Raw genomic sequence first — 63,534 nt, 5'->3', positions numbered from 1 at the left:
CGGCGCGCAGTGCCGAGCCCGGCCCCGCCCGCGCCCAGGTGCGGCGGCAGCGCCGGGACAGGTGATGCCCTCAGTGCAGCCGGAGGGCGAGAAAAGCCTTCGGCTGCCGCTGGGCTCCAGCTGGGGAGACTCGGCAGGAAGCTGCAAGTTAAATTAAATCTGAGGACGGGCGGGGAGAGATGATGAAACGATCTAAAGAGAAAAAGCTGAGTGCGTTGGACGTTTTGTATCTCTAGTATAATTGGAGTTGGGTCTAGAAATCCTTCCTCTGAAAAATGTTTGAGTAGCAGATGTAGTTTAGTAGCATTACAATGCCGAAGAAATATGATACCCTTCACTGTCTTCCTAGAGAGACAAAGGTCTTTTTAGCTTTAATTTCCAATTTTCTTACCTTGTCCCAGTAACACAGCCTAATCAAACTTTATCCCGTAAGACATCTTTATGCAAACTGTCACTAAAAACAAACACGGTAGAGTTAAACAATACCAGACGTTGCAGTACACACTGTACAGCAAACACGTGGTCAAGTCCTGCAGCCTTACTTAGGCAAAACTTCCATGGACTTCAGAAGAAATTTGATGTGAATTAGGGTTATGGTACTTGTCTCTTACTGGGTGCTACAAGAACAAAGATTTCTCATCATACAAATACCTTCATCACATGCAGCAAATGCTTTCCGGTCGTGGGTAAGTTGAAGAACGATGTCATGAAATAAAACCAAAGATATTCCTAAACAGCAGAAAAGAATAGAAGTACTAAAAAAAAAGGCTGTAAAAGACAAAGATTTTATATTGTTGTCATTAAGGGTGCCCCTTTTTGCTGAGAAGGACTTCTCTGGGTGACCCAGGTAGCCAGCAACTGGCAAAAAGATGGAGGGAAAATTTTTGAGGGAACCAAGAGCAAATGTAAGATGCTGAATTTTACTGGGGATAAGAGGCCAAAGTTAGAGGGGAGAAAGTTATTTTTAGACAATGCAGCAGAGTGTTTGATTTCACATTCAAATTAATTTTCAGTACCTTAAATCATTCAGAAACATAAGATGCTGAATTTTATTGGGGATAAGAGGCCAAAGTTAGAGGGGAGAAAGTTATTTTTAGACAATGCAGCAGAGTGTTTGATTTCACATTCAAATTAATTTTCAGTACCTTAAATCATTCAGAATTTGAATACTCCCATAGACTATGACAGAATTTCCTATTTACTTCACTTTTTGAAAGCCAAAGGTAAAAGCTGACAGCATTTTACTTTCTTGTCTATGCACCTTACGTTGGTCATACTGACAGCAAAACGGAAAAGCAAAATGTGAAAATGTGTATTTTCACTGAAGAGAACATGATGTCTGCCCAGGCAGATATTGGATGCTTCTGCAATAAAGTATTTATTGTTTTAAATCACACTTGAATGGCTTCCAACAATGGAAGTATTATATTTCATTTAGGTTTTGTTTATCAGCATTACAATGAACAACCACATGTGCATTACTGATTTGGTTGGGTGCCTTTCCCTGAAATCTATCAATCTCTTAAATAAGACGTCTTGTATGAAGTAGACAAGTAACTTCTTAACTCTTTAGCATCAGCATTAGGGATATTATGGAGAGAATTCTTTCCTGAGGGTGACCCTGGATAAATCCTGCCCTTGTTGCTGTGCACATCAACGAGTACAGGAGCCATCCTGCAGCATCTCCAGATGGGCTGGGGATATCACATGCAGAGATCTCCCTTCCCAGCAGCATTTGCACTGCAGAAGGCACAACTTGAGATTCTTGCCAGCTGCACACACAGGGTGAAATTAAAGCTTGCTGACCCTGATTATGCAGTTACTTAAGACATTATAAAGTCTAAAAATTAGCATTGGTTATTCAGTTTTCTATATTCAAATCTACCAAATTAATTTCACAAAGTAGGATTCAACTTCTTGTTGGCACTTTGCTCCTTGTGTCCTTGTTACAACCCCTGCTTGGGTTAAACACAGCCTTTAGGCTGTTTGGACAGGTTCTTTGGCCATGGAGAGGCACAGGCCAGGGGCAGGGCTACCTGAGCCCTTCTGTTGCCTCACGGCACACAGCTCACTCATCTCTGAGTCACGTACCCACAAATGGGTCAGGAATGCGCTAGGGATGCTCCTTCTTCCCTTCCCTGTGCCCCTCTACCTGAGAGCTCTTGCACTTCTGGTTTTTGAGAAGTGACTGATGTTATTCTGCATTTCAGTTGCTTTCCTTCCATAGTAGCACCCTACAGTGCTGCTTCTCTTTAAAGCTTCATGAAAAAATCAGTATCACTTCTATTCTTACACTTGCTTCTTCCAAGTGTTCTTACAGTCTAATAAGAAAACTGACTATGTTTAAAGCTATCAGATTTCCTGTGTTTATTTCCAGAGGTATATATAGCAGTCTGTATGCTTGCACACATGTAAGACATGGTCAAACTCTAAACCTATTAGCACTTATTGCAACACAGTGATGCTGGAGTTTCATTTCCTATGGCAAATGTCCTGAGATCCCATCTTTCCACGTCTGCTATCTCCTGCTTGTCCACAGCCTATCTCCAATTTATCATCTTTCCAAGTAAACTCAGGGATTACCGAAATACAAAATTAATTCTTCCGGGATATCACTTCTTGCCTTTCTGATACGATTACAAGCTTTCCTTGTGTTTGTTTGCACCTTTTCCAGCAGCTTTTTCCTTCTTTCCTGATCTGACTTGCTCATCTGTCACTCCAGATTACAGTTGCTGAGTTCCAGCTGTGCTTTGGGGCACAAAACAGGAGCTACTCTTAAACAGTGTAAGTGATGAGGAAAATGGTTCCTATCTGTGATTCGCCTTCCAGAAAATGTACGGGAGAGTGCAAGGGTTTTGCCAGAGCCTAAAAATAAAGGAAAAAAAAAAGAATTTGAAGGAAAATGTGTGAAATGGGAATGTGAGGACTGAGTGTTGGAGCCTGAACTTTATCCCTCTGCAACTGGGAGGAGCTTTGCCTTTGACTTGAGTAGGAGCAAAATGGGACCCACACAAGTTTCCTGGTACTGTCCCAAAATTAGGAATTTTTGGCAGAAGATCCATGCTGCTATTGAGTTCCTTTTGGAGAGCTGATTTTCTCCGCACACCACAATATATGGTGTTAGGCTACGTACCAAAACTGCTGGAACCTAGTTCAGCAAAATTGTTTAGAATTGTCTGTGGCAGCCAGAAAAAAATTTAACACATTGTTCTGGTTAAAGAAAGTTACCAAGTTATCAAATGTGATTAAGAAATACAAGAAATGGAAAAGCTTACAGCATGTCTTTGACAACAATTGGCTAAAGTTGAAGAAAGGGGGACTCCAGGTCTGAAACCATCAGACTTGCCTATTCTTTGTAGAAAATAAAAGAAATTGTTATGACCAGTTTTTTTCTTCTCTCTCTAGTTATGCCTGTTACCTTCTGAGAGTTTTGAATATGCCAGAAATCTGGAAATGCCTTTAAAGAGCACAGCTGATGACTATTTGGATTAATCCTATCCCTTCTAATTTCCAACCAGGAAACTAAAGAGAAAATGAACATCAATTTACATTCTGAAGCATTCAGAGTGAAGAGGATTTTCTTGCCTTACAAGACCAACACACAAAAACCTGTGAGGGGAAGGAGCTGAGAGACAAAAGGAGAGATGCTGTGAGTACAGGAGACTAAAGGTCCTGGCATATAGAGCAAAAAAATGGCATGGCAGAGTCAGGACTGACAAAAATGCCAAGCCACAAATAACTATATAGACTAGTGAGATTCTTTAAAATACTTAGTTAAAGCAAACAAGGGACTATATTCAGCCAGGAGCAAGAAACAGAAGAGAGTCTTAGTGAACCGCAAGACAGGGTAGAGACTCCAGACTACAAGACTCCAGTGGCTCCAACTGAAAGGTGTCCCACTGAAGCCAAGATACTTGCAATTGTTTACAAGTCCAGGTATTACCCACTTTGGAAAGTCACTGCTATAGCAGAAACCCATCATGAAGCAGAATAAAAGTTCACATGGAGGGAGCTCAAACAGGCAGCTGAAACAAAGCCTTCTGGAGGAATAACCACACACAGAGCCTCTGAAAAGCTGTGACATCTTGTTCCAGTGATGGCACATCATATGCCATACCAAGAATGCAGAGAAGCCTAGCCAAACACACAAGAAACATTAAAGGAAGAGAGGAGCCTCAGAAACAGTTATTAGGAAAGTAATAAGGGAACACAAAGTACAAGAGCAAGAATGTATAACTAGGGGACCATGGGAACAGCTCTTCAAATGAGAAGACTCTAATTACCAAATAGGCCAAAATGCCAAGAGAGAAGCACAGTAAATTTCCACGTTAAAGTGGGTCTCTGGAGCCTAAGAACAACTGGTGAAACTAAAACCAGGAGGAGTTAGGGAAAACCCAGTGACTTTCATTTTTGGTTAATCTTTATCCCATCACAGATTGAGTATTTTGCCATCCGGGCAGGAAGCGGAGACACCCACTCCAACAGGCACGAGGACGTATGAGACACGAGATATTTTCCAGGATACTCATTGAACTGAAAAACCCCTTGCAAGCAAAGTCCATAAACATGACTAAGGGTCTGATTCCTACCATCCTACTGATTCCTACTGGTGTGTGCTGAGAGACACAGAGCAAGATGGGCCTCAGCAGGTGTGTTTAAGGAGCATTTCCCCACCAGTATGGTGGCTGTAACATCCTGCCATGGACATTCAGGAAACTTGACAGGGTCCCCTGCATTAGGGCTTCCTCAGCAGGTCTCCCCAAAGCCTCCTGTCCACAGCAGGAGCCTTTCCCAAAGGGTCCTGTTTTTTTGTCATGGTATAGATCTTGCAGTAACCGTCAGTAAAAGGAAGTAAACGACTATTTCTGTAAAAGAATATGTAGTTGGCCTAGGTAAAAAACCCACAAGTTTATAGTACCCAAGAACACTTACTTAACCTCCTTGGTAGTGCTCTGTAGTGCCCTTTCACACTGGAAGGATGGGTCAAAAAACCCTTTGAGACATCATGTAGGATATCTTTCTGCAGGCTCAGATCTGCACGTATTTCCTGAAAACCATTCTCTGCAAAATAAAAATGGAACCCCTTTGGGGAGAAACCATCCACACTCAGATGTTGCTCGTAGCTGGCTAGCAAAATCTCATCAGAACTAAAAATTGCTCACACATCTGGAAGAATCAGGGCAGTCATCTGAGAGGTATTCATTCCCAAGCCACAGAGAGCTCTGCATTAGGCCAGTGCTTTTTGAAGACATTCCCTTTCTTTTCTCAGCAACTGTGGGAGATGCTTCATTCCGCAGTTCATCAGTCCTAGAAAAGCCTTTCCTGATCATCTTTACTTCCAGCCCTGGGGCTCCATGGGTTCTCTCACTGCTGCCCTGCAGCCAACAATACGTGCTCCTTCAGCAGTAACTAAAATACAGTGTTAGGTTGCTTCTGCAAAATTTGCTTCTCACAACAGCAAGGGGTGTTTGCAGAAGCCTTGGGCCTCTACCTTTTCACCTGATGAGAGGTGATATATTGGTGCTTAGTGGCTAACATCATGTTAAATCTCTGCCTTGGAATAAGAAGGCTTGTTGTCACATTAGAAATCTTATCAGCATTTTCTCACCAATTATAAATGCAGAAAATTCCATGAGACTCCTGCTTATGACCTTCAAAATGATACAAAATAGACTTGTGGCTGTCTCAAACAATTATACTTCCCCTGCTCAAACTTTAAAACTGAGAAATCTAATACTATGAACAGTTTGAACTCCATTTTCTGGAAGTAAGAAATTCAATTGCAAGACATAAATAATTTGATCAATTTCACCCAGTTGTTCAACCATTAACAGTTAATGATTTCTCTGATGTGTCAGAAAGTTTCCTCAAGCTTCCCACCAATCCTCTCTAGTGGTTTTTAAATGTCCTGAGTCTTTTGACACACAGCCTACCTAAATCACGTGGAACAACGGCGTAATTTAAAACTGACAATTGTTGATGACATTCAACAAAACACGAGTTTCCAGACTATTTCCAGGCAAGCATTAATATTATCAATGAAAACAGAAATTGTAGTACTTCCCAATTCTGTTGTGTCTCACATGAGTAAGTCATCATCAGACATCTTCAGTACTCTTTAACTCCCAATAAAGGAGAAAAAATGTGGCTTATTGTTGTCTGGTTTCTTGGAATCTCTGGACTTAAGAAAGCAAAAAGTATTGTCAATAACAACATGGTATTTTTGTATGAGGAACATTTGACTTTCAAATTAAGAATTTTAGATCAGGCATGTATAACGCAGGAAAAAAATTTCTACAGAAAAAGATTTTAAGTTGATTGCTTTTTCTGAAAATACCAGACAGATGAAAATGTGGAGTCCAAGACAAAAATACACTGGCACTAACTTCAATGCTGATATTTTTACAATAGTTATATAATTAATTTTTGTAAATCCCTTACAGCTGTACCACCAGTATAGTATAGTATTTTTAATAGGCTGTTTCATCACTTTATTTTTAGAGATGAAAAATGATCATGTTTTCTAAAATTGATATGTGAGGAGGAACTACTGTTGCGGGAAAGTAAAGGACTAAGTCTTTCACCAGGCACAGAATTATTTCAGATAACCCTTACACCACCTCCTCCCCACTCATGTAATGTAAGAAACCGAATAAAATCCTCCTATAAACACACTTAAAAATAAAAAATTAGGAAAAAAAAAATGAATACATCTGACAGATGAGCCTTTTTTTTTCTGCTGGGATCAAAGAAGTTCATTAAGCCAGATGTGCCTGGATTATGCTTATTACTGAGAGCCATAAAAACCTCATGGTTGTTTAGTTATCCAGTGTTGGCTTAGACATAGTCAGAAGTTGGACAGCAGATGAGTAACTGCACCATGTTGACCCAAACACACATGCAACAGTTTAATGAATTAACTTCTTCAGAGCTGAGAAGTTCAGAACTCATCAAAGGATCGGCATTAATTTTTGTTTGCAACCTCACATTGCACACTGGAGTCCTTACAGGGTTCTGGATTACTTTTCACAGGCTCCAACCTTCTTCTGGTGCGCCAGGTCCTCCAGATGGGTCTTGCACCTTAGTACCTCCAGGAAGTGTAGGGGGGAAACCTGCAGCATCTCTCCCGGATGGAAGTGAGCTGCTGCTCTTTGAAAGGCTCCCAACCTGCATGAGTTGTAATAGCAAGGCAAGAGACATTGGGCTGGCACAACCATGCTACACCACCAGACTTCAGCCGTTGTCTTTGAAGCAGGAGATGCTAAACCTTACCTCAGTCTCTGTTTTCAACCACATACACAATATACTCTTTATTTCTCTTCAGAAGCTACTGAGGCTGCTTAAAGTTTTCTGAACTATCCAGCCTAGACAGCCATTCACACAGATCAAAACGTAGACATCTCTAAAACTAATAAGAGAGAAAAAAGTTCATAAAAATTCTACAGTGTATTATTTTTCTATTTTATAGTTTGGGGCTCACCTTTTTGTCTTGAGTACTTATGATAATAGAATGTGCATACAAAAAATAGCGTTTATGGCTATCAGATGTTCAGCTTTAAAGTGGTCAGCCAACACATGCAAGCTGGCTGCCCTTTTCCAAAGATAAATACTCTCTCTTAATAGCACACCTCCAATGATCCAATGTTATGTACGCAAATGTAAAAGCATTCTGATGTACCTGTTGGAAAAAAATAGATTTTAATAAAAATTCTCATAAAAATTAGTATTTTTGTATCTCAGAAATTATTCTATAGTTTAAGGACACATTAAGTTGGACAAATATCACTCAATGTTTTTACAATATTTATACCATTCTTGTAGTGACCCTAGGCTTAAGGAAATAATTTTCTAATCAATAATATTTTACAAGTGTTTTTGCTTGGGGTTTTGTTATTTACTGTTAAATTTGGGTCAGTTCATTTGGAGTATTCATAGACCCTATGTTTGTTAAAGCAGACTCCTGAGCAAAGAATGGCAATTAAACAGCGTTAAATCTTTTTAACAAAAGTAAAAAAAAAAAAAAAAAGCCTCTCTTAAGTTCATCTGGATATTTCAGTGACATTTCTTTATATGAACATAACTTTCATTTTCAGAAATATCATCTATACCAGGTCCAGTTTACTTCAGCAAAATTCCAGTTACTGTCAAATGCACCCAGGGGTTTTATGCTGTGACATGGAAGAAGAGCATTTCACAAGTGCCTTTGACAGCCAGCAGCAGCTCTTTGCCTCCTCTCAAAGGAGACATCTTCTTTTTAGAGGATGGAAAAGATTTTGAAGACCTTTGGTTTAACAAGTTCAGTAATAACTTACTTTTGGGCTTCATATGGATTTCTGTAAGAAACCATGTGTGCTAGTTACTGCCAGGCAAACACACTCTTGTCCTACACATAGAACTGGAGATGATATGGTAATCCAAAGAAACGAAGACATGCATCTGTTTTAAGATCATTCTATTATCCTTATGATACTTTTGAGGAAATGCTGGTGCCAGCAGGAGCAGTAAAAGTCTGATCCCTGCTGTCAGACTGTCATCAAGAAGAATCTAAGTGGCACCGAAATGTCCAGTTCTGGGGCCCTCACTTCAAGACAGACATCAAGGGGCTGGAGTCTCAGAGAAGAGCAGTGGAGCTGGGGGAGGGTCTTGAGCACAAGTCTAATGAGGAGTAGCTGGGGGTGTTTGGGCTGAAGAAAAGGAGGTTCAGGGGGAACCTCCTTTGCTCTCTATAGCTGCCCGAAAGGAGGATGTCGTGAGGTGGTCATGGTCTTCTTCTACTGTGTCCTAAGTGAAAGGATGAGGGGAAATGGCCTTAAGTTGCACTAGAAGAAGTTCAGATTGGATATTAGAAAAAACTTTTCATTGAGAGTGATTAGGCATTGGAATAAATTGCCCAAGGATGTGGTGGGGATCACTATCTCGGGGAGCATTATTTCACTTAGAAGTCTAACAGGAAAAAAAAATCTAATCATCATTTTGCATATCAGCAGGTAACATATTACTCCAGATTTGTAAATAAACTTAACAGAATAGTTATCAAGGAAGTAATTGCTAAGACTGACAGTTGCATCCTTGTTAATGTTAGGGGATTTATTTTCCATTCTTTCCTATGCCCTTCCAGTCCAGCTACTTCCCTCATTTGACAGTCTTCCATAAAGACACTGAAGAAAATGATACCACAAGGCATGTGGAGGAGGGAGTGTTTACAAAACATATAAATAGACTGTGCTGTATCCAGAATAATTAGCTGTAAGCAAAGTAATAAAAAATGTGGAGAACTTACAAGTATGCCAGATGATTGAAAATCCAAGATTTACTCAGATGTTAGGGAGAGGTTGCATGCTGTGAGCACATAGGATAAAAGCCACTGCATAATTTGGGGCAGGGAAAGTAAGCAATGAGCTACATTCAGAGCAAATGCATGTAATACATCTGAAATATCCATCGAGCCAGATGTTAAATTTAGCTCATGGCCCTAAAAATACATTTCTGCAATCTTATGCACAATGTTCAATGAAGGATGCATTTTCCAGGCTGTTTACTGAAAACTGAATTATTCTGAAATAAGAGCTTTAAAAGCCTTAGAATTCTTCAGAACTTCGCCAATGCAATTACAGCTACTGGGGAGAATTATTTAAAAAAAACCCAGTAAGCACTGAAAGTATACCTCACTTCTATTGTGTGAGAAGCTAGGTCTCAGTGAAAAACCCTGTCCCTCCTTGCCCCCTGCTGTTATGTTTTAAAAATTAATGCAGGACTCCATCAGATCAATGTTTATTTCAGACAGGGAGTTTTTGGCTGAGCTGTAGCTGATGTCTTTGGCATGCTTTAAGTAGTTTATCAGAATGAATCACCTGCTTTGGTCATACCACATTTCATTGCTGTCTCTTGTTTGGAGAAGTAATGTGTAACAAGGGAACCTTTAAGAATTCAGTCTTCAGTTTGGGAGATACTTACATGCACTCATGCTGTGATATGTGACTTCAGTCCATTAAACAGCAGCAACCCTGAACTCACAAACTCCATAAACATACCTCCCTGATTTACCTCCTATAGACTAAAATAATAACTAATCATCTCACCTTGTGTTTCCCAGAATAACATAATACAGAACAAATCCTCAATGGAATAATTTAAACCATTTTGTTTTACTAAGGGTCTCAATGCATGATACTAAAAGGAGCCTGCAGCACTTTCTATCACAGGCTGAGAAGCTGGATAAAGAGTGCAGAGGACCCAGTTCAGGGGGGTTTGTGATCCTGTTAATCTCCAGCCTTCACCACTACTTGCTAATTTCTAAACAGAGTATTAAACGCATGTAAAACATAACAGATATTGTTGGTTGCCATAATATATGGTGATTCCCTCAAACTGAATGGCTTCTTGGGCCATTGGAATCCCTTCTTACTCTCAAAAGTGCACTTCTTGCAGAGGCACATTCAGAGCTTGAGGCAAGTCTGGCAACTGGAAATAAATGCTGGCTGTGCTGCATCCCCTGAATTGCTCACTTCAGTCAGGCACTATCAGTAACATCATGTTCTCAATGGGATGCAAGATTTGTTTCATCTCATTCAGTGGCTTCCTCTCCTGCAGGAACCATTCTGCCCAGTAATAATATCAGACAAATTTATCACAGCAGAGTCTGGCCCTCTGCAACCTTGCACCTCCACAATCTCTCTAGCATAGTAGCATGGAGTTTCTTAATACAAAACTGCTTCCTTTCTAGTCTGTTGTATAATTCCAAGTACTCTAAATTCAAAAAGCTCAGTGGATGGTGACACTTCAAATTGCATTGGGCAATTTTTTTGTACTGTAAGTACATAGAATCTGAAGATATACTCCTAAATAATTCCAGCAGTGTTAGTGACTTTTTTAGTTGTCAGTTATTTGAATTGGCATTTCTAACACCACACTAGGGTCCACAGCACAGGCTTATTATCTTCTGCCTGAGCTCACACATCCAGAAGTTGACAAACAGCAGCATATTACACTCTGATTATATTCCTGCCCAATTTTAAAACCAGGAACAGTCAACTAATAGGAGGGTGTTTAGTTTTCCCATTTAACTCAGCTGCACCTCCTGAAAATGTCCCAAGAACCCCAGGGAAGCCCATTCTTCTGTATTTCACTTCTGCATGTGCCTTGTCCCTTTTCCTGCCCTTTCCCCTCCATTTAAGCTCTGCAAAGCTGCAGTCAGAGTGTTTGGCACCTTGTTTGGTGTTCTGCTTTCACTGACAGCTGAGCTTGCCTCTGCTCCCTGTAAGGGGAAGAACACACACAGAGGTAATTAGGGAGGCAAACAATGCTGCACTCTGAACAGGGAGCCGTAGAGCTGTGTCTTGTATGCGGCTTTGTTTGTAACTTACGTGGTCCTCACGCAATAGCCTTGTTGGAATACTTTGATAGCCTCTCACAAAACATTTCAGCATAATCAGGGAAGGTTTCCTTGGCAAACCAAACCAGTATTTCATCTCTTGGCTGTATACAAGCATGGACTTCTTTTCCATATCGATTTTTCTCCTCTTTCACTGCTGCATACCCATCTATCATAAGGTTTCATCAATAAATACTTGGCTATACCTCTACATATAGGAATTTAAAATAGACAGTCAAAAGAATTTTCAGTAATATTATTTTATTAACATTTATTGAACATACATGCATCCCAACAATGTCATTCAGAGGTTGAAGCATGCCCCAGCTAACTCAAAGGGAACCATGACAACATTTTTAAAACTTTACCCATCATATGGGGGGGAGGGGGGGGGAAAATCTCACCCTTCCCCCCAGTGAACATATTTAGAGCAGTTCAGCCAGCTTGATTATAGCTGCCCAAAATGCTTTCAGAATGTTAGAAACAGCTCTCTCCATTTGCTGGGTCTCATGACAGATGATAAAATAGCTTTATCCTGCCCTTGTACTTATGTGTTGTGGTTTTTATCTTTTTTCCAAGGTGTTCTGACATTTGTTAAATTACTTCTATATTGTTTGCTGACAGCGTAATTTACCTCAGGAAATGTTATAGCCAATTGTAGGAAAGTCTTGAATTGCTTTCCCAACAGCAGGTAATGATATCTCACACCAGGGCTTTGTTTTGGTCTGCTTGCCTTTGTCAAATTTTCAGTTTTAATTTACCTTGCAATTGTGGAATCCTAAATGTACTACAGTAGGAATTCACAGTGAGTGGAATAGCAAATCACTTAGAAATTTTCCACCAGACAACTTGGATACTGTTTCATATGCAAAGGAGTAAAATAAGTATGTTGCAGGGGATTGGTTTTTAGTCTCTCAGCAGAGCAAGAGAAGCCATGCTCTGGAATGATATTCACAAGTATAGCTCATACTTTGCATGTCTTCTCTTCAAGAAGAGTGGTTAAGAAACCTTCATTTTTGCCTAAACACGATATATTCATGAGTCCTTTGTTCCATACTGCATACAGTATTTCAGCATCCTTAACTGATAGTAGAATGCTGCAAGGTGCTGCTCCAACTCCTTGTAAACAGCAAACCTGAAATTGATTATCTTGTTTTACTTGAAATTTAATCAAGCTGAGCAAGTACATCCTCTTTTCTATAGAATTTCTACTTGCAAAAAGCTATCTATTGCTTTTAAATATACAAATATATAAGCAAAAAGTTGCACTCTATGATATTCTTCTCAAAGAGACAGACTTTAACTTGTTTTCTACAGAGGCATCTCACAGGGACACATCTCAACTCTATCGGTTTCACATAAAATATTTACAGTAAGCAGCAAATGCCCATGAGGAGAGTGAGGGTTCAGTGTTTTTCACCTGTGTTTTGGATTCAACCTCAATAAAACCAAGCAGACAACTGCTTGCCTTGCCATCATGACTGAAGCAATAGTTGCCAATATGTTATCAACATCCACACCACCACCTAAAGCTGAACACATTTCAGGGCAAGAAGAGTCTCAGATAATTTTGGTTAGATCCTTGTGTGCCTGTGACAGGAATAGGAAAAAAAGTCCTGAGAAACCATGGGGGGGAAATAGCATGAAGATGCTGCTTAAAAAGCTTCTTTGGGAACATCTCACTGATCATCTAAGCATGCAGTTTTACTGAAAATATACTTTCGCTTCTCTGATTTTTCAGGTACTAAGACAAGATTTTATAGAGGTTATGGTTAAATGTGACTGCTTTAGGGAACAGTTAACTCCACTGTTGGGTGTTACTCTGTAATAGAATAACTTTTCTGACCTTTTTACAGACCTGTCATACAAGTGAAGAAAAATTGTAAGAGGATGCCTGCCCCAAACCTTTGAAAGGTTGGTTTATAGACTCCACAGCTTTATACAAACAACTTCAAATCCTTTCGAATCTGGAAGAATATACATGCCTGACATGGAAGTTACAGTCTCTTATGTATTTAGAGCATGTTAGGACATCAATCTCTTAATGCAGAAGGAGAGTTTCTCATCCTGAACCTCATGCTGTGCTTTCTCAGGGAGAAACACAGGCAGTTTATTTCCAGGACCTTGCAGTCAGGGCTGCCTTATGTGATGATCCAGAGACAGATGGACTACACTCTCAGCAGCCTCTGGCCTGACTGGTTCTGAACCAGGACCTTCCCTTCACTGAACATTAAAGCTGCTTAAGGAAAAAAGCATGAAGCAAATGCCACTAAACCCCAAATACCTCAGTCTTTAAAGATTCAGAGGTGTTTCAGACTGACATTGTAGTGGGAATGAGAAAACTTGAGGTCAGCCTGGCATATCTTGCTGTGTCATGGGCTAATGGGGATGAGACAGATTTGGTGAGGGTTTCCAATGCCAGTCTCAGGTGAATCATGTTATGCCATCCTCAGGGTAACAGGTCAGCATTATGAGGGGGTCCAACACCACCACCCGGAGTTCTTCAAATTCAGTGGCACATGTACTACCTGAAGGGCCACTTTATCTTCCTCAACATATAGTTCATTTGATCTGACCAATGCAAGCATGAAGAAACTGTGCTGAAGCTTATTTTTACCACTAGTTTTGAACCTCTTTGCAGTGGAGGTAGGCACACAGGCTCTACAACAGTATCAGTGCTGGTGGCAGAGGTACTTCAGACACTGCAGACAGGTGTGCAGGACTGGTTCAGTGGACAATGTTCCCTTTGGACAGCAGAGTCAAAGGCAAATTCAATTGAAAATGCAGTCACTACTCAGGTCAGATGTTTATATTCCTGATGTACAATCAATCAATTCTGTCCTCATTTAAATTTGCTTTCCACTAACTGCACCAATTTCCATCATGCTTATACTAGATTTACACTAACGAGAAGAGTAGAACCAGACCTGCTAAATTCCCTGAAAGTTGTCTTCATTTCAGTTCTGGCTTTTTTCAGCTCACCTAATAACAAGACATGACAGACTTAGTAACATTTCTTCAGCCAATAACTGACAGTAACAAGAATAATTGAAGGAAGTATTGCTGTTCTTTACAAAGCATTTGTAAATGAAGAAAACTTCTTTACATCTGGCATTTTCATTTAACAGCAGGTACTTTTCATAATTTGCTAGGATATATCCATAAGAGAAGGGTATTAAACAATCCAACAAAAGCAGTTCATATCTATAAAGCATATTAAATACTGATGTCTGGCTTGGGCCTGGGACAGAGCTGAACTGGTGACAAAGCAAAGGAGCCATCTCCCAAGATGTCACATAGTAAAAACCAACATTAATTCATTTGCCATCTCATTTTCCATCCTGATTCAACAACTTTTTTGAAATGAATGAATGCAGCTCCTTGATGACTTTTCCAGCCTTGTTTTAGAAGAGGAAATGGAAAAGACTGTGGTTGATGCATTAAAAACAAGGGGAAAGTTGTGTAAGCTTTGTCATGTTTCCTCTTAATTCTAGACAAGGATGAACTCTTTTTTGTAGGAAGCTTATTAGAATGGGCAAGTATTACAAATATTCTGGAAATTAACAGTTTGTGGCTGGTGACCTTTGGTGGTGAAAGACTGTTCAAAGAGCCAGATCCAATATGAAGTTTGTAATAGCAAACATTGTAATTGACAATGAATAAACACTTTAAAGTAATTAATTTCTACTGGTTTATGCTTTTGAGGAGGCTCTCCCCTTTTATCCCTCTCAAAACCAGAATAAACTATATGCATCCTCCACTATTATAAATGTGACTTTCCTGAGAAGCATCCCAGATGAGGAGGATGGAGACAGTTCCAGTGACTATATCTCAGAACAGGGCCATTGCACTCAGACATTGGTACTCTGATGGGTTTCCCATTTCTGCCAGTCCCTCAGCACTGCTCTAGCAGAAAACACCATCACTCAGGCTTCAAATTCCCTTTTGCATTCATGTAAAGCAGCTTTACCATAAACGAGAATCAGCCCCAGATGTCTTTACAGGAAATACTACATGGGAAAAAATGCATAGTGCTACAAAGATAGAAACCTTTTCTCTCTCCATCCATTTTCAAACCTGAAATTTTCCTTAGACATATAAAGACACATATAATTAAGGACATTGAGCTGGCTGTAGGAATGCAAATTTGTAGCCCTGCTCTAAATTAGGCCATCAAAACAGAAGTGGTAAGACAGACCACTAATCAAGGAGAAAACTATTTATAGAAGGAAGGAGGGACCATGTCTGCCCATAGATCATGAAGCAGCCTTGCACCTGCAGTACCCTCATTACACAAGTGACATATTCTCCCCCGCCAAGCATCACCATATTTTTTGCCTGGAGCATGTCTTCACCTAGGTGCCCTTAGCAAGAGTTGGGGGAAAGGAAGAAACACCTTCTGAATTTATACAATGTGATCAGGGGCTCCTGTTTGCCTGAAATATCATATTCATTGCTTCCCAGGAGCTTACAGTAAGGACATCCCAGACGGGTTCTAGGCTTAAATGTACAAGGCTTCCCTGAGTTCATTCAGGAGTTTGAGGGTGGGGAAAGGGGGTTCACTGGCCCATACACTTCCACTGCAATACAAATTACTATTAAATTACCCGATGTTTCATGGCAGGATAGGAATTTGTGAAGTAGCAGATCCCCCGGGGTTGCTACTGAGCAGTGTCCAACTCCTCCGTGCGCAGTTGTGGGGGCAGCAGTGAGGCTGTGCCCTGCAGCACAGTCCTGCTCAGCACCCGTGCATCTGCCAGACTCCAAACATCCCCAAGTACATCACTGCTGTTAAATGAAACTCCATTGCATAGTGGTTGCTATATGAAGCTACAAAGAAACCATGTGCAGCTCTTTTGATACTTACAGACCAGGCAAGACCGATTCAGTAGGAAAGTAGAAATTGTGGGTATTTGTCATTTTCCTTCTTTATGCAGGTGTAGGCTGACAAGACCAGTGAGAGCATTGAAGTTGAGAAAGCTTTCTTCTTTTACATAAAAGCGCATACTATGCAGCTCTCAAACATGCAGTTTGCAATGTTTGACAGAAATAGTTTGGATGAAAGCAGAGCTCTGCGCAGTTTACTCCTGCGCTGCAAAACCTGGTTTTGCTCCTTTTCCAGGAGTAAATCAAAAACCAGCAGTGAACAATAAGTGACATGCCAGGCAGCTCCAGATCACCATGGTTTCAGTACACCAAAACTTCTGGAAGAGCCCACCTACGCCCACTGACAGCACAAGGAACATGGGGATATTTGTCTCCCAAAGCACTTCTAAACTAGTTAGATATCAAAAAGCAGGCTGGAAAAATAGAGATGGAAGCGCACAGTTGAATCGCACTTCATACTTTTTGTTCTATTCTATATTGCTTCGCCTCTTCCTGAAAGCCTTGCTTTTAACAAGCAGCCCTTTATTTTGAGGGTAGATGTTGTTCAATCAAAAACAAAGACAAGCTGGATTCTTCCCCTGCCTAAAGGTCATTTCTTGCCCTGCCCAGGACAGGTAATGCTGGGTCAGTCCCCCATGTGGTGGGAGAGAGTTAAACAGCATGCTTGGACACCTCCACAGGAAGTCAGGCACAGCAGGCATTACTTACCAAAAAAGGCCATCTTTAAGTGAAATTGTTAAGATGCAAATTGTCATTCAGCACAAAGCCTCCTTTCACCAAAACACATCGTTTAAGCTCACTCCCCTTCCCTCAGAGTTCCTGTCTCCAAAGACCACAGTCCTCCTTTCATATGTTACCAAAATGATACTCCCAGAATAAACAAGTAATATAGCAGCCATGCCAGAACAGCAAAAATACTTTTCTATAATAGTGTTTCTTGCTGAGCAATGGATTTAAAGGTGGATGAGGTAAATCTAGCTATGTTTTACTTCCTGCCACTGCAAGGGGCAGAAATAACAATGTTGCTATTACAGAGTTAGAGAATTGCTATTTTTCAGCTCGGCATTGACTATTTCCCCTGCCCTTTCAAGACCACGAAGCTAATTTTTACTACCAGCTCAGTAAATGCAAATACTGCCAGTGATGAGCATAATTACCTTAATGCACCTACATGCCAGTGTTTCCACTCATCTGCTGCAGATTTAGTAGGGCAAGTCTCATGACCTGCCATTGTAGGTTGCCTGTTCTATTGCAAGAGCATGAAAGAAAACAAAGATGTGCCTCAGGAGGCCAGGGTGAGGTTGTTCTGTCTGTCCCTCTGCAGCCAGCATGGAATGAGACAAGGTGGGAATACTGTGCAACATGCCTTACTCTCACCAGCTGTTCTTGGAGAAGTTTCTGCCCTAAAACTAGACAAGACCCTTACTTTTCTGTCAAAAGCTGTAAAAGCTCATTAAAATGTTTTATCAATTTGTGGGATAAAGTTTGTGATCTTAATAGTGAATAAAATTGCATTAATAAAATTATTGCTGTCTGCCTCAGCAGCCAATTAGAGTTGCCTACCAGTTTTCTGAAACAAACCTGGAATATATTGCCTTTAAAGGAAAAAAAGTATAGGTTTTATCTAATGATATATTCACTCAAATAGATTCCATACTTTTAACATGGCAAAGAAAGTCCTTAATATATCAGAATGCTCTTGACTCCCAACAAGCTGAACTGTTTGGCACCCAAAAATATAGTTGAAATGGTTAGACATGTCTGAAGATGATGCAGATTGAGGTAAAGGCACTTTATATGTGAAAAATGAGGACTTATTTCAGTTGGAAGCAGCCCAAATGCTTTGCACTTGAAAGAGAATTTGGGTAAATGGCTCTGAACCTGAACAGCATCACATCTGTGCTAGAGACAGACACATCTTCATTTCTCCCATCTGAGATGGGTTTCAAGACAGATTGCTAAGATTTAGTTATAATGTAGAATTGCAACTGGATGTCATGCAGCACAAATGATTTCAGTGGTGGAAGCTCAGGGTGCAGAGCTGCCCATCCTCAGCACTTATGCATACAATAAATAGGCTTTGAGCTATCTATATATAAATATCATAGAACAATTTTATCACATTCATATATAAGTATCATAGAAAGGAAAGAGTAGAGAGGAACCAAATAAGGTTCAAAGCCCCCATCCACGTGCAATAGTAGATGCATTCAACCAATCACTAAAAACTGCAGCATGAAGCACGTCCATTTCTCCCCAAAAAGATAGAAGCAACCCCAACATCATTCTACAACTTTGTTCCAACATGTTGTCCATACCAAGCAGGGCACTCCAGCCACAACACATTATAACAGCCTTACTCACACATCACTCCTTAGAGACGCACCCAGAGGAGCTTCCCAGAACCAGCATTCACCCATCTGAAGAGTAGCAGTTCTGCAGGAAAACACCTCATGAGCTGCCCCCAACAGAAAGAAGAGCTGGTTGGGCCTGGAGGGTATATAGGGACACCAGGTGATTGGGGATGATCAGTGTAATTGGAGACAATACATCTCAGCTGGAGCTTCATCTAGAAGGTCATCATGTATACAATCATCAGTCTGTGTTTTATGTTTTTTGTATCTATGTTGTTTATGTTTTTCTGGCTTATTGAATAGCAACCCACATACAAAAGGGTGAGGGAGAACAGCCCCAACTCATCCAAACCACAGCACCTTCAAAAACTGCTAACATGGAGTTAAAGTTTCTACCCAAGCAGTCACCTTCCCTTTCCCCAGCTAGTTTTTTTGGAGGGGGAAGAATAGATATATTTACATTTCTTTTGAACTTATAAATCAAGCTGGAAGGAATTCAAGTGCCTAAGAGCAATTTATTGTAAATGCTGGGGGATAGGAAATTTGCATACACATTCCTGTTAATATGAGTAAGCAAGAAAAGAAAGCACAAGCTCCACCTCTGTATAAAGCACATCCATCTTTATGCTAGAGTGATTTATGTGGTAAAACCAATTGCCTATAAGCATCTTTTAAAGTAGAGTCAACCACTGACAGTAAACCAGGCATTTAGAGAGATTGATAAATACACTGGTCTAAGCAGATGCAGCTCAGTGGCTGTCCACACCACAGAGAGAGCCTGTACCAATGGTGAACATGGGTCATTGTAAATGGCACCTTCCAAAGTAGGTTCAGAATTACATCCAGTAGTGGGCACCATCACAGTATCTTCCAAAATTATATATGACACTGTTGGTTTTCTGTGACCTGCAAAAATCAAAGTGCTTCTCTTAAACATAGTACACTTTACTGTCCTAAGTAAAGACAGAAAAAAAAGGTCTTCCCCATGTCCTCCAGCCCTGGGTTTGCTTAGCTAAACCAGGTCTGGGGCCAAAAGAGGACAGTTGGTTGATAACCCACGTTTGTCTCACTACAGGTTACATCCTTACTCAAAATGTAATTTACTGAGAAGATTTCTGAACTGACAGGCCAGTGTGAAGTGCCCAGAACACCTGGAACACATGCTGTGCATAAAAAGCTGTGTCCAAGCTTTTTTCCTGGATCTTTTTGCACTTGTGAGCTGAAAGAACACGAGATTATTCCGTACTGGGATGTTACCAGCTTCACCAGACGTTGTGAAACATATCTGTGCAAACCCTCCTCCCTGTGCCACCCACCCTCGGGGTCTGGCATCTGCTGTGTCTGCTGGCTGCTCTCAGGGGATGCCTTTCTAGCCTGGTGCCTCCAAGATTTACGCAGTGTGTATATGACTTCCAGCTACAGACTTGATAATATCTAAACACCCACTTTTCACCTCTTTAGGTGAAATGGGTTAAGTCCATATGGTTAGCTTTTATTTTTCCACATTCTAGAGCACATAAATCCACACCAGATGTGTGTAAGAGGGGATGAACTCCTGTTAGACAGCAAAAATCTGCATCAGAGCCTGTCTTTACATCTCCAGCTGCTTCTGAGGATGCTTTTGCACGGGCTGGTACTGGCTGGTGGTTCCACTCATGGGGCCCTGGGGGAGCAGCTCTGTGTCCAGACATGGTCAGGGGATGACCTCCCTTTTCACATTTCACCACTGAGGAGCATCTTTCCTAAATATGATAACCCAAAGGTGGACTTCACTGCAGTCTGTGCCCTTTGGGATTCAGCCTCCTAGAATTAAAGTACCAGTAAATTTTAAAAGTCAAATACAGAAGGTGGAAGCAATATGAACCTTTTAACCAAAGTGAAGAAGACATCATAGTCTTGCTTTGACAAATCTTGCATGGTGATTCCATACACCATTCTGCTCTCAGTAATTACTAATGATTTAGAACAGATGAATAGATTTTGATATTTTTTTTAAAAGTTTTTTTAAAAACTCTTTCTCTACTTCATAGATTTTTCTCTATCTTCACAGGCTAAAAATTCTTAAGGGGTTCCTTCTGCTGCAAAGATTTTTTTGTCAAGGGAACATGTGTCTTTTATTTCCAGAACATTATATACAGATATATTGCCAAGCATGACATTTTTTTCACAATACATAATAGCTTAAAAAAGAAAAAAGTTCTTCAGACTTAAAATTAAATCGTTCAAGCCAGTAAGAACATCAACAGGAGCTCATTTATGCTGTTCATTTGAGAGATGCTACTAATACCAAATGATCGGCAAAGATTCCACAGAAAAATGTTCCCTAAGCATAGCAAATTTTAATGATAATTTTGCTGAAAATAGAGTATATTTAGAGATAATGCTCAGTGCAGGTAATGGTTCTGCTTACCATAGGATACACTTAATCAAACAAAAGTGCTCTAGAAACACTCTTAGAGTGCCTTTATTTGACTGAGTCCAGCTGGGAACTCCACATATGTTAGGAATAAGATTTGCAGTTAATTGGCAAAAGCTTAAAAGACTTGAGAAAGTTTCTTCTGCACAGGAGGACATAATCCACATCCACAGAAAGTCATATTTGACTCACAGATGCAGCTCCATCTTGAAGACAAGCTCCTGCTGACTATATCTAGCAGAGCTGGAGCTGAGGCATCTTCTACTGCCACACAACCACCCATTTGCATGAAGCCTTTCAGGACTGAGACCATTCCTCCTACACATGAGGACATGGAAGAAGTGCCACTGCCAAGGAACCCCTCACAGCAGCCGAGTCACTTTTCTTACATAAAACATCTAAACAAAACAAATTCTCTGAGTAAAATAACATTTACTGGAGCCGTGGCTTATCCTAGGGACAGCAGAAAGTTGCTAAATAGCTCTAACCCAAGAGGAGGTTTACAGTTTAAGATCTGTTTGGTGCCTATGGTACAATTTGTGCCATATGTTCTCTTACTTACAGTTTTCTCTGCAAAACATTTTTATTAGATGTGGAGCATGAGGAACTTACACATCTTCCCACTTCATTACAGTAGAATCACCCTTCCAGGACAATCTGTAACCAAGTAACATGTCCCTTGAATTTTTTATCTGGTCTCTGGCAGTAGAGAAAAGTTGTAGCTGATGAGTCTGAACTACTGAAACGTGATCTGATAGAACAGAAGACGCACAGAATATGGAACATAATTGGTTTTCTCATGACAGTCTGTATTCATCTTGGGAGAAAAGCTCATTTGGAGACTGTTTCCAGCAGATAGCCTGGGACAGTCTGGAATGATTCTTTCAGTAAAAAGCATCATACTTTGTGTTATTAATCCTACTGAAATTGCAGCAGCAGAAGTGCATGAGTGAGCATACCTTGTCATGATCACTCTGAAGTGAAAGGCTGAAACTCAGTTGCCATGGAAGGGCTTTTACATTCTTACGAGCCTTCTTGAAGGGACTGAGAGTTGATGCTCTGGCATACAGTGGAAAATCAGGGAGTAAGCCACAAAGGCACAGGGAAAAAAGATCTGAAATGAAATAATGTCAGATTGACCAAGGAGCTGTTCTTCTTGCATTTCTGACTGAGATTTCACTCCCACAATACAGCAAATACTTCAAGATCCTTCTTGTGTCTGAAGAAAGGCTTTTCCTTTACTGACAGAGATGTATTTCTGCTGGTGCTTTCTATTAGTTAATGCCTTATCAAGAGGTATCCACGCAGCAAAAATAATAGGGAACTGAGGGACTTCTGGTTTTTATATCAGTTGAATTTTTAATAATAATCCTATAGGATATTTTCAAAATCATAGGTGAATAGGGAAGCTGAGCTTTTGCTTCACTGGAGGAAATAACTGGGCAGCAATCAGCTTTGAAAAGTCAGTGAGTAAATTAGGCATAGAATTCAGAACAAATAAACATGGAAATATTCTGCTATTTTTCTAACATGATTTTCAGACTGCCCCCATGGGGAGTGTTGATTATTGGATTGATGCCACTCAAGGGCAAACATTTCTACCCAGCTTCTACTGTCTTGCTGTTGTACTTGATGATGGTTTGTCATCTAGCAAGTAAGGAAGTGGCCCGTGCAGTGGCCAGACTTACAATGTTCCATTTGATATTTCTGCTTACACTTTTGCTGATCCTGCTATTGCTGCTTGTGCATCATGTCTTTGTGCAGAGCCTGCTTCATCCACACCCTTCTCCATCAGAAAGAAATGGGAGACTGTTTGGAATGGCTTTGCTTTACTTCAAGTATCACTGATCATAATCAGTAGAAAGAAAGTGCACCTTTACTCTCTGGTAAAATGGAGTCAGCAGTGCTTAGCTCAAAGCACAGTGCAGCAGCAAACTTGATAACCACTATTCCTTTTAATTTTAGCCTTTTCTTAACTCCCTCTTGAAAGTGTACATATATTATTTGAGGAACTTTATTAAAAATAGATCAAGGGTGCTAATTTGGCTGTAAACATGATACATCTGGCATCTTTGAAGTAAGTCGTTTAATGATTTCACTGAAATCAAAACAGCTCACTAACTGATAATTAAGCATCTTCATCTGGTGGGTCACAGCCTATAGAATTAAAACTGTGAATAGTAAAATGAAAGAAACATAAAAGGCTTTCTTTTGATCTGGAGATTTTCTCCACCAGAATGGGATCACAAATGCTTCATTATGTTTCATAAACCGATGGAAGTTCAAAGCTAACATGACACAGAAATTTGTTGTCCTTGTTAGAGTAAGTATCAATTATTCAATCAGTTATAGTTATTGGTTATGATAATTCTATTAGAGTGTAAGAGTGAATAAAAACAGCAAGAATGGAAATCATACACAGTCACAAAAATGTTTAGACTTTCCTTGGAGCATCATTACTACTGCTGGAAATAAATTCAGCATTTTACTATGGAATGCCAGAAACAAAATAAGCAAGATGTTGGAAACATTTAAAAAGATGCAAACTTCGTTTAATATGCAGCTGTGCCCAGCTGATTGCCAAAAGACTAAGGATGTGCCTCTACTTACTGAGGGGCAGCAGCGAAAGCCCATTATTGACTGTATTTCCAGTCAAACAATCTGCAAAGCTGCCTGCAGAGAGGAGCTGGGGACGCAGGAGCAAAGCAAAGCACCTGCACAAAACCTGATGGGATGGGGTCCCTTGCTCTGAGTGCAGAAACAGTCCATGGCTGAGGTCCTGCTGCCACGCTGCTCAGACTCTAAGATCTGAGAGAAATGAATAAGTAACAAGGAACTAGTCAGGACTACATTTAATTTGATGTAAAAATATATCCTTCATTGCTCACATACATCCTCAAAAACTGGGTGCTGCTGAAAATGCCTGCCAGTTTTGTAGCAGGAAATTTGTAAAAGCTCTTAAAAACATAACATATATGTGAGTGCTGCTTTGAATACTAATCCTAAATTGAGACCCTACGTCTTCAGCAACTCTTTGATATAGTTGTATTCTCTGGACTTTTTGGGAGGATTTTTTTTTTTCACATCAATACATTCTTTGTTTTATGTAGGGAAAAATATGAATGAGTTCTGAATATGTATATCTCAAATATATATAACTGCATATAATGGTTAAAGGAAATCTATAGGAACCACTCACTGATGTTAAGCAAACAATACTTTAAAATTCACATCTGGTATAAAGTAATGTGATACAGATCACATATAGCCTGAATGAGCTTTTACTTAGTGTAGGAAAGGCATTGATACATAGCGTAATGCAGAACGGAGAATAACCAGAGTTTTTCCATTCATCTTGAGACCTTTCTGTGGATGTTACAGCTTCCAAACTTTTCACAGCTAAGAGTTTTCATGGCCATTTTTGGAACCAGTATTATCACAAATTATTAATAATATGGAACAATAATTAATTTTATTGGATGCTGTGATACAGCAGCCTGGAGAGTTTAACTGTGGTACCCATAGGAGAGTAACTGTGGTTTAGACATTTGAACAGAAACAACCCTCTTTGAGAGTTAAATCAGGTAAAAGAAATAACAGTGTGCTTTTTCATTTCCTCCCCTGTTTCCAGTGCTAGTACTAAAACAATACCTCCAAGAATATTCCTGCATAAGCCACCATATCACAATGATGTAAAACGTTACTGTGCAGAAAAATGAGAAGTATGCAAGTCAAAGACATAATAAATGTTTTCCTGAAATTGAACCAAACAACTTCCCCTTGAAGGTAATTTGCTGTTGTACTTCTGTGGTAAAGTTGGTTGCTTTCATTATCCCTGCTGGGAATACAGGCTGTTAACACTATTAAAGTAATTCTGCCTCTGTAAAGGTTTCTGTAAGAGAAACTACTCTGGACGAGGCAGACTGTAGGGCTGTCTAGAATGGTTAATAGCTTTAATGAGCAAATCATGACAAACAAGACCTTTAGGCATGAGACTAACAAACAAGCAGCGACAGGGACTTAGTTTCATTCCTAGTCTGTCGTATTTCTGCTTTTGGATGACTAGAAGTGCATTTTGAAGAGAGCTACTGACACAAGCACACAGGTGAAGAGAGCAGAGAAAGCATTTCTAAGCTTGTACGAATGACAACTCTATTTTTAAGAAAAGTTATACCAACATTTTGCAGGGTATAAACTGGACCTTGTGTATGTGCATTGCATGTCCACTGAACACCTAATACATGCCTATGATTGGAAAATTCAAAAATTCCTCAAAATTTGCATTTGCTTGGGAATGGGAAGGAAGAAACCAAGGTTCTGAGCTTAGCCAGGTGCTTAGTATTTATTTTTGAGGGCTAATTCCTGGCCTTACTGACTGCAATGAACTCTTTCTGACTGAAAAAACAGCACAGAAATATTTCCACTTTGTCTGGTTTTCTCTGGTTCACAAGCCCTCCAGCTCTGAAAGTCTTTTTGAAATTGTGACGAAGGCAAAGAAGCTTTTCAGATTCAAGCAAACTGTCCTTCCTTGAGGAAAACTTCCCAACCACCACTGATGATGCAAGGGACAGAATATCCTGTGCCAAGAAAGAGCAAAGGGCTGCTCAAATGCCTCCAGTTTTTCTTGATCCTCAAGGCAGGAAGAAAGGCTTGGAGTTTTTTTGCTTGCTATGGCTGGCTGTGCCTGGGGCACAGAGCATGTCTTTGGTGGGACAGGGCAGTTTCTCAAGAGCGAAACAGAGTTCATCAGGGAAATGTGTGCCCATGTCTCTCCAGCACTTTTACAGGACCTACCTCAGTAGTCTAACAAGTGGGCATTCGGTCCTCTGCACAACTTTCTGTTCTTTTTGCAACACTGTCATCCCTTTTATCCAATTTGGTGCCCTGGTAGGAAAGACACAGGAGATGGATGTGCTTGAGCTGCTAACACTGAAAGGTGCATTAGATGCAATTTTACTAAAATTATGGTCTGTTCAGTGCAAGCACAGCTTTACAAGAGTTTTTGTCCGATGCATGAAACATAGTCTCAAAGCAAATAGAGGCAGATGAGCAAAGTCTGATGTACAGTGAGTATTTTAAACAATGAAGTAGAATAACAAATAAGCAATTTCTTCCAAGGCTTCCATTGGCTGTGAGTCTGTGATTTTCTGTGTGCCTTATATAAGGTTTTACTGTTCGACATGTGAGTGAAATTTTCATCTACCTTTACCAGCTCAAATTATTACCCCCTCTCTTTTATAAGATCAATATACTCAATAAGAAGGGTTTCAGCTATTGAGTTCAATATAATTGTAATGCTATTAAACATCTTTTTTCTTGAGCAGATGCTCCAATGAGTCAACCCCAACTCATCACTCGGTTTCACAGAGTTTAAGATTATGTTAAAAACTACAACCCCCCTGATTATTTGTTTAAAGGAATCCAAATATAGCCTCTTTTAATGTTTTAGTACCTAGACAATAAAACAGCTGTCAGCAATATGTTCTTCTAAGTGGTATTCATATAAACACTGTTTGTTGTTTCTAATTTAAAAAATACAGCCATAGTCAATAGTCACCCACAGACAGGTGTGCAGTCCAAATATAAATTTTATATTTGCCAGCACATACGCAAATTAGATATGAAGATGGTAATGCTAAATTTTACTCAGTGGAACAGTAAGAGCTCTAAAATTACTATCAAATGCCTTGGCACTGTCAGATGGTTACCAGGTGCCTTACCCTATGAATTTCACATTATTAAGGACGCATTTAAGAAACACAATTTGTGGTGCAATATGTCACTGAAATTGCCGAATTCAGATATTGAATTATGCAGGGTAAAATTTCTCATTTAAGTGGCTTAATGCATGGATATTTTTGTCCCATGGGCTGTGTGAGTGCTTAATACAGACATTTTGAAGTGGGCAAGCTGAGGATCCCTGAATAGGGTCCCTGAGTAAAAATGTGAAACACCCCTGTTTACGGCTGGGTTGAATAGATCCACAGTTCTGAATAAAACAAAGTCCCAGCTTCAGAAACCAGTTTTTTATTTTGCATACAGTGAGTAGAAAAGTATCTGATAAAGTCCTGGCCATGCTGATGTCACTGGAAAAACTCTATATAGAGTTTTTATAAACTCCTGTCCACTGACTCTAAAAGTAACTATTATAATATCAAAAAATGTTTTAGATAGAGACCAAGCATAGGAGTAAGATTTGCCTCATTTAATATAACACATTGTGCGAATTGAAATTTACTTTTGTCTTTGTTTCTTCTCAGCTAAGAATCATGTCTGAGGATGTGTGAAAGAAATAGTGTAGAACTTCCAAGTAAAGACACTGAAGTTCCCATTGAGTTTTTTTCACATGAAATAGTGCACAAACATTATTTTTAAAGAAGGAAGGAAGAGTAAGTTGAGGAATGAAACCAAACGTTCTAAGATATTTCTCTATGAGAGTATTATTTCATTTAGCCAGGAATAGTGGGCATACCAGACAAAAGCAGTGTATTTTGACATGAGGGCACGATAGCTGCAATCACAAACATTCACACTCTCACTTTGCTCACAACCCCCTTTTTTTTAAAGTTTCTGTCCATGCCTGGAATTCATTATATGTCTGCACATTTCGTACACAGCACACTTCTTATACAAGTGTGAGGCTGGGAATCACCACCACGTGTGCTTCCATCTCTAAGCACTGGAAACACACTCTCTGCTCTCAGTGGCTAGGAGCACCTTCCATGAGCAACACCATCAAAAGCCATTGCAGAGACAGAATAAACATAGCAGTTTACTGATAGCAGTTTATTGCTTCGAAGGAAATGTCTGAGATGGGTAGTGACCCAGAAACCTCTATTATTGGGCTATGATTTTTAATTTAATAAAATTTTGATAAGCCCAAGTTAATCTTGGGTAATGTACTGGTATGGAAACAATCTAGTTCAAAGGATGATTAATCTGTTCCAGTGTGATAAATGTTAAGCAAGGATAATTAATTCCAGATTTTTAGATTCAAGAGCTTAAACTTCTGCATTGCTAATCAAATACATAAAACGGTAAGATAATGCAGGAAGTCTGATCACATCTCACATACCCCACCAGAAGGCTCATCTATCATAAAAGAAATAAACTTATTCTTGAAGCAACTTGACAGCACAGTCAGACATTGCGCCTAAAACTACCCACATCTAGACATCTATCCAAAACATACTGGTTGGGCATTTACCTTGGAAGGACTTCTCTAACCCACATGCTCTTTTGCATGACTTTGCAAGTGTATGTGAGTCTTCATTTGGATCTCCAGTTGGAAGTACTCAGTTTATATAATTCTAGATCAAAGTAGATGTCAAATCATTAAAATCTGGAATCAAACCTGGCAACCTTGGACATAACTCTAAATAATTCATCCATGTTTAGTGTACAGTTCTTAGATGCGTCTCTTTATATTTTGGGGCAGTGAAGTCTGACATGCATAATGAAGTATGAGATTCACTACTATAAACCAATATTTATCCAGGAGGTAAGTTATACCAAGTACACTTTTCCCATATTTAAGAAAATGATGCTGTGAAACTAATAAGATTTTAAAACATAAGGTTTTGAAAAAAAAAAGAAAATCCCAGAAAATTTAGGATGGTCTTGAATAAGTAAGGAAATTGGTAGAGAATATATTGTGTGGGGGCAGTGGCTGTTGAAGTCTTCCTGTAAGATCCAGGCTACTTGTTCTAGAGGCAAACAAGAAAATTATCACCTGAGAATAATGACTGAGTTCACCCTGATGAATTTTTGTCATGATTGCCTTGTTTCCAATACTTGATTGGCCCAATTACAGCTGTCACTGAAATGTGCCAATTTTGAGAAAAATGAAATGGTTATTTGAAACTCACTGTAGGGTCATATAATGCCTGTGAAGTACATCACCCAGAGTTTCTGAAACTTCCACAGCTAACGTAAATAACAAAATGTAAAGCAAAGACAAAATGGAATTGGGCAACAAGTCTTTGGGCTACGTTACGTTTTCTGGACTAGAATATTCAGGCATTCGACTCTAATCTGTGCAAAGGTAACTCTAATGTAACTCTGATCTGGCTTCAAAAATAGATTTTAGGAAATTATTAAAAACTATTTTTTCTGCCTGGAAAAAATTCAGAAGGAAGGAAATAACTTCAAAGTTGTTCAAAGAAAGCACAACCACATACCAATGTGTGCTTTAGAAACTGTGGAGAGTGATTAGAGCAAGGAATGTGAGTTTGCCAAAAGTCACAGTGAGAAAGGAGGGCTTGTAAGAAACCATGCTTGGGCACTTGAAGCTTTTCTACTTTGTTATACTGTTCAAAAAACACCTTCACAGATAGAGCCACTATTTTTCCATTATGTGATACTGAAAAGTGCTTCAAAGTGGGCAGAATTGTATGGATGGAAAAAGTTCCTATTTTAACACAAAATTGTAGTTCATTAAATACAGTGAGAAGACAAAGAGAAATTAAAGATTTGATATTCACCATTTAAAACCAGATATAATGCTAAGAACTGAGAAATTATTAGGCTGCTAGAAAGAAAGAAGGCTTATTGTATAAAATTTGCCCTATTTTCAGACATTAACTTGGGTTAATTGAAGCCAGAAGAGCTAAAACCTTGCAAGCAATATTTTATTAAAATTAGGAACTGCAGTTGGTACCACTGTACCCAGTATCCCTAGCAGATGAGAGTATTGCTTAAACACACTAAGGTCATGAGTCAAACCATGCCAAAATTCTATCAACAAGCAGTACTTAGGGGAGTCAAAGAATATCTTGCACTACACAGCAGCATGGAGTTTTTGTTTCTGTTACTGGGATTTATTTCATTCTGTTGAGCTTCTTTATGTTTTAGATCTTGGGATGATAGGTCTCTTAGAAACTTGTCACTAGAAGACAAGATTTCCCCTCCATTATTACATGTGCACACTGAAGGAGAAATTGGCAAGGCTGCCACCTCTGAACACTCCTGTCTCGGGACATCTCCCATGAAATACAAGTATGCAAAGAAATATATAAATGTCTGTTCCTGCATCACACATGCTTCATAATATGTTGGTGCTTGACTATAACTGCATTGAGTTACTAAGGCTTGGAATGACACCAATAAATGTCAGAATGATATTTGAACACTCACAGAACTTGAAGTCCATTTTTGTCTATTCATAAATATCCATGTGAAATTTCTCCTGAACCACAATCTTATTAAAACAAGACTTAATAAAAGCAGGAAATTTATTTGAAATTGAAAGAAACTGGATTTTTCTTCCAGTCTTGCAAAGGATTTGCACAAACATATGAAAGATCCTAGGTTTGGCTCTTTCTTCAGATTTCTTCAGATTTTTCCTCTAGAAAGAGAGTGAAATGTTGATACAAACCAGTTTGTGTTTTGCAGCGTATTAATATATTGATTTCTCAAGGAAAGAGAAGGGGAAACCTTACTGTGAAGGAACAGCCAATGTCCTGAGAACAACCTGAAATGCTAACTTAGCATTTTTGCACTTCAAAAATGTCTTTGACTTTTATGAACAGCCATGATGGTAAAATTGAGGCTGTTAAAAATACATGGTTTACTTCAGTAGTTTATAATTCACAGTGGCATTTAGTGGGTGGAGTTGTAAATTACTAAGTGGACTGTTGCCACAGCAGAGTAGGCTGCTGCTCTGCAAAGGAGAAGCTTTGCTAAGAATAGGAATGTGGTCACGATGATAATGAACAAGGACTCTGCATGCCTGAAACGTTGATGGGAGATTGGAAGATGGTTGTTGGATGTGAAACAGCTGCTCTAGAAATTAGATGTTATCAAAGATCTGCTTGAAAGATTGAACTGGATGAAAAGCATGCAAAACTGGACCAGTAAGACCTGGTTTCAATTTTTAGTAGCACTACCGAAAGACAGAGTGGCACATGAAATATTTATGCTGTCGATAAATTGGAAGGTACAGTTTTACAGCCAAAAATATGCTATGTTTATTCTGCTGCAAAGGGAGGCAGAATTGCAGCAGTCTCTACACAAAAAATAATCTTTTCCCCAATTGCTTTTCAATGAAGTAGATTAATGTGCCATGAAAGCATTACAATATGTTAATCAGGTATTTGATCTGCTCTGTCCAACACTCAAAAAAAAAAGTCAGTTACTTCCTGGAAACTATATTAATGTTCCAAATAAACCTAGCTTTTTAAAGGCTAGGATTTAAAGGACTTCTCTGAGGGGGGATGATTTACTTATCGCTAGAATGATTTGCCTTTGGATTTTTAGGAGCTGTAACAGTCTTATTCAAAGGTTGCAAGCCAACAGCATTATATCAGAAATCCTGAGTGGAGGGTGCAGATAGATATGGATGGCAATATAAAACACACCACATTCAACTTTTGGAAGCTTTACTACTGAGTGACAGCTGCTGTATGATTGCTGTTCAGCCAGAAGTAGACAGGAAAATATTCTGAACCCAAATGCATGACTTGCGTGATTGCAATAATTTCATGTTTTTGACTGCTTAAATTCCCAGTCGGTGGACATCAACACAGGGGTCTCACTTTTCTGGCCTTAAGAAACATGTTTGAGCTATGTCAGCCTTAAAGTGATCCACAGGAAACTTCCACTGAAAAAGAAAAAAAAAAAAATCTGTATGAAATCATTGTGTCTAATTCACACGCTGCACAACCCATTCCTATAGGGCCGTGCTTTGATCCCTGTTTGTGCTGGCCAGCTCTAGGCCCCCCAGAGCAGAAAGAGCTGCACACAGATGTTACACTGCTAAACAGCTCATCAGTGGAGGAAACCAGGTCACTTCTCCTGTAGGAATATCACCAACAAAGTGATTTTGTCACAAAAATGTCTAACCTGGCTCTTCTCTGAGTAAGAATACTGGACACGTTTCTAGCAGAAGACATTTTGAACTTCAGTCTCTCCCTAAACTTTCCCAGATACCCATATGTTGATTTCATTCACAGTTAAATAGACAAGGACTTCCTTTTGAGAACTTCTCAAAGGGATTGCTGTGCTAGTAACCTATCACACTCCACTGAGTACTCATCCATATGGAGCTCAGTGATTGTTTTATCTTCTATAAAGATATCCCTTTTGGAGGCCTGTGCCTGGTACAAAATTATTGAGTACCTCTGCTCTTACCGGAAAGTAAGAAGAATTTATAGCAGCTTTTGTGACATAGATAGGAAACAGGAAAAGATCTTTTATCAAACTTAAACCACTAATAAACTACTTGGCAGGCAGGATTAAAAGGGTAAGGTACCAAGTAGCCCTAAGAATTACGCTGTTTGGTTTAATTTTTGTGCTCTCACACATTAACAAATACAAAGCATATAGGATTGCAGTAGGGAATAGGGAATCCAGGTCAGCTCTTTAAGATCTGCCAGTTTCAGGACTCTACATGCTTACAATTTAACATAATTAAGACAGGAAATTATAATTGAATATGGAAATGTACTGGTTAGAAAGTGAATCTGTCAACCTCAAATCACTTCATTTCTTATAACTCTGAAATCCTGTCCCACTATGAAATGCATGCAGCAGTGTACCCCACACTGACAAGGGGCACCCTACAGATTTAAATGTGGTGTGATCTCTGAACCACATTTTAAAATGTGGGTTTGAAAGCTACCAGCGACAGTGGGATCTCTTTCCCGGAGGCCGACTCTTCCTGCCCAGCTGATGCCTGCCAGGCCAGCAGGTAGCATATTGCTCATGAGGGGGTTTGAGCACACTCGTTCTTACCCTAACAGCTCATTAATTCCTGGTCACCTTCTTTTTTTTTTTTTTTCTTTCTCTACTCCATTCTTAACCAGATAAACTCTCTTTCTACTGGGTGAGCTCATCATTGAAAGCATTGTCAAACTTTTATACAAAATCTCTGGCTTTTACTGCTTTTCTAGCCAGGGACTTTCTGCCCAGCAGAAGAGAAACATTCCTGCTTGATAAGGGCCCTGCAAATGAACATATTCAGACTGAAAGTATAATCACAAAAGCAAGCACAATATGGACCAGGAACTGCGGGTTTGATACTTTTTCTGTCTATACTTACAGCAGTAATATATTTCATCTGACTGTATTGGAAAACTAAAACAGCATATTCAGCATTTTTGGGGGGAAATACCAAATAAAAATAGCATTGGAAAAAGGGCTGAGAGGTGAGATGCTGGCAACACCATGCTTACCAAAGGCTTCTAAAATTGTCTAGAGATGACAACTCACCCTTACCAAAGGCTTCTAAAATTGTCTAGAGATGACAACTCACCCAAAAGCAAGCTTAATTAGTCTATTTCTTTCTATAACACTGTCACTTTGCTACATGATGCAGACAGTAAAAATAATTTGCTTTAAAGAAAAATAGTAGGAGACCAAAATGCAGTCAAATCAGTACAGCTGCATCCAAGAACTTTGTGGCACAACACATAGCTTTCTATACTGTAAAATGAATAAGGCAAGAACTAATTTAGCTATACTTTACAGAGTTACTAAAAATACAAGCAGCAATCTCAAGTAAATGCTAGATCCTTCAGCAGTTAGAAAAAGTTTTATTATTTTCTTTATTAGAAAGAAATAAACCACAATAACTTGTCCTAATTTTTTTTTTTTTTAATGCAAAAGACATGGTAAGCTAACACCAGTTCAAAAAGGAACTGAGTAAAAGCAAATGATCTTTGTGACTAGTAGCCCTATTTCTACCATGAAAAAAAAGACCAAACCCAAACAAACAAAAAGACAGTTGAGAGCCATAAAAAGAAGCAAAACAAACTAAAAAGGAAAAAAACCCAAAAACTAATTTCCTGGATAGCAAAATATAGGCCAAAATCAAGTTAGTGTACATCTTTGTATCATGTTCCAATGAAAAGTGTACAGCTTTGGAAAACCACCCATGGACTGGATTAAACAATTTATTTCTGAACTCTTTCCTTCATCCATGATGACTTTCAAAAAGGTTTTGATATTTTACAAGTAGCACAATCAGAATGAAATTAATACAAATATTTGTGTGTGTGTAATAAATTATAATTTTACTTTTTAAAAGTGCACAGAAGCAGATCATTAGCACATGTCAGTATTGGTTAGGATAGATAAGCATTTGCAAAAGAAAAAAGTATTCAACACCTTACTAATAACTAACAATGAAATAGAAGGGGTATTGTCTATGCATGAACTAAGTTATGGTTTTGGTCAAAAAATACATATTATTTAAGTGTACCTTGAAAATCACATATTTAACTGAATGTACTACTTTTCAAAAAACATATTACAGCATATATCTACAAAATTAATTAAAATTTAGAACTGAAAGTAAATTCAGAATTGTTTTTTGTACTAGTCCTGTGTTGGGGCCCTCCCCCCTGCCATGTAGCCCTGGGAGAGGGGCCCTGAGGGCACAGACACGGGGTTTCCCTGCCCCTGCTCAGCCTCGTTCCCCGTTGGTTGGTTTGTGTTCCCCTGCGCGGGCAGAAGGACCCTCGGGTCCCGTGATTGCCTCAGGTCCTCGGCAGAGCTCCGGCCATGTGGCTGGAGAAATAAACATCACTCTGAAACATCTGTCAAGAATCAGTCTATATATTTCTTTTCCATGGGCCTCATTGTCTGATATGCGTGTTGCAGTATCCCCACTGTAACAAACGGTGGAGAATTGTGGGCAGAACAATCCCCGATCCCTAAGGACAGCGACTGATTTGTGAGCAAACTCTGGATTTCTCTTCTTGTTTTCCTTTTGCTATTCCATCTCTAAACTATGGAGGAACCATGGAAAGACTCTTGGCTCTCTGAGCCACATGTGGACATTTATTTTAAACTTGAAAAGATTCTTGAACAACAATTTGTAAATTTTAGCTTAATTCAAGCTCAAAAGGAACTGAAATATTTCCTTTCATGGCTGTTTAAGAACTTTTTCCACGTTTCTTGAGACTTGATTCTTACCAAAGACTTTTGGAAGACCGTTTGGACACAGTTAATTTCTGAGTCAAAATATATGCCGATCCAAGAATATTTTCATGAATACTATTTAATTACCAAGACCGTTGAGCAATGTCAGCTGTGTCCTTGCAAAGGGAAGCGTGCCTCAGAGTCCGTGCGACCGCAGCCACGTGTGCCAAGCGCTCTGCAAACAGCAGCGAGGCAGATCTCTCACACGGGCAGAGTGACGCGAGCTGCAGTGTCGTCAGCAGAGTGAGGCGCGGTAGGAGCAGCATGACCTGGCGGTGCCCGCCTGGCCCAGCGCAGCGCGTGGTGGAACGAGCCCTGTGAACGCCCGACCGAGAGGGGCAGTGCGCGGGCGGTGGCCAGTGGCGATGGCTGTGGAGCGGAGCCGCACCTAGCTGAGATGTGCACTGGAGCAGGGCGCAGGGGGGCCGCCGCTCAGGGCCCCGGCTGAGACATGGGTGCGGCACCAGGCAGCGGCAGCGCAGCTGAGAGCAGAGGAGATGGCGCGCAGGGAGCTGAGCACCGTGGCCCGGCCCAGTCCACGCGGCCCCGAATGTGACCCCGGGAAGAGCGCGCAGGCACGAGCAACCCTGATGGCCCCAGCAGCCCTGGCAGCTCCAACACGGGAGCGAGGGAAAGTGAATGCAAAAACACAGCGAGACAGAAAACAGCAGCCACTCGGAAAAAGGAAAAAATCATCGTAGCTAAGGTTTTCGGAATAGTAAAATGGTATAATGTTAAACAAAATTATGGTTTTATAATGAGATGTCGCAACCAGGAAGACATATTCGTTCATAGAACTGCTATTAAAAAGAATAACCCTGAAAAATGCATCCCAAGTTTAGGAGATGGAGAAGAGGTAGAGTTCAGGATTATTCAAGGAAGGAAAGGCCTGCAAGCAGTAGAGGACACTGGGCCTGATGGTGTTTCTGTGAAAGGCAGTATATATGCTAAAAATCGTAGTCATGTTAGACAATATCTCCATTATAAGCCCCCCCTACAGTCTGCCTTTCCTAATCCTACCTTTCCCCTTTATCCTATATCCTATTATCGCCAGTGTATTCCCAATCTGGTTTTTCACCCATGGTTTCCCTCACAAAATCATGCCTTTGCCAATTGTTTCACCAAAAATCCCTCTCCAATGCCAAGTGGGGGATGCAGAGGGGGAGGGAAGAAATTAACTATTGTTGTTTAGAGTTCCAACAGGTACAAATTGAAGAAACCCTCTCCTGCCTCAGTTTCTCCACAAAGCATGCTCAGAGAGTCCTGTCTCCCTTCTGTCAGCCTTAAGACGTTCCAGAGAATCTGTTTGGACATTTAAAGACTCAGGAGGGTGGCTTGTTTTGTTTTGAAACTGTCCTTGTTATCTCATGTTTATCCAGTTGTTTTCAATGTTAAGTTTTAAATCTCTTTTTGTTAAAAATAAATGGGTGAAATGTTGGGGCCCTCCCCCCTGCCATGTAGCCCTGGGAGAGGGGCCCTGAGGGGAGACACGGTGTTTCCCTGCCCCTGGTCAGCCTCGTTCCCCGTTGGTTGGTTTGTGTTCCCCTGCGCGGGCAAAGGACCCTCGGGTCCCGTGATTGCCTCAGCTCCTCGGCAGAGCCCCGGCCATGCGGCTGGGGAAATAAACATCTCTGAAAATATCTACCAAGAATCGGTCCATACGTATTTCTTTTCCACGGGCCTCGTTGTCTGATACGCGCGTTGCAGTATCCCCACTGTAACAGCCCTGCATCAGCTGAATATTTTTATGTGTTTTACCTGAGGCATAAGTCAATCTTACTGAACAGCAGCTCTTGAACTCAAATACTTAAATATCTTACTGGAACCGTGTCACCAGAATATATCAGCACATTCAGAGCTTAAACTATACCTGTATCTAAAATATTTTCCTACTTATTTATAAAATATTACTACAGTATATTCCTGAGCATAATGAGATGTAGAGGAAAGTGGCTGGATGGGACAGCCTTTTGGTGGTGACTCTCCCATGTATTGCAGCACTGTGTACTATACTAGTGCTAAACAGCAGGGAAAAAAGGGAAGGAACCTAATGATCTAAATTTTTGCCTGTCTTAATAGGTTGGATATCGTTGAATTGAAGGATAATCTGTGATCATCTCATTTACCATGGACTAAAAGGACTCATGTAAGATTTTAGAGCCCAGGACATTCACATACCAATTTTGTGTGCATACCCCACACATACACACCTGCCACTGCTGTCATGCACTCAGCTTTGCACTGCTGTGCCATGGATAACATAATTGTTTAAAGCAATAGTATCAGCCCAATTTCCCACATGTGACCGACCAGTAGGATATATAGTAATGACTGACCTGCTTTCTCCTGCCCACAACAGATGTTTTCCTAGGGAAGAATTAACATTCTAGAACTGAAAATAGAACATCAAAAATGGCAAAATAGTGTAAAGTCTCAACAGCTTCATCTCCAACAAGACTGGGAGGCCAATCTTGATAAGTTTCTTCACTATAAAATAGATTAAAGAGTTCAGCCAAACATTGTTACATATGCAGCTTTCAAAAACTGCACATAATTCTGGATGCTCTGGTTCTTGTTCTCTGACTTCTGTAGGCTATTCTCCAGCTCTTTCAAATGTACTTCATGGTGCTTTTCATTCTAATGAAAAAAGATAAATGCAAAGAAACTTAGAAATAAAATATAAATCAATCATAATAATAATCTAAGACAACTAGTACCAAATTTTTATAGCCTTATTTACCTCTAAAAGTTTTCAGAGGCTCCACAAAAGCAAAGGTGCTAAAAAAGGCCTCAAAAGATTGAAGTTTTTGTTTATGTTCAGGCAGGACCAAACTGAACATGTTTGGATAGACTTAAAATCAAAAAAAGGCCTATAATAATTTATAATAATTGTAAATTCAGATTATTGTCATTAACTCAGGAAAAAAAAGATATCACTACATCGTTATGGAATTGTTTTGCATCTAATCAAATCTAGACATGCTTATTGAACACAACTGATCTGAGAGGGAAATGACAACTTCATACATATTTTTTATTTTTGTCTTGCAGGGAAAACTGCCCTGAGTAAGTGTTGTAAACTCAATATTATACAAGTGATTTAGCTAGACTGGGTATCTGTTAGGTTGATGGGAAATGTCAATGTACAAAGTATATTGTCAAGCTGAATTAATTTACTATTCTGAAAAGCGTGTATCAACTGTATTAGTAGTGTGTTTTCAGTAATAGGAACTTGTTTGCGTAAATGGTGACACGGTAAGTGATTTCTGAAATCACAAATACCATTATTTACTCACGCGGTGAAATAAGCAGAGGAGCTGGTTTTTTTCTTCTTGCTTCTTTCTCACTTCAGCTTCAAGAAGTAGCAGTTTTCTCTGAAAGGCTTGTTCTTTGTATGATATTTTTTCCTGTTCTTCGGCAACCTATAATAACGAGAGCAAAATTATGTATATATATATATATGATTTATATTTATAAATGATATCTATATTACATATATTTTTACTCTTAAAGCCCAAATCAAATTATTTTCTTATCTCTTAATATTAATAGCTCTATTTCCTATTCTTTCATCTAATACTTTACTTATTTCCCATGCACAAGAATTAAACAAACCTGAGAAATATTCTGGCCAAATTTGAAAGCTGTTTCACTTGGAAAAAAATGTAATACTAGTGGAAGTGGAACACTTTTTAGCTCATTTTCAAGTTAAGCCAAAATTTTAGTTTTTTCAAAACCTAAGAAATATCCTCAGTATTGAAAAAATCAGATGGTTATTCCTACATTATTAATCTGAAATTACAACTTCATACATTTTTTCTGATTAAACTAATATAATTCACTACAATCTAAACTCCTACATTTCCTCTTGAATTTGATTTACTGTTTGCATAATTTCTACAAATTACAAAATTCAGCTTAATATAGAAAGAATGAAAACTCTTCCTCCAAAAAGAGAAGGATTTCAACACCAAATTTCTTGTGAGCTTCTATAATGAAGAAAATAAAAGGTAAGATTAAGCTTTTGTGCAGAAACTTTTTGCCATGTGTGGGACTTAATATTAGGTTGTTAAAGACTTTTGATTTGTCAAAAAAAAAAAGATAATAAAAGGTTGGTCGATTGAAACTTGTTATTAATTTCCATAGGATCCAAACTTGACAAAGGAATTGGTTGTTCAATCCATATTTAAAACATGCAGAAATTCACAGTAACTTTTTAGTATTGCTCTCCACATGCAAAATAGTCTTGTCCCATAATTTTTTCTCAAGCACATTTTTAATGCTATTTCCAAATAGAAAGTATCAAACAAGACTGAGAGATGTATTAAATCACCAATACCATTTTCCTCCCTTCTTCCAAAGCAGATTCAAGTTGTCTGGTTAATGCATTATATTCTGCAATTTTATCTTCAAGCTGCAATTTACTGCACAGAAGAGTCTCATCTTCTTTTCTGAGCTGACAAGCAAGTCCTTCATTCTGAAATTCCATCTCTCCTAATTGCCTTTACAAAAAATGGATTAATGCATTATAATTCACTATAGCAGAAAAGTGTAGAAATTAATTTCAGTCAGATTTTTCAAGTTACCTTTGAAGATCTTCATATTTCTTCTGAATGTTACAGATCTCTTCTTCTAATAAGAGATAGCCCATAGAAGTTACACTATCCTGTGAAAATGACAATTTGTTTCTAGTTGAAGAGACCTGTATACAGGATCTTACTAGAGTAAAGTAAGCCTGCCTATTAAAATCCATCAAATAATTTATCTGTAATTTCAGATAAATATTCTATATTCAGACAAATGTTATATTATATTCAAGTAAACATTATCTTGTATTACTGTACCTTGTATGACTATCTTAAATTAATAAAATACAGCCAAAGTAGGAGATTAAAATTTTCTGTGAACACTTTTGAAAACCTGCTATGTAACAAAGTCCTAAAAAACTCCATATGCTGCTCACGAAGCTTTGTGTATTAGGAGTTGGTCAGGTCTACCTATCTCCCAGCAAAAAAAGGCTCCCTCACACTACAGCCACAGGAAGCATAAAAATAACACTGCATACATACATGGTTATCACAGAAGAACAGTGCAGCACTGGCAAAGAATTTCAGAAGGAAATGAATATCAAAAAAGACAATCGAGTTCATGAAAAGAGATGTATCAGCAGCAGAAGCTGAAGGAAGCAAGAAAACAGTCTTCTCCTGTCCAGCATCCAGAGTGCTAAACTTTTACATGTATTCTTTTAAATCTCAATAGCAATGAGATTATTGCTCCTTCTACCACCCATCAACAGCATGTTGGCAGTAAACAGCCACATCAACAGCCTGCTGGCACTGTCATTTAAAGGGCTGACCACCACCATTCACTGGACTACCTCAAGCAGTCCCATCCAGCACTTTGAGCTAATCTGCCTAATTTTGCTTGTAAGAATTACAGGATGTTCAGGTAGCAGACTGGTAGTAGCAGAAATTAGTCCAGCTGAACCAAGAAGAGGTTTTCTGCAGAGGCAGCAATTGCTCCAAAATGAATTTTCCTTAATTCTGGTTATAGAGTCAAGGGTAAAAGACATCACCAAGACTTAATGCTGAAATTTAACTACTGTTCCACCACCACTACTTAAGTGGTTCTTTCACACTTTTTCAGGAAAACTTGTAGTTAGATTGAAATTACATACATCATTTTATATAAGGCATAAATTTTGCACCCCAAAATTAATTTATAAAAATTAATGAAGTACTTTGCCAAACAATGATAGACGTAAGAGTTTATGAACATTCCTGGAAGAATCACAAATCAAGAGCTATGATTTTTATAAACATAAATAGTCTATAGGAGCACAGAGACTCACTGTGCTTCAGCTGTAGTTTTCTCACGGACACAGGAGGATGATTAAGCCCCTTTCCCACCCCACTAACTTAAAAACCTTTATCATTTGTGCTCTTCTAACTCAAAAGCACATTAAAAAAGACAAAAGACAATAACAAAAAAACCTCCAAACTTACCCTGCCACTGAAATTGATGTCACAGGAAAAAAGACCCAAGGGATATTCATATTCAGGCTTTAGAGAAAATACAAGCATTAGTGTTCAATACAGCCAAAAATAGAAATTATCCTATTAATGCATATTTTAAAAATAATTAATCAACTAAAACACTGCAATAATTAAAGTTTTATACATCATCAAGAATATAATTTACCTGATTAAATATTTTATGGTTTATAAATTAGCCATTAAAACCAACACTAATGTAGAATTAAATTATTCTACTAGATACAAACAATATCTAGACTTGCATTTATTTCCAGGGAAGAATTCTGCAACACATCTCAGGACATAAGTATTTAAAAAGATCAAGAATATACTCACCCTAGAAGTAACAAATCTTGTCACATAATGAATTCACATAAATACAGTTGGCAACAGTTTTATTTGCATTGTGCTATTTCCACAGAAGAAGTTTTTGATTTATGAAGTAAGTAACAAAGGAAACCTCACCACTGTCACGCCAACAGGAAAAAATGTCCCAAAGACTTTTTTCCACATAATTTTCTCATTTATCTTTAGAAATCAGCATGTTCTAACCACCTGAACCTCCAGCTCCCTAAGGGTTTTGCATTTCTGTGCAAGGATCCTTTCCCAGGACATAAGCCTTTGCTGGTTTTCCTCAGCTGCCTTCAGCAAGTCACAAACATGTTGTAACTCCTTTAACTCAGCCTCCGTTTTGTCCCTCACCTGCATAGTAGCATCACAGGAGAAAAATGTAAGTGTAAAACCATAAATTAATTGTAATACTTAATGGATTTTCATTTAGGTAATAAAGCTAAAATTCTACACAAGTTGCATATCACCTATTTTATAAAATACTGACAAAGATACAAGTCCTTTTCTGATTCTTAAGAAAGTGCTGTGTTCCAGTGTTCAGCTCCATCTGCTGAAAAACTTATAACTCATCTCTGTATGGATTCTCAATCTTAACTGTTAGTTAAAAAAACCCCAGCAGTTACAGTAGGTTTGCTTCCATACACAACTTTCACAGCTGTTCTGTCAAAAAGCTCCTTTCAAAATCATCAACAATAAAATCACATTTTTGAAAGTGATAAAAGAATTCTGGAATTCTAAAATAGCAGCCCAACTACTTGGTCATTGCACTAGGAATCATTCCTCACTTGTTTGCAATTGTGTAGTTTCCAAAACCCACCAGCTTTAGATAGCAGTTAGTAAAACTCAGAAATTTAAAACCAAGAGACAGTACCTTGTGACTTTTAATAACATCACAAAAATGTAGAAAAGATCAGTATCCTACGGAATTGTTTGGAAACATTCTTTATTACTGCAAAACTTACCTTATTTTCTTCTAAGCGTTTGTTTTCTGTTATTTTTTTGTTTTCATTTAAGACCACTTCATATCTGGATTTCAATTCTTCTACTGCAATTTGTCTTTTTTGTACCTAGGACAACATTTTTTTTTACATACATTTGCGAGGTCCTTTATTTAAATATAGAAAATATAGAATCATTAATATGAAGCATAAAGGAAAACCTATGATTTCTAAATAGTGTCTCAAAGTGTGTCATTATTTGAAGTTATTTATTTTCATTATCCTACTTGTCACAGCAAGTATAAAAGGGTTACCAGGTAAAGAGCACTGTCATATCAGTAGTGTGTTATCAACAATGGAGAATGAGCTGCAGTTGTGCTATAGAAACAGCCAGCCGGGCTCACACCTCTCTCCCCACATAACAACTATCACTGACACTTCCTATCTGAAGTCACTACAGCTCTGAGCTAGGGAATTTCACTCCACTCACTGCTTAAGGCTGGCTGTTACCTGAAACTACATCTACCATCTACCACTGGCAACAAATTTAATTGTGATGATGCATCCCACAGACAGGGCTCACTTAGATTCTGTATCATGTCTTTCTTTTCTCTTGACAATGATTTAAAAAATAAATAAGTGAAGAATGTCAGTGAAATTTTGTCTATACTATAGCAGAAATATATACATATTTGAAGCAAAAATTTCTGTGTGAATGGAGCCAAACACAAAAAACAATTATAAAAAGCCCATTTTAAGTTTGGTTTATTTGTTTCACTAGTATTTTCAATGTGGATTTACCTAGTGAAATAAAAAACTCATATAACCCTATACTCATAACCCTAACCCTAACCCTAATTTATATTTCTTGAATGAACTTGAATTTCTTGAACTTTCTTGGATACAGATATGCTCTTAGGAACACAAAATAAAACACGGTCAAGTAGAGGTGAAATATCGTCGGTATATCCACTGAAGACACCAGACTCAAACTTTATTTTTTAAATATATAGTTTATTGGGTCACTAGCCTGCTTTTTAGGAAGCAAATCTTGTTGAAGCAAGGTTGAAATTGTTGGCTTCAATGAGCTTCAAGTGGGCTTCACACGATTCAGTACAGACTATGTGTACTTGTGACAGTATGGAGACTGTTCTTTGATATAGTTTGTAATAGCACTTCCTTCTTTCATACTCAGTATTACAAAAATTTTACAATCCCTATGACAACAAAATGGGTTTAGTACAAGCAAAACCTTTATCATTTCCTCAAAACTGCTTACAAATTTAAGAAAACATACTTGAAGATTTCAAACATGGTAAGTCACCTCATTTTTACGCTGTTGTACGAGGTTTTCCTGCAGCTTTGCTTTTTCTTGCAGATGTAGCAACTCATATTCAACAGAAACTGTACTGTTCTCTAATGTAGCAAGGGAAGCCTTGATCAAAAATAGAAAATACAAAAATTTTAAGTGTTACTTAAAGAACACATTCTAGAATATGATATTAACAGCAAGTGACCTGCAGGCACTAGGAAGAGTGACATAAGTATTTTTCTTGTCAAACAAAAATGATAGTCCATAGTTCATTCGTCAGCTCAGGAGAACATTTATATTGGATGACAAATACAATACAAAACCTGTAAACTCTTCAAAAATTGAAATTAATAATTAAGATAAACTCAGTTCTTTAATTTGAAAGTTTAACAAACATAAAAAAACAATTTCTACTTAAGCAATTGTGCAGTTACTGACAGTAAAATAAACAGCATCCTGATTAAGCAGATATATCATCAGAAAACCTTGTTCCTAGTTTTGCCATAAATTTCCACTGAAAAATTTTCAATGTCTCATTTACCCTTACTATTATAAATGGATGGCAAACTTCATTCTAGAGGTTTCTAGAATGTGTCTAGACAGAAGGTCCAAAGAGAATTAATGTGGTTACTTCATTAATGTATGAGAAATGTAGAGCCATTCAACAATGATTTATAATCTCACCTTTAATTTTTTGTTTTCAAGGTAAATCTTTTCATTTTCAGAGTTAACTGAATTTAGCCTTCCAAGAATTTCCTCCTCCGAGTTTCTTCTCCATTCCTCCCTTCTTTTCATGCCTTCCACAAGGCCTGTGATCTGACTTGTTAGACAGGCAAGAAGTTCTCTATAATACACAGTGCTTTCAAAACTCTCACTATGAAAATTAAATTGAACCTTAACACATTCTCCTATTCTCCTTCATTGTTTATATATATATATGTATAAAAATAAAAGGGGGAACGCATTTAAGCATCCAAAGAAACAATTATCTACTGAAATAAACTGTCTGAAAGAGGAGAGTTTCTACTCCAAGGAAGGGGTCTTAGCTCAATTACAGAACACCAAACCATACTTCCAAGAGAACTATGCATATGCACACTGTACAAAATGTAATTATATTGAATTTATAGGGTATATCATGTAAGGTCCTACTAAGAACATTCCCTAGCTACTTTAGGAATGTCACTTTCCATTATTAAAAGCAAAAAATTATGCTATGCCTCACTTTTTGCTTTTTATTGTTAATAAAGTTAACAAAATTTGTTTTGCTGTTTAGTGGTCACACACTGCTTAGTAGAACAAGTCTTGTTAGAATGGCACATTTCAAGCAAAGACTTGTATTTCCAACTGAAACAAAACCAGCAAAAACCAGCTAGAAGCAGAATGATATTTGTCCTTTCTTAGATGCCTTCTTGTACCCACCGGACCAACAGCGGGCTAGACAGATTTCTGGAGTGATCTTGTCTACCTGCACTTTGGTTAAATTTTAAAATCTGCTGCAAATATTTTCAGAAATGTCAGATTTTCTGGAACGAAATCGAAATATTCAAGCCAGTTTAATTTCACCTGTTAAATACTTGAGCATGAATCAAGTTCTTTGTGAAATAAATACTGTCTCAGACCTAGAATAAAGGCATCTAAAAGTTTCTTTTGCTGATTTAAGTTATAGTCCATATTTCTACCAACAGGAACAGTAAAAGGATATTTGTCACTGTCTGCCAAAAAAATGGCATACCCTTCATGTACATTAAGATTTGACTGTGTAGTTTGAATAAGGTTGGATAATTTTGTTCTGCTTTTCCTTACATGAGTGAACTGTTCAAATGGGCATCTGAGAGGAACCTTCTCTATCCTCTAGTGAGGTGAGACATTAGTGGAACTGAAATAATTTTGCCATCAGTAGTCTGAAGTAGGAACTAGAAGACAAAGAACCTTCTTCTATTCTGTAAACAGAAGGGTTAACACTCAAGCTGTGGAATCAGTTATTAAATAAGCGGTTATGTGGAGGCCACATAGTAGCTGCCAGCAAGTTCAGGCTAATCAGAAGTATGCAGGGAAAAGAATATGTTCCTTACTGGTAAAGGGGAATAAAGCTTTAAAGGAAGTGAAATGCAGCAGAGACAAGGCTAAAAATCTTAAATTTGTTCTTATTTCCAACTCTAAATTCTGCTCAGAATTTCAAAATATAAATAAACTCATTTACATTGTCAACAATGAGTACTGCACTACTAAATATCAACACCCTGTGACTACATAAGTAAACAAAAAAGATCAACAGTCCAACTTACTTCTGAAGATCTTCTATTTGAACTTCTAACATTGTCTTTTCTTCAACTATTCTATCATGCTGCTTTTTCCAGACATCAGAGGCTGACAATATCTCACACAGTTTGACTTCCTAGAGAATGTAGAAATTATAAATTATGTAACATAAGAATGCTACTGAAGAATGCCATTTAATTCTACAAATTTTTCTAAACACAAGAGCAATTTAATGTAAAAAGGTTTTATTGGATCTCCCTCGTACAAAGGAATATAAATTTTCTCTCATCTCAAAATAAAATCAACAAAATTACCCACACTTTGTAAAAATCAGTCTAAGTACAGACTTACTTTCAAAGCAGAGACATAGTTAACACTGGTATTGTATATCAACTGTAGAATACAACATTTCAAAATTTAAGATGACAACCTTTTCTTACCAAAAAAATTGTCTTTGATGCATCTCAACTACATACAAATTACATCAATTAATACACAAATAAAACTGTGCCAAAATATTTTAAGAATGAAAAATACTAGCTAGGTAAGAAATGAAACATTAGGTAAAATCCCTTAAATGAATATGGATAATTAACCAACACATGCTATCTTGAAATTCAATGAGGAAGAAAACAAGTGTGACTTCAAAACATTAGAAGTTCAGGAATTAGTTGCTGTCCCTCTGTACTGCTAATTTTAGTTAAAGAGCCAGTACTGCCTTCTCACAAAGATCTAAGAATATAAAAACCATTATTAATCATCTCCTGGAACACTGAGTGGAAAAGTATATCCTTAATACTGACATATCTGAAATTATTATAACGCATCTAATTGTATGAAAACATATTCTTTTTAGGAAATCCAGATAGGGCAGTAAGCACAGTTATGGTGCACCTGGCCTTTTTGAACAATTACAAACTATTGATAGGCAGAGCAAGATTCCATGGAACAATTCGGATTAAAGAAGAAGTTTTATACTTGGCTTTTGAAAAGGTTCAGAACAAGCAGCCTAGAAACAGAAAGCTAAGTAACCATGAGACATCACATATTAATAAATAAAGAAAATTAAGACTTCAAACTACAATCATGGATTCTCAGTTAGTACATTGTATTTCTGAGTTAGTCAGTGCTTATCCATAGAGGACTAACAGGAAGACCAGGAGAGGTTTAACCAAAAGCTGGTGAGACTCCTCTTACTTCCTACAGTTTGAAATGTACAACCTCAAGACAATCACTAAATTTTAATAAAACAAAGGCAGTTAAAAGTAACAGTTTTCATGACACCTACAACAACCTTTTCCTTAACAAATGAGCAACAAAGCAAAAGACGTAGAAGCACAGCCTAATCAAACAAATGTTTCTATTTTCCACAGGTTAAAGTATTTCCATTGTTCAGTTTCAAACAATACAACACAACATTTCTCACAGCATAGTCACTCACATGTTCTCTTATTTTAGAGGTTACATTTTTCACAGCTTCTTCAAAGCGTTGAACTCTTTGTTTCTGGGACCTTGTTGCTTTTTCCAGAGCAATCTTCTTTTGCTCATTTGTTTCCTTTAAGGCTAACTTCTGGCACTTGTATTCACCAATTTGACGTTTCCACTCTGCTATTTTATTTTCTAGAGTCTGCAGCATAATTAAAATCAACTCTTCAAATGCTAAACCTTACAGATAATTTTGTTCTATAAAATAATCAGGAATAGCTGTTACATTTATAATCTGTTTCCGTATTATCTTGGTGTCTCAAATCTTGTGGTTGATGCAAGGAGCTAGCTGAGATAAGTACAAGAAAAATACAGAGAGAAAGTCATTACAAAGATGAAGAGAAGAGACTGAGAAGGTGCAGTAGCAGGCAGGAGTAGGGGAAAAGACAGCAATCTAACCACCTCTGTGTGCTCTTGGAAATGAATGCAGAATTTCAATTTAGAAGGCATGGTATGGATGTTAAACCAGTTTATGAGGAAAATAAAATGGTTTCATCAGACTATTTCTGTAAAGAATATCACCTCAATGATGCTACCAGCGATATGCACTGATGTATTAGAGTATGTGCTCTGAATAGAGTGACACACACACTACCAGGTCTGGAGATAGGCTGTATGACTGTATATGAAATTTTAATATGAAATTTATTATCTTGGATTTGTGTTTTTTAAAGTCAGGAAGCTAGGAAAGGCTGGAGTCTTTTCTTTAGTATAGGTATTACAATATGGTCTGCGATTAGATGACAATATACTATTGCCTTGCAAGATCTCTGAATTTTTTCCATGCATAAAATGGCCCCACTTTATTAATGACACAGACTTGTTTAGTGAATAAAATATTTTTTATAAACAATGAAGCAGAAATGCATTTTAATGCATTTAATAATATTATGAAACGTGTGCAAAGCAGTCAAGATGGGAACTGGGTTCTACAACGGCCATTATATTGTCTTTTCTATTACTGTCATTATTTCTGACTAACTAGATGTTTATGTCACTCTGATGAAGACAGTATACTGATCCCGTTTCATGCAGGAAGCCGATCTCTCTAACTTCATGGCTTTTGTATTTTTCATCTATATACCACATAAATATGAATGGAAAACAACAACAGACATTAAAACACTACATGGTGATGTTCATTAAAAGCAATACCAGACTCTGATTCAAGAAGAGTCTCAGATTCTCCTATCAAAAATGACCAAGCTACCAATAGACAATTAGTTTCATAAAGACAAGTGTAAATCCTGTTCATATCTCTTACTATTCTTCCACTGAACTCCAGCAAAGTAGGTAGCAGCAGTGTAAATGAATTACTCAGTTCAGTGATAAATATTCTTACTGTAGGAATGATTAATACATTTGTTTCCTTCTTTTTAGCCTAGGTCTGACACTACATTATGTACTACATGAATAAAGACCTACTACTTGGCTACTGACTATGTGAACGTGCCAGCCTTATTCAAGATACTCATTGCCAGTTGCTATAAAATATGCATATTATGCATGAGGGGATATCTCTCAGTACAAGTCTGGCTAATGGCCCCAAAACTTTTACACAATCAAAGCAAAATGTATGTGGTTTTCCAAGTGAAAGATGGTCTTGGGTACTGGGATTCACCAAAAAGCAAAAGTGCTACTTCAAAAAATGAAACAATGAAACAAAGCCCTATGTAAATGGCAGTTTTTCTATATAAAAGCTTACAGAGCATCTAATAAACAAAAATGTGACTTGAGGTGGTGGATAAACACCTTCAATAAACACAGCAAATAGAAGATCTCAGTCTACGTATGGATTTCTTTAACTATTGGTGTAAGTAAACAGCTGCTATCCCCTATCATAACCACAGGAGGTCAGAATCACACTAAGAAAAAGTGCTTTGGGCACTAGTCAGTGGCTGAGGTAAATTCAAATTGAGAACTAATTTCATAAGAGCAATGCTAAGCTTTTGCAAGCTTTTGTCTAAATATTAACAAAATCCTCCAGCAATTTCTGAAAGCGAACAAAACTTTTAAATAGAGATTGAATGAAAATACAGCTGTATATCAAGTTATTTTATCTAATGAAAATGTTGTTGGAATTCCATAATTGTACTAGGTAGAATAAGAAAACAATTTTTATTTAGAAGAAAACGTGAGGGATGCAGACATAGACACGTGATTTAAAATTGCCTTGATCTAGGCTGGGTGACAACCTCAAATGATACGATTAGCAGGGGATATATGTTAGTTAAAACGTTTGGAAATTAGAAATACATTCTTTTTAGCCAATGTTTGCTCATTCATGCCTACGTTCTTGTCAAGTTTCATATACTGTATTCTGAGGCCACATACAGCTCCAGCCTCTCACACATGACCTCCTCCTTGCCTTTTTCTAGAGCCAGTAACTGAAACAAGCACCCAAATTTAACTTGTGCTTTTTAGAACAGAAAATGGAAATAATTTAACCTACCTCTACCTACCTCAAACGGAGTGAGATTAGGCATTAGTCTTAAATGTTTCACTTTCAGTCAGTATAAAGAGACTTATTGATTGTTTCATAGACAATAAGAAGAAACAGGGTGTGGCTGTCACCGTTCTCTTAGAACAGAAAGGCACCATATGGACTTGCCTATCTCTTTCTCTTGACCATATGGAGACTGTCTTCTAGACAGTGCAGTTAAGTGAGTGCAAACACTTCTAGCTTCTATGCATGTTTCACTTTGCTTCACTGGAACTGTGCAAGTGGGCACAAGTTGAGAAAAGAAGAAAAAAACCAAAAAAACAACCTTGCAATTAAAATAGTGTGGTCAGGCAGACCTTGCAAAATATAAATGCTTATGATTTTAGTTGTTTTGGATTTTTCTTTTACCAAGAATTTGATTTCAAAACAGGCTACAGTAAGGTTTTGCTATTTTTTTTCCAATAAACTGAAACACAAATAAAAACATTTTGACCTGTATTTTCACTTTTAATTCATCATTTTCTGCTTCTTTTCTTTCAATCTGACACTGCAGGTGAGCTTGTACTTCCTTTACTGATCTTGACAGTTGGTTTCCTTTCTGTACGTTGATCTAAGAAAGACAAACACAAATCTATTGGACTATACTGTATGATGCTCTCTTTATTTTTTTTACTATGCTGTAGTTTCTAACTGACTTTTGAAAGTCCTCAAAACCTGGAAAAGAAAAAACATGCTCTACAAGTATATTCACAAGCACTAACCTGCTACAAATCGTATTAATGTTAAATAGAAATCACCAAGTTAAAACTATTTATGTATAATTATTGCATCATATTTAATCTGGGTTTAAGAAGTAGGAATAAGGCCTGGAAGCATGAACTCAGAAATCCAGGTTGAGCAAAGGCATCCAGCTAGCAGGATGACTAACATTAAGCCACACTGATCAGCTGTGCTCTGACTAATTAGACCTAAACTGACCTTCATTAAATTCCAAAGACCAGCACCTACTATTAGAAGTATTGATACATTTAATTCAAACTCTAATTTTGAGGGGTACATAAATCATAAGGGAAGAGGAAACTCAAGTCACCAGGACTTGGGTCAGATGATTCTACGAAATATCTTTCAATATCATTCCTTTGGCTCATTCTAAGTAAGAAGTAATAAGGTAGAAAATTAATTATTGTATTACCAGTATAGACTAAAAGAGACTAAAACAACGTACCAGTGGAAGTGTTCATTATAGATACCAGTAAGAAAGGCAGATTCTGTCAAGTATTGATGAAAATGCCATTTATTGAAATTAATGTAAGAAGGAACAAGGGGATAGTATAGCAAATCATTTATCCTTTCAGATGCTGGACACCCTAAATTGTTCAACATAAGGTAGGTCTCTAGTCAGGGCATGGTATGCCACATAGATCCCATCAACATTGAAGTCTGCTGGCATTGGGGTCTTCAGAATCTTTATAGGCTTTTCTGTACAGCATTTCTATTCTCAAGCAAAAAGATGTTTCCATGAAAATGTGCTCCTTCACTTGAAGATAAAGACAAGGACATGACAACGGTCCCCACAGGCTTCTCTATTATGACAAGCTGGTAAAGTTTATCCCGCAGCCAAGTGATGTGTTCACTTGGTTAAGCAAAAAAAATTCTTAAAGAAGACCCATAGCTCTTAAAACACCCCAAGGAGTTACAAATAACAAAGTACACCGCTGCCCCCTTAAAGGTTTAACTGAGCAATGGTCCCTCACTAACACTGAACCAGGCTGCATTGCATACACACAGAGAGCACTGGAGCTATTCAATCTGTAACACACACTGCCAAACTACCAGTAAAATAGCTTTCAGACTTTTACACTACTCTCTTATACAGAACAGTTCTTTCCTTCCAGTGTTGGTACTTGCACTGAGCTCCTTCTTTTGGTGCAAAGAATGAATGATCTCTTGCCACCCTTGTCAGCCTTTGATGATATTAGCTTTGCTGCCTGTACTGCCTTTCCTCAAAGAGCCATGGAAACTAACTGTGAACAGTATCTGTTTAGCTTACTCCATATTATGCCATATAAATACTTTTATTCCAGAACTACTGAAAATCAGTAAATCAGAAGTCAAAAGCCATTAGTCTGGATGTGTGCCCCTCCCTGTACCTTACGATATTAGTGTTAAGGATAACTGTATCCGTAGTTGGTTTGAATATAGTTTTGGTGGTTTTAAGATAATTCTGCATGAAACATCTTTCAGGATTTTACTTTTTTCATAGGTCTTTGAAATAATTGTTTTACTCAAAGTTTAAAATTTTTAATTAAAAATCAAGTACATTGGAAGAAAACATTCATTCCAATGGAACGGGTCACTCACTTTTTCACACTGAAGCATGGATGAAAGTTCTTCAATCTGTTTCTCCTTTTCAAGTATTTTTTTCCTGAGATTCTTAATGGAGAAATAAAAACAACAAAGAAATTATTTTAATGTACATGTACAACAAAGCCTCAGTAATGCGCATTGATGAACATTTCAGATGTAAAACTAAGATTCAATTTTGTGACGGTAAATCACAAATACTCCCACTTTTCCACTCTTACTGAAAATTGTATGCCCTATAAGGTAGCCAATTTCAGATGTACAGCATAGAACAAAGAGAATCAAATTTTAATTTACTTACAGCATTCTGAATTTCATTTTCACTTAGCTTCTGCATCCAAGTGTTAATGTTTTTACTGTTTAACTGCAACACAGGAAACATTAAAAATTTCTTCTGATTATAACTGATTTAAAATTTTTCAATGGTCTTAAATTGGTTACATACAATGTGCTACATTTTCAAATTTGCTACCTGGTACATATGAATATAAAAGCTCACATACTCACAAGCTACTTAGTTGGTGGTTTAAACCCTAAAGATTCAATTTATTTTGTACATAGGATTTGCAGCTGAAGAAACAAACCAGGGTTATTCCATACACCTATTTATTTTTTATTTTATCTAGAAGGGCTCTAAATACTGTAGATAAGTGTTATTTAAGCATGTAGTTAAATGATAAAAGCATTTGTAGAATTCACAGTATTTCAAAGACTAATATTAAGAGCTAAAGCCTTCTAGGAGCCTCAGTTAGTTAGGAGAATTTGAAAATTGAATCAGAAAGCATAAGCTGGAAGATCACAAAAATCAATTTGCATTAACTCTTTGTAGAATTTATGTGTCCATGATATTGTCAGCTAAACTCATTATTTTAAAATGTCCAATTGTGTGTGTTTGAACATAACTTTCTATTTTAAAAAAGTAGAGTTGTGTGGCTTTTAGACTGTAAATCCCAAACCTTTTAATTTCACTAATGAGAAGATAAACCCACAAACTCAAGTTGGAAACTCTGGCATCAAAATTTTACTACAACTCCTTCATCTTATCCTGGCCTGCATGTAATCCCTGATAATGTTCCGTAATCTTGATCCCATGCCTATCTGTGAAGTCAGTCCATGGACCTCAATTCCACATCCAGGTTTCCACCTTTGCATGCACAGCAAACTTATAAATACTGTATTCCGTAGAAGTCCTAACCTCTCCTGACTACACTGAATCAGATTTGTTATCAGAAAAAAAAAAAATATAAACAGGAATGGTTTTGTGACCTGATACTGATTTATCAGCAAAAATACTCAGAAGACTTCCCAGAATTAAGAAGTGACTGGAAACCTAAATTACTCATAGCATCTTTCCATTCTCAAGAAATAGTCTTCCCCACAGTTCATTCTTTATGAACTTTTTATCTTTTTGTTGAATGATCAACAGAAAGCCTCATGCTTGTAAGACAACTAGCATTGTCTATGAAAACCTGAAAATGAAGATTATCTTCAAAATTAAAAAATAAAGTTCAGAATAAACACCCATCTTTGTTAGGTTCTGAAAAAGAGTTAAGAAAGTCAGCAATGATAAAACACATTTAATTTTAAGAAATCTACATTCTTCACTCTGTCAGGTTTCTGTGTGAGTTCCACATGTGAGTTCCACATGTCTACTGTTATACAGGAATTCACTCAGATCCACTTCCTGTTTTAACAAACATAGTTCAACAAACTCCTTCCAAATTTTTAGGAACTTTCTTAGTGCACAGGACATAACAAAAAAATCTCTCCCCAATGCGTCCATTAAGGAAGATAATATGACTAAATGTTTCTTTCAGACTTGTGTAAGAAACATCCATTTCCATTGATTCTATGTTTATGCCTTACATATTTTCTTACTTGGTGTTCTAGACTGTCAGACTCTTTGCTCATATCAGTAAAATATTTTTCATCTTGGATGGCTTTTGTAGTTCTGTGACAATCCTTTATATGTGGCTGAAGCAGTGAACACAGTTTTCCTGTTTCTCCAGGTGGCACACATGTTTTTCCCTGAAATAGCATTCATAATTATGTAACATTTAGTTTCACTCACAGTAAGGTCACTGATATTGCTAATTCAAGGATATCAACATAAAACAAGTCAGGTCCTCAGGAGAATCCTTTAAGCGAAAGTTTAAAGGTCAAAGAATAATTTAGGACTTTCAACAAGGATAAAAGCCTGTGATATCACAGGATGTACCCTCAGTTTGCTCACAGAACACACCTAATCTACAAGGCAAAGGCAAACAGACTACCTCCAGTGAAGGTGAAGGCCAAGACCTGCTCAGATTCCAATGTTGCCGTTTTTCACAGCAGACTTCTTCCAATTTTGAGGCAGCAATGGCTTTCCTCTTTTCCCAGTTTGGAAAAGCTTCTCACCAGGCCTGGCTGCTCAGGAAAATGATGCTGCCTGTGCCATGGCAAGCCCAGAGCCATACCAGACCTACTACCTAAATGCATCCCATTCCCCCACTTCCTTATCAGGCACCAGCAGCCTGTCATTCACCCTCAACCCTTCTCCGAACACCTCTCCTGCCTCTACCCTAGCATTCCAGCATGCTTGATGCCTTCACCAAGCACAAAGTTATCTGTTTACTCCACTCAATGCTCCACTGACTACTCATTATTTTTTCAGAAGTGGATTGTGTTGCCTTCTCCACACACCAGGACCCATTTCTTCTGCTCTCAGCCTGTGCCACATGCATCTCCATCAAAAGGATTTGTCAGACTAAGAGTTTTTGTTCTTACATCCATATTCTCCTTCACATAATTCAGAAAATGAGTAACAAATTTTGGAAGTTCCCATCTTAAATAACGACTTCCTCACAGAATCAGAATGCAGACTGCTCTGTTCCTAATTGTTGTCTTAAGGCAAATGAATACACTCAAACATCCAAGGTTTTTTATTTTATACATGTATATGTGTGTGTGTCTCTTGTTTTATAACAGGATTAGACTTCCTGGCAGACCTCAACTTGTGTAACACACTGCAACTCTTTGTAGCTTTTTCCTGGATATACAACCAAAACCAAGTTCTTGAATTTAATTACTTCCAGTGAAAACAGCACCTTGGAAGATTAAACATAATGCTTCATTTATCATAGCCAATCTGTGTAAGCAGAAAGGAACAAATAAGAATTTTGTCATAGTTTCAGTATACTCTTGCTATGTCCACCACTGTCACTTAGCCATTTTTTGAAATATCACCTACATCACATCTATAACCAGGAAGTATATTTTTAACCTTGTTAACAAAGTAAATACAATTAAAAAAAAATCAAGCCTAACAGGAACAGAATGAACTTGCCTCAATAGTGTGAAGAAGAACAAACTTTTCCTGAAGATCAAAGTCCAGTGAAGGAGCAGTAGAGTCATGTACAGGTAAAGATGAGGATGGTTGTGATGATGATGATGACATTTTGATTTAATGCTGTATAACAAAACAGTATATGTTAACAGATTTTGGTGTTCTGTGAATCAGTAACCTAAGCATTGCTGGCATCCCAGGTTGTTCCCACTACAGTGGGATTACTGGACTGGACCAGTCACAGCAGAGGTGTAACGCAGCTAAGGCAACTGAAATCTCCCACAAGAATTCACAACTTGCAAATGCTTAGGCACCACTGAATTCATAAATTTGGTGCACAGAAAGCAAATCCTTCCACAGCAGAAAACTGAACACACACGAAAGACAGAGTAAAGCTCGCAGCTGCTATTTCTCACTTCCTCGCTCCCCAGCACAGAGGGGGAGGCTCAGGGGCACAGGTCACTCAAGGCCAGCCCTCACTCCGGGCCCACACTCGGGCTCTCACCTCACCGAACGCCCCTGCGCTCGCTGCCTGCGGCTCCCGCCCCTGGGGTGTCCGGCGGGTCACCCCCCTCAGCACCGCTCCCGTGGGGCAGTGTGGGGCATGCCCAGCCCCTGACCCTCAGCACCTTTCCTGTGGAGCAGTGTCCCCTCAGCACCCCTCCCGCTGGTCCCCACCTGCGCCCGCCGCCCCTCGCCGCCGGGACCCGTTGCCGGAGGAACGCGCCGCTGCCGTTGCCGTTGCCGTTGCCGAGGCCGTGCCGGCCCCTCTCGCGGCGAGGGGAGGCGGCGGTGCCTCCCCGGGCCGGCGGCGGTGCCTCCCCGGGCCGGCCTTGCCCGGCGCTCCCCGCGAGCACCAGCACCCACTGCCCCGCCGAGAGAACGAGGGCGTGCGGGTGGGATGCAAAGGTGCCTCAAAAGGCTGTGCCCCTTACTCGCCCGTGACCTGCCCGTGCGCACCCAGGCGGTTACTGTCAGACCCAGATGGACAAAAATCCTGGAGACCTCTGGGGAGCTTTAGATCCTACGGCTTATTTCTTTCTGGGCGTTTCCATTAATTTTTTTTTTTTTTTTCTGAGGTTAAACACTAAGTCTTCATGTAACTTGCCCGTATGTGAAGCTGTTTTGGCAATACATTGTCAAACACTGTAGAAAAGCCGCATATTTTTAAATATCCACGTTCAGATGAGGTGGCAATTCATAGAATATCTGAGACACTGCAAGAGACATACAGAAGGATCACTTAGAGGTACGGAAACATCACTTTTAGATAATGAATTGTGCAAAACTGAGTGATCATGTGATACAAACATGATCATTTGTACAGGTGCATATGTAGATACAAACATAGACACATATGCTCATACATAATTATAATTTGCACATTTTGTTTAAAAAAATCATACTGATAGAAATGTTACTTTTTAATATGCTGAGTGAATATCAGCATCAGCAACTTACATTAAAAAAAAAGCTTGACAGAAACAATCAAAATAAAAATCAAACATATTCTTTGGCATCCTTTGTAAACATGCCAGTGTGTATTTTGTTCTGTTGCTGACAATGGAATTTCAGCGAGCAGTTACGCACTTTATACACTCTTCGGAGAATATTACCTAGACAGACATATGTGTCTGGTAATAAAAATCAAAGGGTAAATCTCAACCTTTCAAATTCAAGTAGACATGAAATCATTCCATTATCCATTCTGGAGTGAGTGCCTGATTGTACCTGAATTCCAAAGGAGATTCTGTCTTTGCATGTGCAAAAGGCCTAAGGCTTTGTTCTCTGTAGGGCCCACAGTCTCGAATTGAGAATTCATGATTTCTGACAGACCTTTGCTTCATCACCACAGTTATGAGCTGTGGCTTTGGTGCCCCATAGTCACCTCAGACAAAATTCTTAATTTTAGCTTCCTAGAACTTGTTATAAGATTGGCTTGTTTTAAAAAGAAAGCAATAAATTTTTGCAATTTTCTAAAAATCTGGTCATAGTTTATAAAATAAAGCAAGCACTATCCAGCAGTGAGGTCTAATTAGCATGGTAATTAGCATTGCACTCTGTACCTCCTAAACAAAGAATGAATTACAAGTTTCAGTCCTCAAAACCACATTTTAATGACAGTGGCACAATCCTCAGAGTGGAAAATAATTAAAGGATATAGGATGCACAGTTCCACAATGACATAATTACAGGCCTTATTAAAAGAGATGTGCTTGAGAGAAGCTTCTTTAGATGCTGCAGGAACACTGCTGAGTGTTTGTCACAGTTCATGACTTCATCTGTTCTAAAGGTATAATTGAACCTTTCATTTCCATGTCAGAAATTCATGACTCCAGTGTGTTTCTTTGTTCATTGTTTAATTTTGGCAATTGCCTGCTATTGCAAAAGCTGCAGATTTGCAGTGACCCTCTTAATACACTGTTCCTTCTGCTTGGTGCATGCAAGATTGACCAGATTTAATTTCTCCAGCAATCTTTAGACATTTGCTGGCTTACACAGAAGTGGATATCCATCAGAGACAAAATATTGTGTTTTCAAATCTAAAATTTCATTTTCCCAAGCAATAATCAATGTTGTAATTTCAGTTCATATTGAAGCCAGAACAGCTAACACATTTTAGAGGAGAAAGACTCCTTTGGACGTAAGAGTCAGAGATGAAGCTTTATTTGCTAGTACCAGTTCCCTCTAATTGCTTTTAGTTCAGTGACTGTCCTTTCATTCAGAAATATCTCCTTTTGTTTGCTTCTGATAAGTCTTCTTATTCCATAAAGGAGTTCTGCTGCATACAAATTCTTTGATAGGAACTACAATCAGAATAAATAGGTTGCATCATTGCTCCTGTAACTATTTCCCAGAGTTATGTAAAAATACGACAGAACTTACATAGACAATTCCCGCGATCCAGGACAACTCACCCATTACTCTGGGACGCACAGTCCTACCTGCCTAGCGAGCAGAGCTGCAGTAGTCTATTGTGCGGCGGCACTGACATCTAGTGGGCTTCAACTACATTTTCAGTTTTCCCAAATGTTCCAAAAATCCATCACAGCATCTCTTTCCGAGATGCTCTCACCTTGCTATAAATGCATATTTAAAAGTACATTCAAATATGAAAAGTTGGAGGTTCAATTTAGTACTTAAGACTGACTCTTACTGTAGTAGAATGAGGAAGATTTGTTTTAATCAGGAGCTCATGTTCGCTGATCTCTGTCCATAGTAAAAGCTCTGAAGAAGTCAGTTCAAGTAATGCAGGATTGAGCACTTCCCAAAACACCTCTACAAAAGACAGACAAAATTTGCTCTGTCATGTCTTCTGACAAGCAGGTGTAAAATGACAGGGTAAGGCTGTTTGATTTCCATTATCATGTTTATGTGTATACATGCATACACATATACATGTATGTATGTTCAAAAGCGATGTGTGCTGCAGTCCCAGTTGCCAATACAACTGCCACATGCCAGCTCAAACTAGCTAGAAAAGATGTGATAGTTGATGTCAAAACCATAAAAGCTGTGTTCCTCAATATGGTCTTCCCAATGTTCTTAAAATAATTTCAGCTTCCAGCTTCCTACATAAACTTCATGATGTTCCATGAAGAGGTAAGTTCAATTATTCCTATGCCACATGTGGAGAAACTGTAGTACCATGTGATGAAACTACTTTCTCAGTCACTATTAGGGAAGTGGTAAAGCTGCAAATAACTTCCAGTTATTAAACTATCATTGCATAGTTAAATGAGGAAACCCCAAAAATTTATTTCTATTTCCACAGGGGCCAGTTCCTCCAAGTGTAAGATAGCCAACTTCTTCTAAGATAGACAGCTGGTGTATGGGACTAAATGATTATCCTTCCTGCTCCAGGAAGTATGATATTCAAAGGACAAAGACCATGAAAACCACACATGATATACCTAGTCCAGTTCCCTGAAATCTCAGGACTTTTGCCTACTGAACGTTTTGCCAGTTGCTGCATGCAGTCCTAGTACAACTCCAGTTTGAGTGTTTCAGGGAAGCACAGCAACAGCTGCCACAAGGACCACTGAAAGGGTGCACTAATGTGAAAAGGAGCATTAATTCTCCCTCAGATCTCTGTAGTTTCTGAGCGGAAGTGTGCTGTTGAGAACAGCTGCTTTCTGGTTCTGTCAAATCCAGTCCCCACATTTTTCATGAAAGCCTGATTGTACACAGGCCAGGCAGCTGGCACTACTGATTTTATAATCTTTGCCTGGTTATTATCAAGCTAAGCTTACAGTTGTTAATGCTGGCAAAGAATCTATAGACTCACACACAAATGCCCTTACCTACTTTAGTAAAACAAGTTTTGGTTATTATAGTGATTCTACTCCTTTTCATATGTCTTTTCAATACATCAGTAAACGGTAAATCAAATTTACACACATTTATCTGGAAAATCTGGTTCCAGGATTGCTACTATTCTTCAAAGTATCAGCTGGAGTTCTGCAGGGTTGTGACTAGTAATACATTGAAGGAATGTATTGCCTATTAATTTCCCATTGTTAAACTGCATTAAATGATTACACAAATATGTTAAGTATTAATAGAAAACAGATTATACAAATATATGCTGCGGTTACATAATCATGAATGGGAAGAGGTGTATATACGCACAGTGACACAAGATGCGACCCATAAAACCTCAGTGTATTACCGAACTTAAAAAGTATGAATTCCAACATGGGCACTATATTATTGGGATTAGATGTGCTACCAGAGTGTGTCTGTTTAATTTACAGTGTTTTCACAGCATATAAACTGACTTATGAAGGCATTTCTGGGATTTTTCAAATCTTTGACTCCAAAGCCTTTGGTTCAACCACTACCTTCCTGTACAGACAGAAAGCAGTACTGGGAGCCAGCTGAGAATCATTTCAGTTATAAGCTATTATTCTTTACATAAAAATATTTTATTTTAATTATACTATAAACCTTTATATTAATATAATTTTGGTTGGTTGGTGGTTGGTTTGGATTTTCCATATGAATTCTATTTCTACTTATAGGAAGGGATGTTTCAGGGTCTGTTTATATCCAGCAGTACAATGCTACAAAAGGTTCTTTCTTCTTTTGGGGTATGTTACAAGAAAGGCTGAAGATCAGACAGTAGGCAAAGTATGGCATTCACCATATCTTCTGGTACAATGGTCACACGCCCTCTTCTTAATTCTCAGAGATTGAGCTCATGGCAGGCTTTAATTTCTTTTTCAGCCTGAGACAATTCTTGAGCCTGACAATCTTATGGCTCCAGTACTTTTACTAGTGACCGTCCTGCTGTCTAGCCCACTTCTGAGGACAGCTACTGTTTGATACTGTTCTTCCAACACAGCTCCTCAACCCTTGCAACTGATTTTATCAGAATGCATTGATGTATACCTCTACACACTGTGCAGGCTTTGAATTCACCTTCAGCACCCCCAGTGTCAGTATCTGGCTTCTAATTAAGCCTGTGTGCTAAGGTATGGCTTTCCTTACCTGAGCCAGATTTATCCCAAGTTTATCCCAGTTTATCCCAAGCCCAAAACCCTGACAACGCTTTTGGCTCTGAATAGTAGTTGTAGAGAGGGACCTGATTTCCTACTAGAGCCAGCTATTGAAGCTTCCAATAAAGACAGGGCAGACAGCCTGCATATAGTAATTTCTTAAAATGGCAACAGCAGTCTCCAAAATTCGGCTGTTAACACCTTCTAGAATGCCAAAAATATTTCCAGAGTTTGTCCTGAACAGTATGTAATAGGCCTACAGCATGCAGAGAAAGGGAATGTCAAGAAAGGGAGAAACTCAGTAGTGTTTTAAGAGTAGTAGAATACTGTAGAATTTGGAAAGCATGGAGTTCCAGGTTGTGATCCATTAAATGAATTTATTTATACATTAAAGTACAAAATGGGAAAAACATTATCTGAACTTGAGTTTTATATTAAGTATATAATCATGCAGTAGAACAGATCTTCCTCTTGAATAAGTGTACTAATCACTAGTTGAAGAGTTATTTTCTTTCTCTCCGTCACATTGACCACTAAACACTCATGAAAGAGGAAGGACATTAAAAGTGAGAACTGAAACACCAGATCCAGTGCCCCACATGTGCCAAGCAGCCCATCTGCTAGTGGTGGAAGTACCAGCTACTTAAGGGTTTTTCCTAAGAAGTAGTACTACTCTGTTTGGGGCTCCTCAGGAAAGGAGCAACTAAAAGTAGGTTTCCAATATCCTACAAGATCACTCTAACCCATGGAGGTTAAAGGTGGGAGTCTTGTTCCTCTTCCATCCAGCCATTTTCTGAAGGAAAAGCAGTGCCAAGGATGTCAGACAATGTAACAGAAAGCAGCACTTTCCTCTCTGGCAGGCGAGGCTCACATGTCAGGGGCGGCAGCAGGCTGCAAGCTTCAGGGAAGAACTAGCAGTATTTTGATTTGGGAAGAGTTAAGACTGACTTGATGACTGTCCATTCCAGCCTGAACATACTACACATCCAGGGCTTTACTGGGGAACATCGCAGCTGAGGTAGTGCTTCTGCTACAAGCTCAGGCACCACTGCTTTCAGTTGTTTGGATTCTCTTCTTGTAGAACTCCATCAACGGGAACTGCTGGAACTTAGCGCCAATGGAAGTTATGAAGTGAAATAATTGCTTCTGTACATTCCAATTAAAATTTTTTGATGGTGATTTCTTTTTACATATGCTAAATTGATATCACAATAAATTTTAATCAGCACTTACATGACTATAATCAGCATTTATCAGGCCATATAGTACTGAGCATTGAAAGAGAGACTTGTGGGACTTCTATATACCAGTAACACTAAGTTTAGGAAATGGAAACAAACTTGTCATATAGCTTTTATATGCAAACACTTATACTGATGTGTAAGCAAGACAATACAAGCTGAAAAAGGTAAAATGATTCGAGAAAAGGAAACACACACAATACCTTTCAGGCCCTGTTCTTATCAGGATAAAAGGTACAATAGGAACTTTACACAGCCTGGGTTTTGTTTTGGTTTTAATTCCTGTAATCTGACTGGCATGTAAGCAAGATTGCTTTAATTGTTAGTTATTTCCCTTCTCTGGAATTCACTTCTTGTCATAATGCCATAGGATTTCCTCTGACTTTATCAAATTCAGCCACACATTACTTACTATTTGGATTATGACATAAATTACTTAACTGAATGATCAGGATCATTTTCAAGCTGGGTATATTAAGTTGTTGCCAATGATGCCACAATGTAAATGTTTTTCTAATTCCTGGCCATGTCAAAGGTCCTTTCTTTTCTTCATGAACATTCAAAAATCATGATGAGAGATGTTAAAATAATGGAAATTACTAAAAGTAGAACTATTTTCCCCTAATTTGCTTGATTACTGCTATTGAGTTTTGCTACTGTACTCAAGGTCTCCAAAAACTTTTTGTCATGTTTTGGTGCTATTGCCTAGTTGCATCTCAGCAAATGTTTATCCAAACATCTTTTAATAAACAGCCTTTTTTTCTGCACGACTTCTTAAAAATTCATCCCCAGCTTACACTTCGACGGTCTATCCGAAAACTGTTTTTCGTGAGGACAAGGTTTGACTTACAAAACTCAGGACACAAGAAACAGGAGCGGGACTTGTCCTCCCAGAGCCGCGTCCGAAGGGGCCAGTCCCCGGGACAGGCCGGTTCGCGGTCCCTCGGAGGGGCAGGATTTTCACGCGTGGAGCGCGGACAGACGTGCCCGTGGGGCCACCTCCGCCCGCCCGAGCGGGCTCTGTCGGTGCCGCCCACCCTGCTAGGGACTCTTTACGGCAAAGGCCACGGACGGCTCCGAGAGTCTCCCTAGCCCAGGGCTGGCGGGCGGGCTGACCCAGCCCCGAAACCCTGGGCTGCCCGGGACGAAGATTCTGACGGGCAACCAGGGCCAACCCTCCCCTTCCACCCCGCCCGCCACCCCCTCAGCGCGAGCCGGGGCCGGGGCCGGGGAAGGAAGGCGGTCGGGGCGGAGCGGGGCCGGGGCGGGGCGGGGCGGCCGCCGGCGCCGCTCACCCGGCCGATCCGGGCCCTGGGCTGACGCCGC

The 63,534-nt window shown here is 38.7% G+C and overlaps 1 protein-coding gene and 1 long non-coding RNA gene across 7 annotated transcripts; both read right to left on the bottom strand.

The window, feature by feature from the left end:
- Positions 1-30,971: 30,971 nt before the first annotated feature.
- Positions 30,972-56,909, bottom strand: ODF2L (outer dense fiber of sperm tails 2 like). 6 transcript variants are annotated; one of them, XR_006016462.1, is made up of 18 exons: positions 56,145-56,908; positions 55,467-55,589; positions 54,008-54,169; positions 52,443-52,505; positions 52,139-52,210; positions 50,271-50,387; positions 47,291-47,476; positions 45,876-45,985; positions 44,272-44,407; positions 43,600-43,710; positions 42,300-42,404; positions 41,542-41,688; positions 40,957-41,013; positions 39,538-39,617; positions 39,291-39,453; positions 38,248-38,373; positions 37,288-37,588; positions 30,972-31,628 (listed from the first exon to the last, which is right to left on the bottom strand). XR_006016462.1 is itself a non-coding variant. In XM_042030286.1 (17 exons), the coding sequence occupies exons 2-17, from the start codon at positions 55,575-55,577 to the stop codon at positions 37,460-37,462; spliced, it is 1,875 nt and encodes a 624-aa protein (XP_041886220.1). In that variant the 5' UTR covers positions 55,578-55,589; positions 56,174-56,909; the 3' UTR covers positions 36,633-37,459. The 6 variants fall into 6 exon arrangements, 5 of the variants coding, with proteins under 5 accessions (XP_041886220.1, XP_041886219.1, XP_041886222.1 ...); XM_042030286.1 differs by lacking the exon at positions 30,972-31,628 and having other exon boundaries at positions 36,633-37,588; positions 56,174-56,909; XM_042030285.1 differs by lacking the exon at positions 30,972-31,628 and having other exon boundaries at positions 36,633-37,588.
- Positions 56,910-61,324: 4,415 nt separating this feature from the next.
- On the bottom strand, positions 61,325-63,444 carry LOC121666020. Its single transcript, XR_006016539.1, has 2 exons — positions 63,059-63,444; positions 61,325-62,074 (listed from the first exon to the last, which is right to left on the bottom strand). It is a non-coding gene; the product is annotated as an uncharacterized LOC121666020 (long non-coding RNA).
- Positions 63,445-63,534: the final 90 nt, after the last annotated feature.

Source organism: Corvus kubaryi, unplaced genomic scaffold (genome assembly GCF_017639235.1).
Source record: "Corvus kubaryi isolate FWS band 111438036 unplaced genomic scaffold, C.kubaryi_AGA036_p1.0 37334, whole genome shotgun sequence".
Taxonomy (NCBI): domain Eukaryota; kingdom Metazoa; phylum Chordata; class Aves; order Passeriformes; family Corvidae; genus Corvus; species Corvus kubaryi.
Note: the sequence above shows the minus strand (reverse complement) of the source record. Positions and strands in the feature narration are given on the sequence as shown.

What these genes read in the sequence shown, in the direction of transcription:
- ODF2L (XM_042030286.1), bottom strand. Translation starts at nt 55,577, where the DNA reads ATGTCATCATCATCATCACAACCATCCTCATCTTTACCTGTACATGAC. An exon ending in AATTAAAAGTGAAAATACAG is followed by an intron (nt 47,477 to 50,270) that starts GTCAAAATGTTT and finishes ATTATGCTGCAG; the next exon opens with ACTCTAGAAAATAAAATAGC. An exon ending in AAATATGAAGATCTTCAAAG is followed by an intron (nt 39,454 to 39,537) that starts GTAACTTGAAAA and finishes TTTTTTGTAAAG; the next exon opens with GCAATTAGGAGAGATGGAAT.